The sequence below is a fragment of the Pelobates fuscus genome, chromosome 7, assembly GCF_036172605.1.
Source record: "Pelobates fuscus isolate aPelFus1 chromosome 7, aPelFus1.pri, whole genome shotgun sequence".
Lineage (NCBI taxonomy): Eukaryota > Metazoa > Chordata > Amphibia > Anura > Pelobatidae > Pelobates > Pelobates fuscus.
The window spans coordinates 119,603,190-119,675,278 of NC_086323.1; the positions used below are offsets into that span (position 1 = coordinate 119,603,190).

At 40.1% G+C, this 72,089-nt stretch overlaps 1 protein-coding gene across 1 annotated transcript; it reads left to right on the forward strand.

The window, feature by feature from the left end:
• The first annotated feature begins 3,483 nt into the window (after positions 1-3,483).
• CDC42EP1 (CDC42 effector protein 1) lies at positions 3,484-49,696 on the forward strand. Its single transcript, XM_063426518.1, has 3 exons — positions 3,484-3,609; positions 25,300-26,106; positions 48,886-49,696. The coding sequence occupies exons 2-3, from the start codon at positions 25,701-25,703 to the stop codon at positions 49,419-49,421; spliced, it is 942 nt and encodes a 313-aa protein (XP_063282588.1). The 5' UTR covers positions 3,484-3,609; positions 25,300-25,700; the 3' UTR covers positions 49,422-49,696.
• Positions 49,697-72,089: the final 22,393 nt, after the last annotated feature.

A 72,089-nucleotide genomic window follows, 5' to 3' on the forward strand; every position in this document is an offset into this window, starting at 1 on the left:
GTGTCTTTTAAAGCATTGGCCTAGAGACAGGATAGGCAACCTTTGACACTCAAGATGTAGGGAACTGCATCTCCCCTGATGCTTTGTTAGCAACATGACTGTAAAAGCTTTATGGGAGATGTAGTCCACAAGACCTGGAGTGCTGAAGGCTGCTCATCCCTGTTCTAGAGCTTGACATCCGATAACCCCTATATTAAGCTGGCCCAGCTCATCGTGTGGTAAAAGACATTCTAAACCCTATTCATTTTCAGTCACTCAATGTTCTTAAATCATATACTTAGAACTCCCTATACGTTTTACCCTTTTATAATTTATTCACTTTATTGTTTGTGCTAACCGAGTAGACAGCTTACAGATTTTAAATAGTTGCTTATTTTTATTAAGGATTGAATCAGTTGTTAACTTTTTATAATGGAAAATAAAACAAAGAAGGCTTGCTATTAGCTTTACATTCTAGCGTTTACAAACATAACCAACAATAATGTTAAAGTCAAGAGTCTCTTAAAAATGTTACGTTTAATTAACCAAGTTAAAAGGTGTGAGAAGGCTAAACTTTGTTGCAAATTAAACTTGCTGAATCAATAAAACAAATACATTGAGCTGGTGGCAGTGTCCCTCTAAATGCCATCAGTTTTTATCAATGTCATTATGTTCCTTAAAGGACCACTCTAGTGCCAGGAAAACATACTCGTTTTCCTGGCACTAGAGTGCCCTGAGGGTTCCCCCACCCTCAGGGTCCCCCTCCCGCCCGGCTCTGGAAAGGGGAAAAGGGGTAAAACGTACCTTTTTCCAGCGCTGGGCGGGGAAATCTCCTCCTCCTCTCCGCCTCCTCTCCGCCTCCTCTCCGCCCCGTCGGCTGAATGCGCACGCGCGGCAAGAGCTGCGCACGCATTCAGCCGGTCGCATAGGAAAGCATTTACAATGCTTTCCTATGGCCGCTTGCGTGCTCTCACTGTGATTTTCACAGTGAGAATCACGCAAGCGCCTCTAGCGGCTGTCAATGAGACAGCCACTAGAGGTCTAGGGGGAAGGCTTAACCAATTTATAAACATAGCAGTTTCTCTGAAACTGCTATGCTTATAAAAAAATGGGTTAACCCTAGCTGGACCTAGCACCCAGACCACTTCATTAAGCTGAAGTGGTCTGGGTGCCTAGAGTGGTCCTTTAATTCTGTGCCTTGTTTTGCATACATGTAAAGTATTATACCACTATATTTTTGGGTAAAGCCATATACAGTACCATTTTCCATCGAAACGCCAATGTTTTCTGTGTTAACATTATGTCCTTAAAAGTGGACATAATAAATGTTTACAAAAAATTCCATCTTTCATTTTATTCACCCTATCACTATATGTTCTTAAATGGTTATTAATACCTAAAATACATTTTAGATACCAAAAATGTATCTTGTATAACGTAGTCAAAGTAGAGATTTGTAGTGCAGTTTAAAGTTATAGTACATGCTTTGCTTACCTTGTATTGGTACAAATGTAGCCATTATACTAGAGAGAGCAAATAATTACAGACTGAAGTGAAAAAAAAAAAAAAAAAAATATATATATATATATATATATATATATAAACACAGATAGAAAGCCAAAGTTGTGACAAGAAACAGGTATATTATAGTCAGCCCCCTGTGTGCTGTACAATTTATACTTAAAAAATTACAAGTTCAAGTGGTAAAATACTTTATAAATACATAAACTATGTAGTGTTGAATAACCCAGAGGGACACGCTGGCACTGGCTAAACTTTACTCCTTCTCTTGTGCTTTGCCATCTTCAAGTCAAACTCAGATTAGCCATGCAGAGCAGCTGAAAACGGGAACCGAGAGGCTGGACACCCATGTAAAATGTTCGCTCAGCAATATATCAGAGAATATATCCACTAAAGCTTGTTCACTGACTGCAGCGGCACTTTCACATAGAAACTAGTCTACACTTTTCTGTTCTGTATGGTTTTTTGGCCATTACTGTAGCTTACCTAAATTGCGCAATGAGAATGTTTCCACATCTGTAAACTGAGCACTGACAATGCCATGTATCCACATCTGTAAACTGAGCGATAAGAATGTCATGTTTCCACATCTGTAAACTAAGCACTGAGAATGTCATGTTTCCACATCTGTAAACTAAGCACTGAGAATGTCATGTTTCCACATCTGTAAACTAAGCACTGAGAATGTCATGTTTCCACATCTGTAAACTAAGCCCTGAGAATGCCATGTTTCCACATCTGTAAACTAAGCACTGAGAATGTCATGTTTCCACATCTGTAAACTAAGCACTGAGCATGTCATGTTTCCACATCTGTAAACTAAGCACTGAGAATACCATGTTTCAACACCTGTAAACTAAGCACTGAGAATGTCATGTTTCCACATCTGTAAACTAAGCCCTGCGGATGTCATGATTCCACATCTGTAAACTAAGCACTGAGAATGTCATGTTTCCACATCTGTAAACTAAGCACTGAGAATGTCATGTTTCCACATCTGTAAACTAAGCACTGAGAATGTCATGTTTCCACATCTGTAAACTAAGCCCTGCGAATGTCATGATTCCACATCTGTAAACTAAGCACTGAGAATACCATGTTTCAACATCTGTAAACTAAGCACTGAGAATGTCATGTATCCACATCTGTAAACTAAGCACTGAGAATGGCATGTTTCCACATCTGTAAACTAAGCCCTGCGAATGTCATGATTCCACATCTGTAAACTAAGCACTGAGTATGCCATGTATCCACATCTGTAAACTAAGCACTGAGAATGTCATGTATCCACATCTGTAAACTAAGCACTGAGAATGTCATGATTCCACATCTGTAAACTGAGCACTGAGAATACCATGTTTGCACATCTGTAAACTAAACTCTGAGAATGCCATGTTTCCAAAATGTCTGTATTCTCTATCTATTTTACAGTTTACTCCATGTGATCTTTTTGATATTTTATACTTAAAAGGTACTTTTCTGGTTATTCTAGCTGATTTTCTAATCATGTTTTATATGACTTGACTGGAACTGCATGACAAAAATAAAAAAAAGGTAATTTAACTAAAGTGTGTGTGTGTGTGTGTGTGTGTGTGTGTGTGCGTGTGTATATATATATATATATATATATATATATATATATATATATATATATATATATATATATACAACCTGATGTCCTAATGTTCTATTTTATGTAGAAATCTTTGGAACTAGCATTTCCCTTTTAAAACCCTTTTTTTCTCTACATTCTATTTATTCTTTCTATCATGCAATTGTTTAATTCTACCGCTGTGTTCAACTTATATTAAGCTTTACATTCTCTCACTTTCTTTTCCCTTTTATTGACTTTTAATTTCTCGGTTTCACCATTCCATCTGTTTCACCATACTTTTAAATTCTCACTCCCCCCCTCCCCTTTCACCTCACCCCCTCCCTCTCCTAGCAGTGCCAGCCCTCTTTTTTCTATCCACTTCTCACACACTTCACAGACCCTTATACTTTCAGCTGCTTGTATACGGGACCAAAGAGGATAACTGCTCTGCCTTTGGAAATCTCACCCATTAAATCAAACAAAATAATAGAAGAGAGACAGTTATAGAAGCACAGGTAATTTAAACCAACCCTTCCTTTTCTTTTTACTGCATTAACTATTCCAGCTAATGAAGTCTATGTGATCTGTCAGACGATATATTAGGATGACCTGTATCCAACTTTTTAATAGCTTACAAAACAAATGCATGATGTAGGACATGAGTGATTTTAATGCAGCTCTGTAGCTTACTGTATCTGTGTATCTCCAATTAAAGGTTAAGAGTTATCACTGCTATACAAAATTGACATATGGTATACATTTTTTCCTGTTTGAGTTTCTAAAGTGCTGATTATTGTGATTAATTTAATAGCTATAATATATCCCCATTGTACAGCGCTACAGAATCTGATGGCGCTATGTAAATAATAAAATAATAATAATAAAATAATAATATGACTGTGAAAAAGTTGCTGAATTATTGTCTTGTTTTTGTGATTGTTAAAGTTGATCATTACATACATATTAACAGACTCTTGACAGGACGTTTACAATTTACACCGGCATTATGTGGGCTTTGCTATGATGGGAAGTGTTTTAGAAACTTTAGGAAAGTTTTACTTCCACAGAGAAGTCTTTCCATGTCCGATCAATGTCTATGGAAACAATGTATGACCTTGTGTGACAGTTCTGTAGCCAGCAGGTAGCTATCCACCTGTTGTTAAAATATAACTCGCCGTTCTGCCGCCCCATATCCAGTCAAATGATAACTGGGAATCATGGGAGTTGTTCTTTCCTCTCTGCCATTTCTTTATCTTTACATGAAAGGAATACTCCAAGCACCATAACCACAGCTCACTATATTGACTGTGGTGCCATGTGTGCCTTGGCACTGCCCCCATTCAAAGGTGTCAAACCATTTTACAAACGATTTACTTTTTAGCTGGGGTCTGCCGAGCGCCACTTCTCGCATACTTACCTGGAGTTCACTAGGTGCCGTGCTCTGTCTCAAATTGTGACAACAGAGAGCTGGACGCTTCTAAGCCGGACGCTTCTAGGGCTGCTGAGCTATGCCCTACAGTGCAAGTGTATCGTTAGCTGATCATATTCTTAAACTGTATGACTACTTGCAATACAGGGAGTGCACCAGGGTGATCTGCAGTGGTTATGGTGCTTGGAGTGTTCTTTAAATCATGGTATCTGCATGTTGCAACTAGCCTGGTTTGAGCCTGCCATCACTCTCTTAAAACCAATGCAGCCACCATCCACTCTGCCATGGCTGCCAATGTTTGGCTGTTGTCTCTGTGACATCTGCAGGGAAATTTTTTTTTTCAAAAACTGTTGTAAAAGATAGATCCAGGTAAATTATTTGATCTGGTCATGCCCCTGATGGCTTCTTTAACAAGAGAAATGAGTACAGTAGTTATAGTCATTTACAGTCAGCAACCTTTTGAAGTGTAGATCTCTCATTACCAATTTTCCAAAAATAACAGATTGAAATAATACTTCAACTGAAAATGTGGTGGAGTAAACCACATCAGAAAACAGGAAGGTACCTAAAAGTCCAAAACAGATACATGGGCTGGGGGAGACACATTGTGTAACTTTAGCATGAGTTAGCATGGAATACAAGAAGAATTTCATTTTTTTTTCCAATGATAACAGAAATTCTGAAATAGCTCATGGATATTTACAAGTGGACTCTCCCCCAAAGCCTGTCTTCTCTGCACTACCCTACGTGCCACTATCTGTGTCTGAAGTTTACCCCTACACACCTCTCCATGGAAATTCCTATAACAATTTAGCCAATGATGTACAAACTCTGACAAACTAATTTTCAAAATTTGTCATTTATAATATTAAATACAATATATTATGTTTAGAATGCATTTCACATACCATCCTTGAATTTCTCACAATTTCATATGCTTGGTCACATACATTGTCTTCATATAATTGTCTCTGGACTTTTAAACTTTTTGAATGAATGTTTTTTCTCCAATGTGTACAAGAATTTTGTTTCAACGAGATAATTCCCAACATTCTCAGTGCCTGGAAGGTTTTGGCCTTCAGAATGAGATGCGTTCACTAAATGAACAGTTATCACTAAAATGTAATTTTAAATGGACTCTACAGTGCCAGGAAAACATATCCGTTTTTCTGGTACTGCAGGATTCTGCAGGATCATTCAGTGACTTACCTGAATCAAGCACTGATGTTTCTTGGCGCTGGGTCCACCGGCGGGGGAGACCTAATGCGCATCCGTGGCAATGGCCGCTTGTGCGAAATTAAACATCCCCTTAGGAAAGAATTATTCAATGCTTTCCTGTGGGGATTCCAGCGACGCTGGAGGTCCTCATGCATAGCGTGAATACGTCCAGCGTCGTTTAAAACACTTTTCGTTTTCTAAGAACACGGAAGTCCATCTAGTGGCTGTCTGATAGACAGCCATTAGAGGAGGAATTAACCCTGCAATGTAATTATTGCAGTTTATAAAAACTGCAATAATTACACTTGCAGTGTTAAGGGTGGTGAGAGTTGGCACCCAGACAACTCCAATGGGCAGAAGTGGTCTGGGTGCCTGGAGTGTCCCTTTAAAGGATAAAATATTTTTTGAAAAAAATTTGATTAATTTCCCTTCATCCTCAGTTTATGTTTGGAGTTTTCGAGTTACAGATGTAAGCTTAGTTCTTTGTTATGGATGTCCAAACCCTTTTGCCCGGGATGCTTGCTATTCATTCTAAGTCAACCACCAGTAAAAATGTCAACATGCCTGGATTTATGAGGCATGTGGAAGCATGCGCATAAGTGACTCTCTTGCTAGACTGGGTTTAAACACTGAACCCCTGGCAGCAGCAGAGAGGGCAAGAGATTAGTGCACGAAGATACTTACAAAGTGCATAACATCTTAGTTAGAAAATATGCCCTCCGTAATATTGTACTGTACATTTACTGCCAGGACAAGAAAACTGTTTCTGAGATGATTTGTCCTCTGGCTGTGGAATAAACGTACTCATTTAACTGGCTGGTTTACCTTTATGGGAGTTGTAGTTTTACAGTAGCTGGAATGCTGTTGTCACCCAGAGTTGACCTTGTTTCCCACCCTATTTTCCCAGTGCATGGGAGCACAGTTCTATGTTCTAACCACACTCTTATCAGAACAGGTAAAAATAACTGCTACATTTGTTTTACTGTTTATTATTAATTTAAAATGTGTGTTCCAGCAAGCCGGATTTATTTACTTAAACAAGGCAAAGCGTCCTCTGTAATCAAGGCTTTGTGAATTTTACAAATTGTGCCATACCGTTCCTTCTAAGCAGCCCTCACCAGCCCAAAACAATACCTCCAACCCTCTCTTTTTGGGGTGTAAAACTCAGAATTTGAAGTTCAAATATTCAGTCTGTTCTGTTTATTTTGTCCTATTTGCAAAAGAAAACCTCTACAATTCATCATGTTTACCGTACAAATAACCAGATGAACTGGTTGCAAATTTTCACATGAGAAACAGTAACAGATGGATTGTCTCAGTATCAATTGCACATGAATATGATTCCTCAGCCAGACACTTGGCTAAGCACCATGGGAAATGTAGTTTGCAAATATCTGTGGTTCCACGATAAGTCATCATTACTCTAAAACACCAAATACTGAGAATTGTCACCACTAAACCAACCAATCAGTATGGGAGCAATGCATACAATATTGCTTTGTGATAACCTCAACCTGTTCTATACCTTAAATATTTTAGAACACCTGTATCTTCTTGTAGTTATTCTATAATTATAAAGTGGAGTAACACTTTCCATACGTAGTGCCTCCGGTCCAGGGAAACAATTAAAGTTGGCCCAGCACATACAGGTGGTGTTAAGGCAGAATTTATTGGAAAACCATGCAACATTTTTGCTCCCACAAGAATCTGACAATGTCTCTGGTGGGGTCTGAAACATTGCATGGTTTTCCTATAAAATCTGCTTTAACACCATCTGTATGTGCCTAGTCCAACTTTCTTCATGATTCTTGTAGTTAATCTAACTAGAGGCAGAAGCAGACAAGGTAGTGTGTTCATATTAAAATGAGTTCTATATTGTTATGAGATATATTGCTTTAGTGAGCTAACCAGTACTATGTTGGTCAATTTGGAATCCCCCAGGTGAAATGGGAAAAAAAATACATCTATTTTTTTAAATATTAAACATGCAGACTTGAATAAGCGTGGTGACACAAGCTGGCACAGTTTCCCTTATAAAGCACGCAAAAACAGCTGATGAATAGAAGCCTTTGTTTCTTTTACTTATTTCTGCATCACTCTTTGCCCTTTAAATTGTCAGATTCATTTCTACATTATTCCAGTCCGTCCAGACTTTATATATTCATACTCCCTTGTTATTTTCCTCCACTCCCTGCCCACTTCCTTCCAAACATGATTTATTTCAGCTCTATTGTTTGGCTCTTTGTTTACACATCCTTAGTATAATTGACTCTCCATTTCTAAAGAATTTAAATCCTAAAGTTTCTTTTTTTTTCTATATTCCACTCCTTCCTTTTCACCTTCTCTATCCTGCTCTTTATTTGCCCCATATTTTTATTTGGAAATGAAGGGAGGATTTTCTGAACGGAGCCCAAGATTTAACACAAACTGCTGATTATACCAGATTTAGCTCAGCCTCAAGATCGCAACTGCTATTAAACTTCTAAAGTCAGATGGAAAGCTAAGAAAGGAAGCGGAAAATGTTGGTGTGCGTAGGGCTTGGCACTTGGCTTTTAAACCTAACCATTTCGTGGCAGAAAGCCTGAACGTTCTGAATACAATGTTTGAATTACTTTTAAGATGTAATAGTGAAGGAATCGGGCCTACTGGGGCATGTTGTAAGCTCATTATGAACACGTATAAAATTATTACTGATTTACTAATTTGTTTCTTAAAGGGTGTGACAGACTCAGTTAAGTCAGTTGTACACATAAATTGAAAGCTTGGAATTCAGAAGGCAACCTCTTTTTAAGTATCTATATGGAACAATATTATATTTACGGTGTAACGTTTTATTTGATTTCTTTATTAGAATAGACAGTCAAAACATGAGCATGATATACAGCAGTAACACGGAAAACAAGACACAACCAGCAAAATTAATATAATATGTAGATTTAATGAATCAAAAAAACATGGTGTAGAACATTATTTTAACCATTTCAGTAAAAAGTTGTTTGCAAAAATAGATCCATAGAATCCAAGAATCAAGGTGTTGGCAATTGTAAATATTTGTATTTAAATTCAATATACATACATACCTCATTTACCCCAATGACCAATAATATTCCTTTTGTCATCCAAGTTCCTAAGGATCATAAAAGGACAATGTATAGAACAAAAGTCAATCATTTAGTATATATACCCCCCAAAAAACATACTTTAATATTACTTTGGTGTGGTGATGTAAAATCTAGCTTCTGCTAATGCCCCCTTCCCCCTTTGTGAAATGTTAAGCTGTTATAAAATGTTTTAACTTTAAACCTGAGGTCTCTCCTCACTCACTCTATAACAGTGCTCCTCAATGTTTTCTAACACAATGCACACCAAAGCCCTTCCCAGAATGCCACGGCACATCTCAGGCAATCAATAAAGTGCATACACAGTGTCACTTTGCCCCACAGAATATGCCATCATGAATTTTCCCATTAAAAATATACCAGAGTTTGCCAACATATGCCAAGCCACATGCCCATTAAAAACACCACATTAACTTTGCCCATTCATAAATACCACAGTAAGTTTGTCCATTAATAAAGACCACAGTAAGATTGCCAATTAATAAATGCCATAGTAAGTTTGCCCATTAATAAATACCACAGTATGATTTCCAATTAGCAAATATCACAATCAGTTTGCCCATTAAACATATGCCAAGCCAGGTGCCCATTAATAAATATTACAGTCAGTTTGCCCATTTATAAATATTACAGTCAATGTGCCCCTTAAACAAAAGCCACAACGTGCTAATACAACAAGGGGTTAAGAGGGGTTAATGTGAGTGTGACAGGGTAAAGGGGGTGATAGTATGGGGGGGGGGTGACAGTGTGTGGAAGTTGGCAGTGTATGAGAGGGGGTGACAATGCATGGGGGATATAAGAGTATGGATGTGACAGTGTGTGGAGGGTGACAGTGGGTGAAGACAAGGCAGTAGGTGGGGGAGTGACAGTGTGACTAGGCTCCCCACAATATACCTTTTCATCTGCAGTAATCTATAACCTGATGATAGAGTGGTCTCCCTCCCTAATGGTCCAGCGGCCTAGCTATCCAGTCTGCATCTCTGCCGGGTGCAGAGTTGGAGACCGTGTGGTTGTTGTATCGCCAGTTCCAGCACTGGAACTGTCAGTTTTGCCATGGTAACACACGGCAACAATCTGATTGCCCAGAGCTCGCTGACAACTACATCACAGGCTTGAGCTCTGCATCTGGTGGAGCTGCAGACCGGAGGCTGGACTGGGTTCTCGCTCCCCAGTGCAGATTGAGTGGAAGGGTCCAAACTCAGCAGGCAAACAGGGTAGACCATGTCCTAACCTTAATCGCCTAATTAGAGAGCCACACTTGAGTTAATGTGTACAGAGGTGGACAGAGGTGGCAAAATGGAGTGCCTGAACCTTTTTCTTTTACTTTTTGGATTTACTTATGTATTGGGATTTTGCTGGCCCCGGTTTTTTGGATTTTTGCTCCCAGTTTTTGCTCAATTGGATGAATGCAGTGCCTTTTTATTGTTTATCTAGGATGCTGTGGGCATTAATGGAGATAGAGAACAAACCGATATAAATGAGAATTAAATATTCTATTTCAATTGCTGAAATAAAGATAACATGATTCACTATACTGTATTGTGAATGTTTGAAGAACTTCAAAAGAACTGCAACATTTAGGCCAAAATATCTCTTGTATTTTTTTTTTTCCAGTTGTTGGCCTAAAATTTGCAATTTCCTTCGAATTCTCTACATATTTATAGTTTAGGGGAAAGCCCTGTCAGTAGAACATCTGAGAAATGCTAGATATTCCCTTCTAATTGTGGGCATCAAAGCCTGTCTAACAGGCTTCTACCAGTGCATCCACATCTTGGCTTTATCTCTGCCTCTTGCATGTTTACTGTAAGTGCTTCTGCTACAAGGTTAATGCTATTCTTAGCACTGTGGTGGCACATGATGCCTAGATCAATAAAGGATAGAATAATAAAACAGAATAAATGAGCAGCTGACTAAGGGCTCCATGTTGTTGGAGCAATGTGCGATAAAATAGCTGTTACAATTAATTACCTGCTTTTCTGCTATTTTATTTTCGTTGCAAAGCTAAATTAACTCTTTAAGGGCCAGGGATTATGTAGCCCCAGCATGCCATTCATCGTTAATGGGTTAAAACAAGTAGAAATGGGTTAAAACAAGTAGAAAACCAAATACTTAATCAGCTGTAAAAAAAAAAAGAAGTCACCAATCACGGTGAAAAAAAAACTAACTAAACTCGCCCAATACCAGAATCATCTAATGTAACCTCAACAATTAACTCTATTGCTGGCTCATCTTACAAACATTCTGATTTGTATTTCCAAAGGGAAAGGCCCAATACCCATGCCAAACCCCGAATGTCCGTATTTCCCGAAATTCGTCTGAATTCGCATTCGGACCGAAACGAATTGCACATGTCTACTAGAAATTATACCATCAATTCGATAGTGCAAAACAACTTGCTACAAAAATAAGTCTTCTAGAGGAAAGTCTTTGTCTAAAGTTTATCCAGAATAATGAAACTATAAGATTCTGCTGCTCTTTGTGTCTGTCCTGGCTCACGATAAAGGATCCACCACAAAAAAAAGCATAAAAGCTATACTTTATTACATTTTTTTAAAAGGCAGATATAATGGAGCTGTCAAAAGAAAGTCACAATTAACCGCCCTTATCCATAGCCAATAGGAAAAAACTCATTGTGAACTAGATAGTGCAGTAGTATCTTCTAGACTTGAAGATTAATTTTGTTCTACACTGCAGTTTGTCTGGATTTAGACCAATCAGTTGATCATATAAAATCCTGAACTCCAAGTCGAAATCTAGCCGAATTACAAACCAAAAGAAATACAAAAGGCACACGTATGCTTGTTTTGATACATAATTCAGATTTCCACCAGTGGCACTAAAACCAGAAATTATTGATGGGGAAAAAGGTGACTAATGGTTCAGGGACAGCCTGACTAATGGTTGAGGGACAATGTTAATTGTTTTTCACAGATCAAGTGACCAATAGAGGGGAAAAAAGTAGGAGTAGTAAAATATTTATATATTTTATAAATATTTATATAGTAGTATAAATATTTATACATTATAACAGCCCATGGTTTATCTGATTTGTTTTCCAAATTTTTATTTGTTTGTTAAATTTGGAGAAGTCGAACAGCCATATTGCCAAAGTCGGCCTTCCAGAAAAAGAATATATATATATATATATATATAACCAAGAGGGCTGCACTCACCTAAACACACATACATTATAGGGTGCTGCTGGGGCCAGAATATACAAAATACACAATCCAGCACACTCGCTTATTCACTAAACATTTATTTTAAACAATTTTAAATTGTTTATTTTTTATGAGGATACCCCCTACCACACCTATAATTCGAAGAATTACCTCTGCATTTGATCCATAGCTGTATTGAAGCTCCGGGAAAGTGTGAGTGCACATCTTTTATCTTACCTATCACCACTACAGTTTTAAAATATTACACAATTATTTCTGGTTCTCTCCACATATGCCTTGTCAAGGATTATTGAAGCGCTGCACCTACCCCCCTGTTTTTACTTTTGTATAATATATATATATATATATATATATATATATCCTCTCCAGATAATGTGGCACTGTTTCCAAAGTAATTTTTCAGTAACTATTTCTACCATTTGATTAAGTGAACAAGACCAACTGTCAAACATACAGCAGTCTGCTCCTTGCTGAGTTAGTAGAAAACTGATTTTCCTAACATGTGGCAAATATGCACCATGGGGTAGGCTTATTTTTAGAAGTATATTGTATTTGGCAGGAAGCAATTACTATTTAAAAAAAATGTGTACTTGTTGCTGGTGATGAGTGGTTGAAAAAAAAAAAAAAAAGGTTGAGAAACACTGTATTCCTTATAACATAACTCCTTGCCAAGGTAAGCTCTATTACCAGACTTTCAAGAGTGTGAAAACAATCAACAGTTTCACCCATGACAGCACCTTGGCTAGAAACTGGTGACCTCAACTCTAGCTGCACAGACATCAAAGAGCACAGGATTCAGCCACTGATTTCTGACTCATAAAAAAGAGAGATTTTGTATTGCAGGAACTTTTCCACCCAGTCCTATTCCAGTCCCAGTCCAGAGCCTGCAATAGGTTAACAGGAACACTGTGCCTTAGAAGAATGTTTCCCACAAAAGTAACATGTATTCTCCTGTCCAGAAGATTATGATCTTGTATAGTACATCTGCTGCTGGAATTTTATAGGTTAATTTCAATTATTTTAGCAGCTGCACAGTTAGTATACACTACATAAATTAACTCTATAACCGCTTTTGTCTTTTTTTTGGCATATTCCTTATGGGCTCCAATGATCACAGTCTAGGTCCAGGTAGGAATATCAGAGGAGCTCCCTAATCAGTCCATCGTGATTAAATTCTATCTCTGATACAAAGAGGCCAACATCTACTTGTTGGATAGTTTTTCCCTGGACAGGGAATAATTGACAATGCCGAAATGACACTTCTGCGATGTGAAATACAAATCCATTCAACCTTGGATCGTAATGATGGGTCGAGAGTGTTGGGTTAACCTGGCTCAAGCACTCAACAATCCAGGGTGGCTGTAGAGTTGCAGAAGATACCCTATGCATTCTGAGACCTTGCCATTCGGAATTTTTGCAGCTGTCAGCTCTGATTCACAAGTGAGTGTACCGTAATCTTCAATCCAGCAAATTATATCACATATTAGTGAATTAACCAACTTTGAACAATGTCAGCGTTGTGTACTAAAGTACTGTTGGGAATTCAAAGTGGACTTCAAATTTAAATGGTTACTCCAGCCACCATGACCACTTCAATGATTTGAACTTGTCATGGTGGTACGAGTTGAAACAATGCACTTTTAGAGTTATATTTAATTGCATGCCTGGGGTTAGTTGCATCTCCAGAGGACGTGACTCAGGCAGCACAGAGCACTGTTTCAAGCTGCCTTATGTAAATTCTGTACATATTTTATGTCTGTCGTCAGTGCGCACTGCACACTGGCACAGAGCGCCTCCAAGAGGAAAATTGCTTTCTCCTCCATCCCAGCCTCTGACTGTCACAAAAGGCATTCTTAGGCTGTCATGTAAACACTGCCTTTTCTCTGAAAAGGCAGTGTTTATATTAAAAAGCTTGAAGACACATGTTATAGACGCCAGAACAACTATATTAAACATAAGTTGTTCTGGTGACTATAGTGACTCCTTTAAGGACAATGGTTTACATTTTGGCATGGAAAGTAGTTTTTAGCTACCACTTTGAAACTATCACCTAATGTGCGATTTCAGGAAAATGTATTTTACAGAGCCATATTATAAACTATATTCTACATGTACCTCTACAAATAGATGTGCATAAAAAGGTATCTTTTCCTGCAGGGTGCACTCCATACAGAGAACAGTGTGGCAATCAATGGGATTGCCTTTCCGTGAAAGTAGAGAGACTGACTGCCTTTGAGTAAATAAGCCTGTCATCCAGTGAGTTAGACAGTCTTCTAATTAGTGAGACTGCCACATAACCTCTAAGTCTGCCTGTCGGTTGTTAAGATGACAGGTACAGTTGAGAGTTTGAAGATTTGAAGGAAGGAAAACACATTTAGGCGCAGAGGAATTTCACCGGGAGCAGAAAGTTCAGAGGAAAAGCAATGTAAACTTCCCCCAATTAATGGAGCCTTGGAAGACAAAGATACAAACACAATGGCATGGAAGAGGTGGAGTGGAAAAAGAACAGAAACCAGTCATACCAATAGTTAAAAGGGAAAGAATTCTCATCGATCATCTGTTATTGTGATCATGTTCCATCACTATGATAAATAAGCAGCGATAAGGAGAGTTTATCAGCATTCTTAGTTTGCAGGGGGTAATACACTGACAGCTTTATCAGAATAAATACAATGTTACATTCAGATGGAAATTCTGCAGTAATAAATGTTATATACGGAGAAATATAGAAGGTGAGGATATGCAAGAAGAATTAAGCCACAAATGGGGAAAAAAATAAAAGAAGATTTAAAATAAAAACAAAAAAGATTTGAAAATAGATAACGTGAAATATCAAATTCTGCTCAATGTATTTTTTAAGCTATACCTGTGTTTTTATCACACTGTCATTCTATATTAAATGCTTTGCATAAGTACATACCTTTATTGGACGTTCCACATTTGTAGCCTTACTGCCTTAATTAAATGGGATTTTATCGGTCTTTTTTATCATTTTCTACTCAACATTTTTGAAGGTGCAAAATGTTTTTTATTATGACACAGAAATATATTAAACAAAAAGCAGACCTTTTTTAGTTGCATACAAATTCATACCCATGAGTCAATACTTACTTGAATAATGGATTGCACTTTTTGCAGCTTTAAAATCTCCAATACCTGATGGCTTTGAGAGACCTCAGTATATAAAACAGTCACTCAATTAAGTGTTTTGGTGCTATTGTGCCCCACTATTAACCAGAGGAAGTCACCCTGTTTCTAGGTAAAGTGAGGTAGTGGAGATACATGGCCAGTACACGTCCATCACCCCAAGTCTTGTGGAGGGTAAAATCTTCTTTCTAGCACTCTAGCTGATTTGAGTTATCTGGGAATTTTTTGTTTTTGTTTTTCTAACTGTATGTAGCACTCCATTACTTTATCTATTTGAATCATATGCTGCTCTCTATAAATCAGGGGTGCCCAAAAGGTAGATCCCCAGATGTTATTATTATTATTATTATTATTATTGCCATTTATATAGCGCCAACAGATTCCGTAGCGCTTTACAATATCATGAGAGGGGGATTTAACTATAAATAGGACAATTACAAAGAACTTACGGGAACAGTAGGTTGAAGAGGACCTTGCTCAATCGAGCTTACATTCTATAGGAGGTGGGGTGTAAAACACATTAGGACAGGAATTTGCAGTCAAATAAGGTGGGGTGCCCTTTAGGAGAGAGCAAGAGACAGGTATGTGAGGTAGATGTTACTCTGGGATGCCATACTCTTTCCTAAAGAGATGGGTTTTAAGGCACTTCTTAAAAGATGCAAGACGAGAGTATAATGGCGGTAGGCAGGCTATTCCATAGGAAGGGAGCCGCCCGCGAGAAGTCCTGCAAGCGCGAGTTGGCCGTACAGTTGCAGACAACGGACAGGAGGTGGTCACGGGCAGAGCGGAGAGACCGAGAAGGGACATACCTATGGATCTGTGAGGAGATATAAGAGGGGCTAGAGTTGTTCAGTGCTTTATAGGTGTGAGTTAGTACCTTGAATTGACTCCTATAGCATACAGGAAGCCAATGTAAGGACTGGCAGAGGGGTGAGGTGTGAGAGAAACGACTAGAGAGGAAAATCAGTCTAGCAGCAGTGTTCATTACGGACTGTAGGGGTGCAGTACGGCTTTTGGGAAGACCAATCAGGAGAGGGTTACAATAATCCATGCGGGAAATTACTAGAGCATGGACAAGCTCCTTGGTAGTATCTGGTGCAAGAAAAGGGCGGATGCAGGCTATGTTTTTAAGATGGAATCTACAGGATTTGGCAACTACATGTTGTTGTTGAACTACAACTTCCATGATGCTTTGCATGCCTTTAGAATACTTTAGAATGACAAACCATCATGGGCATGTACCTTTTGGGCACCCCTGCCATAAATTAATCGATACATCTTTTATATACTCTTCCCAGTGGATCCTATTTGTTTAATAACATGGCTCCCCACACACATCCTGTCACTGTGTGGCATCATCTTTTATTTACAAAAAAAAGTGTCTGACGACTGTTTTTGATTAATTGATAACCTAGCAGAAGTAGTGCTGGCCGGGTTTTTCAGAGGTCAAGGTTCTGTGCATTACTAGTATATTTGGAATTTTCTGAGATAAGTCTGTGTTTACTTAAAATGATAAGAGAAGAAGCATAAAATTGGGAATTTCTTTAACAATTCTGAAAAGGTCCTAAACTACGAGTTGTGCACTGGATGTCAGGAGATTAAAATGCAAAATTATTGGCAGTTTAAATTGTTTGTCCTCCACACAAAGTATTAATCCATGCAGAAAACAATCAGTTTTCATTATAAGGCTTACATTTAATGAATGCAAAGTTTTTAAATACCAAAATATTTTCCTGATACACTATACAATACACTATCAGGTAATTATAAGAACAAAGAATAACTCAGATAAAAGCAAACTGGCAAAAACAATAAAAAATAAACAAAAGAAAAAAAAGGAAAAAAAAGAAAATGTTTTTTGAGGCGTGTAAGGGAATTATTCTGCTTCTGCCTTGATTATATCTAGTCCGAGAATTAAAATACACACACACACACACATATATATATTTTTATATATATATATATAAAACTAGTAAGGTGCACTCCTGGATTTGAAAAATTCTTGATTTATTCAAGCAAAGCCAGTGAACCACTCATAGACAGCTATTTTGTTGTTAATGCAACTCATCAGCATGAGGTTGGTTACTGGTTTGCCATGGAGGCTTGCCGTTACTTGAAAAGTACTTACCAACAGAGTTGTGGTAGGGAAAAAAGTGTGGATGAAAACTCCTTCCACCTGAAGTAAGTGGATAGTTAATACATTGCTAAACACAAATACACACACCAGTCAAGCCATAAGACTTGCTTTTCCCACATAAATCTCACTTTAAAAGTTCTTACTACTGCAAGGGACTCTGGGTAGGCGTATGCAAATGAGCTCAACAAAGAACCACATTTTTGCCTCATAATTCCACTTTATACATGGATTCATTGGATTATGTGTCTGCTGTATACAACAGCTTTGAAACACAAATCAGTAAGAGGAACAAAAAACCCAGTGAACATATAAAATGGACAAATATTTAATACAATAAACTATGAATTATGATTCTGTTATAGCCTATGAGATATGGTTGTAGAACAGAAGCAAGAAAATATAAGGCAAATTCTACTACAGTGATGTACCCACATTTTTAACAAGCTTTACATAAGTCCATTTCAATCTGGTAAAAAATAAACTCCCATAATTTTCCATTTGTTCCTACCTCATCCAGTAGTGTTCTGGAGGTTTAATTCAGCAGATGGCAGATTTGGTCAGATCTGGGATCATTACTTGGATAAAACCTGTAACTCATCTCAGAGAGGGTGTATGAACATTATTGCCCCTACTCTACACCCAAATTCCATTAACCCCTTAAGGACACAGCTTCAGAAGCTTGTCTTACGCTTAATGACAAGCAATTTTTGCATTTTCTGGCTGTTTGCGTTCAACTGCAATTTGCATCTCTCTCGTTTATTGCATCGACACATATTATATACTGTTTTCTAGAGGACAGAAAGGGCTTTAATTTGATGTAACATATATATATATATATATATATATATATATATATATATATATATATATAAATGCTTATTTATTATTAAAAAAAATACAGAAAAATGCAAAAAAAATGAAAAATTGTGTGTTTTTTGTACAGTTTTTGCAATAATAATGTGCAGGTTAAAGAAAGTAATTAAAAATAAATTAATTTAGTTGTTCTGATTTACAGAATATATAATGTGTCTGGGATTTTCAGTTTTTTTGGTAGTTACAGGTCACAAAGCACAAGGAGTAAAATAAACTTTTAATATGGAGCGATTTTAGAATTTGGTATGTTTGTCTTGTAAGCCTAATAGCCATAAAATAAAACAAAATTGCCACACAAAAGTATATATTTATATAAAGTAGACATCACAGGCTATTGTCCTAAGGTTGTTTTGACACTTTCTAAGTAGCCATTTCACCGCCAATCTCTGCTAAATATTGGAGTAAAAATTAGTATATTGGGTTTTTGGCACACAAACTTATAACAAAGAACTTCTCATGTGTATTTTGTAAAGTTGTAGTGTCCTATTCCTGTGCAAGGTTTTATTATGTGTTCAGTTACTTCTGCTGAGTACAACGGTACCCCCATTGTATGTCTTTGGCACTATTTCGTGAAGCTACAGTGCCATATAGGAGACCTGCCCTTTTCAGTATTCACAGTAGAATTTTGAGAGACGGATTTAATTAGCCTATGCTTCCATTTGGGGTATTATAACAGTTTGACTGTTCAAAAAAAACCCACAAAGGCCTACCATTTGTAAAAGTAGACACTCCAGGGTATCTCATAAGGTGCATATTGTGCCTTAACATGCCCCCATTTTTATACCATTACATGCCAAAGTATGTGGTAAAAAATAATTTTGTGCATTTTTTACATACGGATTCCATTTTTGCTGGGCACTTTGTATATTTCATATGTGCCACTAAGTTCAAACCCCCCAAATTATGCTTAGCTAAGTCTTCTGAGTAAAAGGACACCCCCATTGTATGTCTATGGCACTATTTCGTGAAGCTACAGGGCCATACAGGAGACCTGTCCTTTTCAGTATTCACAGTAGAATTTTGAGAGACGGATTTAATGACCCTATGCTTCCATTTGGGGTATTATAACAGTTTGACTGTTCAAAAAAAAAACCACAAAGGCCTACCATTTGTAAAAGTAGACACTCCAGGGTATATCATGAGGTGCATATTGTGCCTTAGCATGCCCCCATTTTTTCACCAATATATGCCAAAGTATGTGGTAAAAAATAATTTTGTGCATTTTTTGACATACGGATTGCATTTTTGCTGGGCATTTTGTATATTTCATATGTGCCACTAAGTTCAAAACCCCCAAATTATGGGGGTAAAAAGACATCCCCAATGAATGTTTTTGCACTATTTTGTGAAGCTACAGTGCCATATAGGAGACCAAGCCATATCAGATTTTACAGAACTTTGAATTTTGACGCTGGGCCTATGTGCAATTTCCAAGCATCTTCGCAGGTTTTAAATTCAAACTACCCCACAAAGGCCTACCATTTCTTAAAGTAGACACCCCAGGCTATTTCAAAAGGCATATTTTGAACCTTAGCGTGGGATAATAATAGTTTTTTCTGCCTTTTTGACACACAAAGTGAGTTTGCACAGTATATTTTGCAAACCTTATGTGTACTACCACTGTATAATACTTCATATGTTGCTCAGCTATGTCTGCTGAGTACAAAAATACCCCCGTATGTACCTTTGCCAGGTATATGTGGACATCGGAGGGGCACATTTGGGACACAGCCATTCCATTTTTTTTCAAACTTTAAATTTTTACGCTGTGCCCATGTCCCATTTTAAAGTATTTTACCAGGCTATATAATCCAAATACCCCATAAAGCCATACCATTTCTTAAAGAAGACATCCCAGGGTATTTCAAAAGGCATATTTTGAACATTAGCGTGGGATCATTTTTCCGCTAGCTTGTACCAGGTGTAGTGGTAATGAGCGTTATTAAATGTATTTTTTAACTTTTTAAAACTTTTTTTACTTTTTAAAACTATTTTTTAAACTTTTGTTTTGCTTATTAATTTTTTTAAAGTTTCCTAAACTTTCGTAAAACTTTTTTTTAACAGATTTAACATTTTTCTAAGCTTTTTTTTTACCGTTAACCCCTAACTAGCAGTAAGCAGCACTAACAGTAAATTCCCCATTTCCCCATAACTCCCACCCCAGCTAGCAAAATATATAATTATAAAATATTTAAATGAATTAATTAAATAAATTGAACCCCTGAGGGTTAAAAAAAATAAATAAAATTTAATCCTCAGGGGTTAAAAAAAATTAGATCACAGTATAATACTGCGACCTGTATGGTGATCACTGTAGGCAGTGATCACCTGGCAGGGAAGGGGTTAATTTTTATTTAGACTGGGTAAAAGGGGGTGGTATTTTTTTTTTTACTTAAACGTTACTAAAACAGTTACATTTTTTTTTTGTTTTACCTTTTTAAAGCTTATTTAAAAAAAAATTAACGTTAACCCCTAGTTAGCCTAACACCAAATTCCCCAATTCCCCACTAACTTCCACCCATCTCAGCTAGCTAAATATATAATTTTTAAATATTTAAATGAATTAATACAATAAAATTAACCCCTGAGGGTTAAAAAAAAATAATAATTAACCCTCAGGGGTTAAAAAAAAAATCAGATGACATTAAAATGTATTCCCTGCCAATTGATCACTGTAGTCAGTGATCAATTGGCAGGGAAGGGGTTAATTTTATTAAATCAGGGGAAGGGGGGGGTTGGATTTAACTTTAATTTTTTTTTTCCCACCAGGGGGCAGGATCATTGAAGATCCGGCTCCCTGCACTTCACACAGAACCCGGAAGTGCAGGGAGGCGGAAGGTAAGTACATTGAGCACATGTGCTCGCTCTGACATGCTGTCAGAGCGGGCACATGAGCTGGGGCAGCCCGATCGGGTGCTCCCGGTCTGCCTCTAATACAGAGGCAGACCGGAGCACCGTTAACCCCGCGATCGCCGCGATTGCGGCGATCTGGGGTTAACTTTTGTAAATGACGGAAATTTTCCGTCACCGGTACTTAACTGAAGGACAAGGTTGACGGAAAATTTCCATCACCGGTCGGGAAGGGGTTAATTGTAGTTGTCTTTGCAATATTAAATGTTGACTGTTGTATTATACATAGCTTTTTCAAACCATGAGAGGTTTCAATAGGCCTTGTAGGATATACTCTGGCTCTTGTCTATCCTCATTTAAACATTAACCTTCCTTTGACACTCAGCTTTCCAGTCAGTGGCAAACATAATTCATACTCCAAAAACATGTTGCATTCAGACTGCAATATCCAGACATTCTTAATGCTATTTAACAATAATTGAATGTTGCTTACAAGATTCAGATTGAGCCTGAGTTAAATCCAGATTTAGGTCCACGTCTAGGAGATTATTGACAGTGCAGAAGATAAAACAGACTATGCAATAAAGTAAGCTTAAACATTAGATCTCACTTTACAGGAAGTGTTTAAGAATGCTGTGTAAGTCACATGCAGGTGTGACAAGGGCAGCATAAACAAACTGTTTTAACTCATAAATAGCAGAGAACTGAGGAGTGAGACTGCATTACACTAAAACTTAGCTTCAATAAACTAAAGTTGTTTTGGTGCCTATAGTGTCGCTTTAACTTCAAAAGGGGATAACCTTAGATAAAAAAAATAGCACTAGTATTGTAGATTTGAATGTGGTTCCGCTTTGACAAGCCTTCAGTTATTAATGTAATAAAACCAGCTGAATTAGAGGGGGAAAAATGTTCTTCAGTTACTTGTTGCTGCAACTCCAGTGCCACAGGGGAATTGCATATGTAAAACAAAGTGGACACTTACATGCAACGAAAGGCAACAATGGCAGAAATATAAACCCAAACAAAACAGGTGATGGTGTACACAATGGTTGAAAGTTACCTCCTTGCAATTGCAAGCAAGCAGGCCTTACAGTATGTTATTAATTATATTATATAGCTTGTATAACACACAAATATAAAAACATCATGGTGTAGTGTGTTAACTCATTTAGATAACAACATTGTTGTTTTTTTTTTTAAACTTCACAATTTTTTGAGACTATAAGTTGTCTCTAAACTGTAGCAGGACTTCACCAAACTGTGAAATGCTTCTACTCTGGACGCGTTTCAAGCCTGTCCTGATGCTTTATCAAAGAGCTACTGTAAGTTTTTTCATATTTTTGCATTTCCCCTAGCAGATGCAAGCAGGCCCGGACTGGCCATCGGGCACACCGGGCAAATGCCCGGTGGGCCGCGGTGGCCATGGGCCGAGGCCGGCAGGGGAAGGTCCCAGGATCTCCCCTGCCGGTCTATGCAGGGCCGGCACTATCCGAGCGCCGGCCCCGCTGTTTTCAATGAAGGGCCGGTGAGGAGATCATAGATCTCCCTCACCGGCCCCCTTGGAGACACATGCGGCTGGGGAGGGAGGGAGAGGACCCGGCGGAGCTCTATCTTGCAGCTCCGCCGGGTTCCTCTCGCGAGATCCGGCGCGTTGCCATGGCAACGACCGGATCTCGCGAGAGTGAACTCTAGCCCTCAGGCTAGAGTTCACTCACCACTGGACCACCAGGGATGGTGTCGGAGTGCCGGTCCCCCCCACCCACTCACCAGCATGCCGGTCCCCCCCTCCCAGGCTAAAGGTAAGAAGGGAGGGGGGGACATAATGCCTACTCTTTTATTTTATTTTACCCCCCCAACACTCAATCCCTTCTAACATTCACACACAGCACACACATCACTATCACACACAGCACTCTCACTCCATCACACACAGCACTCTCACTCCATCACACACAGCACTCTCACTCCATCACACACAGCACTCTCACTCCCATCACACACAGCACTCTCACTCCATCACACACAGCACTCTCACTCCCATCACACACAGCACTCTCACTCCCATCACACACAGCACTCTCACTCCCATCACACACAGCACTCTCACTCCCATCACACACAGCACTCTCACTCCCATCACACACAGCACTCTCACTCCCATCACACACAGCACTCTCACTCCCATCACACACAGCACTCTCACTCCCATCACACACAGCACTCTCACACCCATCACTCTCATCACACACAGCAGTCTCACACCCATCACAGCACTTTCACACACAGCACTCTCACTCCCATCACACACAGCACTCTCACACCCATCACACACAGCACTCTCACACCCATCACACACAGCACTCTCACACTCGGCACTCTCACACACATCACATTTAGGACTCACACACACATCACACTCAGCACTATCACAAAACACATCATACACAGCACTATCACACACATCACACTCAGCACTCACGCACATCGTCCACAGCACTATCACACTCGGCACTCTCACACACAGCACTCTCACACACATCACATTTAGGACTCACACACACATCACACTCGGCACTATCACAAAACACATACACAGCACTCTCACACACATCACACACAGCACTCTCACACACATCACACACAGCACTCTCACACCCATCACACACAGCACTCTCACACACATCATCCACAGCACTATCACACTCGGCACTCTCACACACATCACATTTAGGACTCACACACATCACACTCAGCACTATCACAAAACACATCATACACAGCACTCTCACACACATCATACACAGCACCCTCATACACAGCACCCTCACACACATCACACACAGCATCCATCATACACACATACTGCACCCCTCACATACACACCGAACCTCCCCAACACACTGCACCACACACATACACAATACTTTCAAATATATATATATATATATATATATATATATATATATATATATATATATATATACGCGCACACACACTACATTCCTGACATACACACTCTGGATACCCTATACACACACTAGATTCCTTGTAAGCAAACACATACTACACCCCTAAACACACACTCAATACAAACACTACATCACATATACACACACACACACACTATAGCCTGTATGCACACACTTGCTACATCCCCTATACACACACATTCTTTACAGACCCTAGCCACATATGCATTACATTACACCACAAACACAACACGACTAAAACCGACCTTATTACACAATACCACACCACAATCAGCTCACTCTATACACACACACACACACAATCCCACAAGCAGGCTCCAAACACAGCACGATACTCTTTCCTGGCATTTTTGTCTCCTGGTATCCATTTATAGAGACACCAGAGACAAGTTGCAAGGAAACACAGTGCAAGCATGTTATTAAATTTGCTTGCACTGTGCAGAACAAATACAGGGCTTTTTTCTCATGCTAGAGCTCTTTAGCAGAGCTCTGCGCATGGTCTGCCCTGGCCTGCACTTTGAGAAGGGGGCGTGTTTGTCGTTAGTGACGACAAAACACACCCTCTCTGCACCGCCCCTTCTTAGTGGGCCGCTGTGATAAAAAAATGCCCGGGCCGAATTTTTATCCCAGTCCGGCCCTGGATGCAAGTAGTTAATTTTTTGTATTATTGTATTGTTGCCATTGTTGCATTTTTCAAACCTTAGACTCTCCAGAAAGAGAAAAAGAGAAAATGCGTTTTAAGATTTTGAAATGCCTGTCACTGATGAGGTCTGCACATATTTTTATGGCATGTTGTTAACCATTTTTTCTGTAATGAAGAATGCACTTTCTCTGATCTACCTTTTAGATTTTTCTGAGATCCTTGTGAGTGCAGACTGCTTGGCTGTTTTTTCGCGATTTCTCTAGTTATTATTGTCCTTCATACCTCTGTATCTCCGTACACTTGATTATGGCAAGGACTCAGAATATGGGACTCTTATGGCAAAGATCTCTATTGCATTGCTTCTTCTTTGGCATATGATGGTATAAAAGTGAGATTCTTCCCATCAAATTCAGTCAATAACACAGCAGGGTCAAGGGATGGGGCAAGAAAAAGAGATGGAAACATAGATTTATATTAATTAACAGTTTTAGGGGTTTCCTGAGTATGTAAACTGTGGTGAGAAAGACTAGTGTAAATAATGTTATGTCAAGATCTACAAAATTTAAACATTATGTGTTACTTAGTTTCTAACCATGAATATTTTGTGCTATTTACAGGTTTACGTTGGAGAAAAATCAGTTGCTGGACAACAAGAGGTACACAAAAAGAAAAAAACTTAACGACAATTAAAGGACTTTCTGGAATATCAGTTGCCTGGATGTTTATTTCAATGCCACATGATCTTTTGTGAAGAATAGATCACAGAACATTGGATTTCAATAAGTACCTAATCTATAGAAGTCACATATAGATTACTGATGTCATTAAATGTGTACCAGACAGACAACAATAAAGAAGCTTTATGTTATGGTTGATTGTTGCAAATTCACAGTATAACAGACACTGTTACCAAACAAAATTGACTGGATCCTATAAAACAATATTATATCCGCACAACTCAATGCCTTGTGCTGTTTTACCATTGCTGTAGTGACACTCTTCACAAACTAGACTCAAAATGAATTTTGGGAGCTTACCAGTTATAAAAAGTCTGGTTGCTCGCTCAAAGCGAGAACGTCGTTTGGAACTGACCACAGATATGATAAGTCCTCCTCTAGGAGACTTTCGCCACACTGTGCATGTTGGTAGAAAAGGAGAAGTCTTTGGAGATGCATCCTTTCTGAGCAAATTCCAAGAGAAGCATAGTCACAATCGATGGAGCCACTTTACCAGAAATTTGCGCCAAACTAGGTGGGTGTCATCAGGACAATCCAATACTGGATCTCCCATATGTCCACCACCTCCTATTTCCCCAATCATTAAGAATGCTGTGTCTCTGCCACTGCTCACTAACCATGACTGGGATGAAGATAAGGATGAAGACACAGAGGAAGATTGGAAGAGTGTAACACAAAGTCCGTCTGGTAAGTTAAAACTACTTACAGAGCAGAGATAAGAAAGACAGTTATGTCAATGTGTTTGAAGATATTGGTGGTGGCCTAAAAAACTAGGTTAAGCAGGTCAGATTAGATTGGATCGATTCAATCCGATTAGAGCAGTGTGATTGGATTGGATTGGATAGATTAGCTTGGATAGAATAGACAGATTAGATAATGTTGATTAGATAGGGAGACAGACAGTGAATTAAAAGTTTGAAAGAGGCATATAGATTCCCATAAGAAGGTAGAGATAAGGGAGGTGAAGTATTTTTGTTTGGTAAGAAAGTGCACAGCTGTAGGAATGCAACAAAGTTTAGTGCAAGAAGTTAGCCATAGTACAAGACTTCCTACATAAAATGACAAATAGTACACGACTTCCTCCAGGAAACTACAGATAGATGGATCTGACAAATAGAACGTTTTTCTCTATCTAACTTTAGCTCAAACAAGATGGTACTTTGTGTTAATATCTTTGATCTTATCCAGAGTTCCTTGAGAACTTTAGCCATACTTTGGTGACATGCATTCCAATTCCAATTATTTTTATATACTGCCAACATATTCTATAGCGCTGTACAATAAGCTAAACAAGACAAACAACTAATCCTAACAGACAACTAGGATTAGTTGTTTGTCTTGTTTAGCCTATTGTACAGCACTATTGAACATGTTGGCAGTGTATAAATAATTGTAATTGGAATACATTTGACATACAGCAACAGTAAGCAAACAGGGGCCTGCCCAAAGGATCTTACTATCTAAAAGGATGTGAGACAAATACACAGAGGAAATACTTGAAAATAGAAAAGCGGTGTTGGGGAGGAGCAAGCTTATCAGGCATGAGGAGTTAAGGGACATATTGATAGGCTTATCTAAAGCAGTGTTTTTCTGAGAATTTATTGAAGGACTTTAGAGGTTGAAGAGTTGAACATGGTGTGTGAGGGCATTCTAGAAAGGGTCAGCTCTGGAGATGTCCTGCATGCATGAGCTAGGGGCATGGATATGAGAATGGGTAACAGTTCATCAGTGGAGCGAAGAGTGTTGCCGGCGTGAAGGGTAATCGAACAACTACATGAGACCCACGAAGGTGGTCATAGATGGGAATTTGGAGGCCTCCGAGCTAGTTGGCAGTGTTAAAGTCTCCAAAGATTCTGGAGGGAATGACAGAGAACAGGAAGTGAACCATCTTGAGAAGTGTCCTAAGAAAGAGCAGAGTATTCTGGATGACAGTAGAAAACTGCAATGTAACACTGGTCCAAGACATTGTATTGCCCCACTATGTTGCCTTGCCCCTTAGCCCTGTTAAATACAATTCATATCCAATATCCATGTGCTTCCAAAGCGCATGTCCCTTTAATCATGACCCTCCCTAGCACATCTCATCTGAGCCACATCACTTCCATATACATCTCCAATTAACCATGTTTCTCCCTTGTACACCTTTCCATCAGCCATATTCTTTACTTGTACATCTTTCCTCTACCATATCCTTCCGTTGTACATCTTCCTTCCACCATATTCTTCTCTTGTACATTGCCTCTCAGCCACATTCTTCCCTAACATGTCTTCTTTCAATCAATTAATTTTCACTGCACATCTTCTCCTAGACACGTCCCACCCTTGTGCATGTCAAAAGCCATCCTAGTTCATATCTCCACCTATACCCTGGTACATTTGATTACAGTCTCATCGCCCTCTCAATATAAAACCTTCACTAAAACAACCTAAACTATCCCAGGCCAAAGCCAAAATTGTATCTGCCTACATCTGTCTCTCACTCCTGTAACATCTGTAGTATACCTCCCAACATCTCAAATGAACAAAGAGGGTCAATTTTAGATGACTTTCTAATAACAATCTATGCAACTAAAATGTGATTTAGAACGAGTTCAATGTATCTTATTTACACAGACTGGCTTCTGAACACATTTATTGTAGTTCAGATACATTACTGTGAGTATTATTGCTGTGGAGCTCTGTTATAATACACTCAGACACACCAAATACTGTATATGGAACTCTTTAGAATAGTCTATGGCTTCCCTGCATGGGTAACTGTTATTTCACAAATCTATCACTCGCTCTCTCATGGAGGGCTACACCCCACTCTAACCTTCCATTTCTGCTTCTGTCACACCCTGTCACTTGGTTACTATCCCCAACATAACCCTTCTTTTTGTATTTTAAACTTCACCACCTCAAGTTTGTAAGTTCTTTCTAGCAATATTCTGACCAACCTTTTGTTCCTTTAACAACTTGTAATTCTCTCATGTATTGTTAAATAATTCCCTTTGTAGTATTTTAAAGTTCTGTGGAATAAGTTGGTGCTATAAAAATGTCAATAATAATAATAATTAGGATGGAAATAGGGGTTTCAGCCCCAAATAGGGACATTCCATCCTAAATATGGATACTTGGGAAGTACGTCTGTAGTAGTAGAAAGACAGACAGTACAGAAATGTGAACATCTGTGCATATTTATTGTTATAACAGAATAACAGATGTATGAATGTAAAAGAGAAGAAGTTAGATGCTATTTAAAGGGACACTGTATTCATCAGAACTACTGCAGCTTAATTTAGTTGTTCTGTTGTCTATAGCCTATCCTTGCAGGTTTTTCAATGTAAATGACGTCTTTTTAGAGAAAAGGCAGTGTTTACATTGGTCCTTAATGACTCACTCAGACGGCCACAAGAGGTACTTTCTATCTCAGTGTTGCACAGTGTGTAGCATTGGCATTCAGCGTCTCCACGCTCTGTATGGAGGCACTGAAAGTGCCCCAAAGATGCATTGATTCAGTCCATCTCTATGAGGAGATGCTGATTGGCACAGCATGGCATTTTGCCACACATGCACAAGTAGCCTCGCATTGGATTGATTATCTCAAACAAGGAGGCGGGGCAGGCCGCGGTGTGAGAAAAAAGCTGTAAAAATCACATTTTCATTACTCTGACAAGTGGGCCTGGGACCTAAATAGCCACATCAACACTATAGTGTCAGGAATATATATTTGTATCCCTAGCACTATAGTTACATAGTTACATAGCTGCAAAGAGACTTGTGTCTATCAAGTTAAGCCTTCCTCACATGTGTTTTTTGCTGTTGATTCAAAAGAAGGCAAAAAAAAAAAAAACTATTTGAAGCACTATACAAACTATAAAAAAATTCATTCTTGACCCTAGAATGGCAGTCAGATTAATCCTTGGATCAAGAAGCTATTACCCTACATTGAAAAATTATATCCTTGAATATTCTGGTGTTGCAAGTATGCATTTAGTTGCTTTTTGAACATCTGTACAGACCCTGATAAAACCACTTCTTCAGGCAGAGAATTCCAAATCCTTACAGTACAGTAAAAAAATATTTTCTTTGTCTTAGACAAAATCTTCTTTCTTCCAGTCTAAATGCATGACCTTGTGTCCTATGTAAAGTCTGGTTTGCGAATAGATTTCCACACAATGGTTTGTATCGGCCCCTGATATATTTGTATAATATTATCATATCCCTTCTGAGGTGACGTTTTTCTAAACTAAAGAGGTTTAAATTTGTTAAACTTTCTTCATAGCTGAAATGTTCCATTCCTTTTATTAATTTTGTAACCCGCCTCTGCACTTCTTCTAGTGCCATAATATCCTTCTTTAGTACAGGTGTCCAAAATTGCACAGCATATTCAAGATGTGGTTTTTACCAGGGATTTATAAAAATGCTAAATTATATTCTCATCCCGAGAATGAATGCCCTTTTTCAATGCATGACATTACCTTACTGGCCTTAGCCACTGCTAATTGTCATTGCACATTGTTGCATAGTTTGTTGTCTTTAACAATTCCTAAGTCCTTTTTGTGTGTTGTTCTCCCTAATTCGCATCCATTAAGGGTATAAGTTGCTTGTGCATTCTTTACGCCGAAGTGCGTAACTTTTTTTCAACATTAAATTGAATCTGCCATTTGATTGCCCAGTCACCCAGATCTAAATCCCTCTGCAGCAAATTAATATCTTGCTCACATTGCACTACTTTACAGAGTTTTGTGTCATCTGGAAAAACTGAAACATGACTTTCAATGCTTTTTACAAGATCATTTATAAACATGTTAAATAGAAGAGGTCCCAGAACAGAACCCTGAGGGACACCACTTGCCACTTCTGTCCAGCTTGAAAAATTGCCATTAATGACAACTCTTTGTACTCTATTGTTAAGCCAATGTTCTACCCAAGAACAAGAATTTTCATCTTGACCGATTTCTTTGAGTTTGAAAACAAATCTATTGTGTGCAACTGTATCAAATGCCTTGGCAAAATCCAAATAGATCACATCCACTGCAACACACTGATCTATACTTCTAATTACTTCTACGTAGTATGCAGTCAAGTTAGTTTGACATGACCTGTGCTTCATAAAACCATGCTGATTTTTGCTGATAACCAAGTTCTTCTGATGGAATTCTTAAATATCCCTTAATAACCATTCAAATACTTTTCCAGCCACAGAAATTAAAGGACCACTCTAGGCACCCAGACCACTTCAGCTTAATGAAGTGGTCTGGGTGCCAGGTCCAGCTAGGGCTAACCCATTTTTTCATAAACATAGCAGTTTCAGAGAAACTGCTATGTTTGTGAATGGGTTAAGTCTTCCCCTATTTCCTCTAGTGGCTGTCTCATTGACAGCCGCTAGAGGCGCTTGCGTGATTCTCACTGTGAAAATCACAGTGAGAGCACGCAAGCGTCCATAGGAAAGCATTATGAATGCTTTCCTATGTGACCGGCTGAATGCGCGCTCAGCTCTTGCCGCGCGTGCGCATTCAGCCGACGGGGAGGAGAAGAGGAGGATCAGAGGAGGAGAGCTCTCCGCCCACCGCTGGAAAAAGGTAAGTTTTAAACACTTTCCCCTTTCCCAAGCCGGGCGGGAGGGGGACCCTGAGGGTGGGGGCACCCTCAGGGCACTCTAGTGCCAGGAAAACGAGTATGTTTTCCTGGCACTAGAGTGGTCCTTTAAGCTCACAGGTCTTTAATTTCCAGGCTAGGATTTTAAACCCTTTTTGATTATAGAAACCACATCTGTCTTCCTCCAATCCTTCCTGAAAGAAAATAATCTTGAAAGATTAAAAATAGAGGTTCACTTATTTCTACACTTAGTTCCTTAAGTACTCGTGGATAAATACAGTCAGGTCCTGGAGCTTAGTTTATATTAACTTTATTTAGTTGCTACAGCACCTTGTCTTGAGTTAGCCAATTACAATTTTTCTGCAGGTTTTTGGCAGCTATCATTTGCACATCTATTGCCATATAGTGTTTCTTTAACTATTTGGACAAATGTAATAAATGGGTTAGCTGGGCTTTTTGGTGTGAGTGGTGATGAATGGGAATTAAGAACCTGAAGTAAACCTACATCACATTCTTTTTTTGCAAAGTATGATTTCTATTGAGATTTTCAAAACAATAAGAAAGTACAGACAGGTCAATCAACGCATCTCCTGTACAGCTATTGAAGTAAAATGTTCACTACCCGGAATAGAGACCACCTCACAGTTTGGGTTTAGGCATCACAAATAGAGGCAAATAACATTTCAACAGAAATGAATAACAATAAATAAAAGCATTGTCACACCAATGTGAGGCATAGTGCTCTGCATAAATCGAATATGACTGTGCAATGTACATTTTTTTTGTTATTATTATGAAACCTGCTTATAACATACCATCCATTATAGGCAGCAGATTATTGCATCCTAGTGTAAAATTTATTATAATTTTGAGTACCTGCTATCAGTCAGACACCAGTTATCCCACCTGTGAAGAAAATAGCATGCCATTTGGGACTTTCTATGTTTTATTGGTTCGGTAGCTGTAATTACCTTACACCAACCCCCCCCCCCCCCCCAACTTATCTTCAAAGGAAAGCATCAATTAAGCACTCTCCCTGTGTGGCTGCCATTCGTATAGCCGAACGCCACGTGCATGAGAAAACGGTGGCCATCTTGTTTGCACGAAAGGAGTCAGCGGGACTTGGTCGTCGAGTGTCTGGAACTAAAATCGGACACTAGACTTCCCGAACACAAGTCCAGCCATACGAACCCCTGCTTCCTTTTCCCAAACAGCTAGGGGAGCGCTGTTCGGTAATTTGGTTCCCACAAACAAGGGGAACAATCCATACTATGAGTCAGGGGGATCCGTTCATGTATTATTTCATTTTTGTGACTTTTCAAAATAGACCGACCTCCCAGCCTAATCTCATGGAACTGTTTCTGGGCAGGAGCCTCGTGTGTGGTCGGTACAAATGGGACTTCCATAAAATTCGAAAACCCCTGAACTGATCTTGGTGATTTTTTGGATATGTTGGTCACCCAGATCAGGGCTATCAGGGGATATGACATTTATGGGGATGTTATGTGTTTTTGTGTACTTTCTAAGTTTTAGGGAAAATGTGTTTTTACTGCCTGGAGATAATTGAGTTATTAATCTAGCTGACTCAATTATCTCACAGGCAGAGAGGAGGGAATTATCTGTTTGTATTGGGAGTGTCACACGTTGTCACTGTAATATTATTGGCTGTAACCTTTGTGTCCCTGTCCCCCACAAGGTCCATGTGGGTGTGCACCTTGCATGGAGACTTGCATAAAAGCCAGTGTGGCACCATTAAAATTCATTCCTGTTGTACCCTTCATGACGTCTAGGCTCATGTTTGGGTAACTGTCTACTTGCTGGGGAGAAACTACTTGGATGCTGTATTCGTCTGGAACTATTCAAATCTACACCCGAACTGCAGCTATAATCACTAAGGCTTAGCAGTTCTGGAGGCATAGGCGACCAGGGTATCTACTATACCAGCGTTCGTAACACCACCTTATTACCGAATTAAGTAGGATCAGGGGGGCCCAAAAGATATATATCAGTGAGCCTTCCACTTGGTAACATATCCAACAAATGGGTAAAACAGTGGTATACATTTTTGAGAGTCTTAGGGGAACTAGGTATCATTTCATCAGGATTTTGCTAAAAGCTTCACAATGCGATAAGCTACTGATGCATTTTTGGTTGTTTGTATTGAGCTTAAACCGGATGAAAGAGAAATCTTTGCTAAAATCTCTTTCCCCTCGGGTCATGTATGGAAGTTTTACCTGGGTTTCAGCCATAATAAACCAGTTATAACACAAAGAGCAAGTCTTAGAGGATGTACATTTAACCATACAGCTCTGATCTAAGGGGGTTACCATGTTGGCAGTTGGGGCCTAAATGTGTTTAGACATAATAAGGTTTTTGAGTCGTAGATAAGTAAACAATTCTCTCTGAGGGAGAGAATATTCCCATTGAAGGTTAGGAAATGCTTTAATCCCTGTGTTGTGACATAGAAACATAGAATGTGACGGCAGATAAGAACCATTCGGCCCATCTAGTCTGCCCAGTATTCTAAATACTTTCATTAGTCCCTGGCCTTATCTTATAGTTAGGATAGCCTTATGCCTATCCCACGCATGCTTAAACTCCTTTACTGTGTTAACCTCTACCACTTCAGCTGGAAGGCTATTCCACGCATCCACTACCCTCTCAGTAAAGTAATACTTCCTGATATTATTTTTAAACCTTTGTCCTTCTAATTTTAGACTATGTCCTCTGGTTGTGGTAGTTTTTCTTCTTTTAAATATAGTCTCCTCCTTTACTGTGTTGATTCCCTTTATGTATTTAAATGCTTTTATCATATTTCCCCTGTCTCGTCTTTCCACCAAGCTATACATGTTAAGTTCCTTTAACCTTTCCTGGTAAGTTTTATCCTGCAATCCATGAACCAGTTTAGTAGCCCTTCTTTGAACTCTTTCTAAGGTATCAATATCCTTCTGAAGATAGGGTCTCCAGTACTGTGGACAGTACTCCAAGTGAGGTCTCACCAGTGTTCTGTACAATGGCATGAGCAGTTCCCTCTTTCTACTGCTAATACCTCTCCCTATACAACCAAGCATTCTGCTAGCATTTCCTGCTGCTCTATTACATTGTCTGCCTACCTTTAAGTCATCAGAAATAATCACCCCTAAATCCCTTTCCTCAGATGTTGAGGTTAGGACTCTATCAAATATTCTGTACTCTGCCCTTGGGTTTTTACGTCCAAGATGCATTATCTTGCACTTATCCACATTAAATGTCAGTTGCCACAACTCTGACCATTTTTCTAGTTTACCTAAATCATTTTCCATTTGGCTTATCCCTCCTGGAACATCAACCCTGTTACATATCTTAGTATCATCCGCAAAAAGACACACCTTACCATCAAGACCTTCTGCAATATCACTAATAAAAATATTAAAGAGAATGGGTCCAAGTACAGATCCCTGAGGTACCCCACTGGTGACAAGCCCAAGCTTCGAATATACTCCATTGACTACAACCCTCTGCTGCCTGTCACTCAGCCACTGCCTTACCCATTCAACAATATTGGAATCCAAACTCAAAGATTGCAGTTTATTGATAAGCCTTCTATGTGCAACAGTGTCAAAAGCCTTACTGAAATCTAGGTAAGCAATGTCTACTGCACCACCCTGATCTAAAGTTTTAGTTACCCAATCAAAAAAATCAATAAGATTAGTTTGGCATGATCTCCCTGAAGTAAACCCATGTTGTCTATGATCTTGAAATCCATGTGTTTTTAGATGTTCAACAATCCTATCCTTTAACATGGTTTCCATCACTTTCCCCACTACTGAAGTAAGGCTTACTGGCCTATAGTTGCCCGACTCCTCCCTATTACCTTTCTTGTGAATGGGCACAACATTCGCTAACTTCCAATCTTCTGGGACTACTCCTGTTATCAATGATTGGTTAAATATGACATAAATCATATACTTTAAGAATTCCATTCTCGGTCCACTTAGTAAGAAAGAGGTCAGGTATTAAGCTTGTAAGCATATGTAATGGGGCTAGTGTCAGGATATAAGAGGTACCTATTAAAGCAGGGGCCCACTGTTTCCAGATCCTAAGGAGAAGTCTTGTGGTAGAAAGCTTGTGTAAATTATGTACAGTTGGCACTGGGGCAATCCATAACAATTGGGCTAATGTGTTTGGTTTTATACAAGCATTTTTTAAGTGTGTCCATATGGGTAGAGTAGATCTGGTAAGCGACATCAGTTCCTGCATTATTAAAGAAACTCTATAGTATCTAATTATGTCAGGAATACCAAGGCTGCCTTTATTAAATGTAAGACATGCAATTTGATATGCATGGAGGTTTTGTCTTCCAAATATATGCGATGAGGAGAATATGGATTTTTTTTCTAGCAATTGGGATAGTACGAAACAGGTACAGTATATGAGATAATATCATTTTAATTGTGTTCTGTTGCTAAGGAGTGCTACGCAACTCAACCACAACATTTCCATATCCTCCCATTTCCTAAACTAACCAACTGTTTTATGTAAGAGAGCTATATGATTCTCTTGTATCAGTCAGAATTTTCTATCAGCTTGATACCCAGGTATGTATTATGGTCTTCATGACAGTCCAACTGGTGATTTTTTTTTTTAGCTATTGTACTATATAATTGGGAATGCTGATTGGTAGGGCCTGTTTGTGTGTGTGTGTGTGTGTGTGTGTGTTATTCCTATAGTACAAAACCTTTCCATAAGTTTCAAGGAGTTCCACCAGACAGGGTAGAGATTTGTCAGGATTGGTTAGAAATAGCAGCACATCATCTGCGAAGAGTGCTATTTTTTGCTCCCCACGTGGGGTTAACAACCCACTGATAGTTGGATTTTGTTTTATTTGTCAAATAACGTGTTCTAGGCTAAGATGAATATAATCGGCAAAAGAGGGATCGCTTGTAGCGCTACATCACATTCCTGTCAGGATCGGGACAGGGATCCAACACGCAGAGTACAAACAGTAGCCAGATACGTATACCGGACCTTAGAATGGCCGGACTAACGTAAGTAGTACAGTATAGAATGGTCAAAGACAAGCGGAGGTCGAGGGTAACAGAAGACAGGTAAGCGAGAGACAAGCCGAATAAAGGGTAACAGAGATAAGCAGAGTAAGGTAAACAAGCCGGGTAAAAACCAAAAGGGATAATAGAATACACAAGCACTGAGTGACTAGAACAAGCTAGAACCACGACAGGGCAATGAGCTAATGAAAGAAGCTCTGTTAAATACCCTGTTCAGAGCAGTAACCACGCCTCCGAGGCGTCTTGATTGGTCCTGCAGCAATTGACTGACAGGTCGTTCCGGGGGAGTGTCCTGATGACTACTTCCTGCCTAGATGCTGTAAAAGGCAGTCACTCCCTCGCGGCCGGCCTAGCATGACCGGATAGACCGCGGGGAAGGGAGCCATCAGACCGTCTGGATGGAGGAACAGCTAAGTCTCTACCTCTTTCGGAGGTAGAGACCACAGGTACCCTGACAGTACCCCCCCCTCTCAGATACGCCCACCGGGCGGAATGAACCGGGACGAGATGGGAAGCGAGAGTGATACGCCCTGCGGAGACGGGGAGCATGAACATCCTCCTGAGGTACCCAACTCCTCTCCTCAGGACCATATCCCTTCCAATCAACCAGATATTGTACTCTCCCCCGGGAGATTCGAGAATCAATAATAGAGTTAACCTCATACTCCTCCTGACCCTCCACCTGAACGGAGCGAGGAGGGGCTATTGTGGAGGAAAATCTGTTACATATGAGTGGTTTCAGCAATGAAACGTGAAACGAGTTCGGGATACGTAAGGTATTAGGAAGAGCTAAACGATACGCAACTGGATTGATACGGGTCAGCACCCTGTAGGGTCCAATATAACGAGGAGCGAACTTCATGGATGGCACTTTTAAACGGATGTTCCTCGTGCTCAGCCATACCCTATCACCTGGAACAAAGACCGGAGCCGCCCTTCTACGTTTATCAGCGTGTTTCTTAACCAACATAGAGTTGTGCACAAGGATTTGTCGAGTTTGATCCCACAACTTCCTCAAATTGGCAACATGAACATCAACCGACGGCACCCCCTGGGAAGGAGAATCCGAAGGAAGAATAGACGGATGAAAACCATAATTCATGAAGAAGGGGCTTGAATGAGTAGAATCGCAAACGAGATTGTTGTGTGCAAACTCCGCCCAAGGAATCAAACCGACCCAATCATCCTGGTGTTCAGAAACAAAGCATCGTAAATATTGTTCAATTTTCTGGTTGGTACGTTCAGCAGCTCCGTTAGACTGAGGATGATAGGCAGAAGAAAAGTTTAATTTAATACCAAGTTGAGAGCAGAAGGACCTCCAAAAGCGGGAAACAAATTGGGAGCCTCTGTCCGATACAATTTGAGAGGGTATCCCATGTAGGCGAAAAATATCCTTAGCGAATATCTCTGCCAATTCGGGAGAAGACGGGAGTTTAGGCAGGGGAATAAAGTGTGCCATGTTAGTAAACCTGTCAACCACGGTGAGGATAACAGTCTGTCTTTTAGAGATAGGTAGATCGACAATAAAGTCCATAGCCAAACAGGACCATGGTTTTTCTGGAACCTCCAAGGGGTGCAGGAATCCACATGGAAGCGTATGGGGTTGTTTGGTTTTAGTACAAACTTCACATGCAGCGATGAACTCCTCAATATCCCTCCGTAAAGCAGGCCACCAGAAGTCCTTAGAGATCAACGCGTAAGTTTTGCGAATACCAGGATGTCCCGCCATCTTGCTATTATGTAAACACTGTAAAAGTTCCAGTTGAAGAGCAGGAGGAACGAAATGACGACCCGCAGGAGTCTGTTTAGGTGCTAGATGTTGCAACTTAATGATCTCGGCCAGTAATGGAGAATGAATCCTGAGATTCATATTAGCAATGATATTGCATTTCGGAACTATAGAAGAAAGAACTGGTTCAGGTACAGTAGAAGGTTCATATTGGCGAGATAATGCATCGGCTTTAGAGTTTTTAGAACCAGGTCTGTAAGTCAGTACATAATTGAAGTGAGTCAGGAATAAGGACCAACGAGCTTGTCTAGAGGATAAGCGCTTAGCCTCCCCAATATAGGACAAGTTTTTGTGGTCCGTCAAAATCGTAATAGGGTGTAGGGTCCCCTCCAACAAATGTCTCCACTCCTTTAAGGCTTTAATGACTGCTAACAGTTCCCTTTCCCCGATGTCATATCTGCTCTCAGGCCCAGAAAATTTCTTAGAGAAGAAACCACAAGGGTGTAACGGTTTATCCACCCCTAACCTTTGAGACAGAACAGCCCCAACTGCTGTCTCAGAGGCATCGACCTCAAGCAAGAAAGGCAGAGTCGTATCAGGATGGACTAGAATGGGAGCCGAGGCAAAAAGTTCCTTGAGAGTCTTGAAAGCACCAAGAGCTTCCTTAGACCAGAACTTAGTATCAGCCCCTTGTTTGGTCATATTGGTAATAGGCGCAATGATAGAGGAGTATCCTTTAATGAAGCGCCTATAGTAGTTGGAAAAACCAATAAACCTTTGGATAGCTTTGAGTCCTTTGGGCAAGGGCCAGTCTAAAATAGATTGGAGTTTTACAGGATCCATTTTAAAACCTTCCCCAGAAATCACGTATCCAAGAAAGTCTACCTGAGACTGATCAAAACTGCACTTCTCCAATTTGCAATATAGACCATGTTGCAGCAGCTTGTGTAATACCTTTCTGACCTGTCTATGGTGAGTCTCAATCTCCTTAGAGTGTATTAGTATGTCGTCCAGGTAAACAATAACACAATCATACTGAAACTCCCTAAGTACCTCATTAATCAAATCTTGAAATACTGCAGGCGCATTGCATAGTCCAAATGGCATAACAGTGTATTCGTAATGGCCATACCGGGTATTGAATGCCGTCATCCACTCGTGACCTTGCTGGATTCTCACCAAATTGTAAGCCCCTCTGAGATCTAACTTGGTGAAGATTTTGGAGCCCTTAAGACGATCAAATAACTCGGTAATCAGTGGGATAGGATAGGCATTTCTGACAGTTATTTTATTCAAGCCTCGGTAATCGATACATGGTCTCAGCGTGCCATCCTTCTTCTTAATGAAAAAGAACCCAGCCCCGGCCGGAGAAGAAGACCTCCTGATGAATCCCTTTTCTAAATTCTCCCAAATATACTCCTCTAGAACCGAGTTTTCCTGAACAGACAAAGGATATACATGGCCCCTCGGAGGCATAGTGCCGGGTAGAAGCTTAATCTTACAGTCAAATGACCTGTGTGGAGGCAAAGAATCGGCATTCTTCTTGTCAAACACTGCCCTTAAGTCTAGGTAAAGGTCTGGTATTTGTCTTTCTGTGGACTGAGTAGGATTCTCCGGTATGTTAATATTAGCTAATGGAGAAACCTTGCACAAACACCGATCCTGGCAGCCCTGGCCCCACGAGAGTATCTCTCCTAACTCCCAATCGATAATAGGGTTATGTTTTTTCAACCATGGGTACCCCAGAACTATGGGAACGGAAGGAGACGAAATGAGCATAAGAGATACATTCTCCACGTGTAGGATACCAACATTTAAATCAATGGGTATGGTCTCACGAAAGATAACAGGGTCTAGTAGTGGTCTACCATCTATGGCCTCAACGGCCAAAGGTGTCTCCGTTAGCTGGGATGGGAAATTGTTCTTACTAGCAAAGGCTTGGTCGATAAAATTCTCAGCAGCACCGGAATCTATCAATGCCATAGCCCTTACTACTTCCTTCCCCCAAGTTAAGGAAACTGGTAGCAGAAGCCTGTGATCTTTATAATTAGGAGTAGAGGACAAAATAGAAACACCCAAGGCCTGTCCTCTAGAGAGACTTAGGTGCGAGCGTTTCCCGGGCGGTTAGAACAATTCGAGAGTAAATGACCCTTGGCCCCACAGTACATACACAAACCCTCTCTTCTCCTGTGCTGTCTTTCCTCCTCAGAGAGGCGGGTATACCCTATCTGCATAGGTTCAGTAAGCAAAGATATCGTGGAGTCAGGACTTGGAAAAGCGGGAGCTAACCTAAAAGAAGGTCTCTGGTTCCTCTCTCGAGTGTTCTGTCTCTCTCTTAGACGTTCATCTATACGAGAGATGAACGAAATTAAATCCTCTAAATTCTCAGGGAGTTCTCTGGTAGCAACCTCATCAAGGATTACATCAGATAGGCCCTTCAAAAATACATCCATATACGCCTGCTCATTCCACTTGACTTCTGCCGCCAGAGACCTGAACTCTAGTGCATAATCCACCAGTGTTCGGTTCTCCTGTCTCAGGCGCAACAGTAATCTGGCTGCATTAACCTTTCTACCTGGAGGGTCAAATGTTCTTCTAAAAGCAGCTACAAATGCGTTATAGTTATAAACTAATGGGTTATCGTTCTCCCATAGTGGGTTGGCCCATCTCAGAGCTTTCTCAATGAGTAGGGTGATAATAAATCCTACTTTTGCCCTATCTGTAGGATAAGAGCGAGGTTGCAATTCAAAGTGGATACTAATTTGGTTTAAAAAACCACGACACTTCTCAGGAGCCCCACCATAGCGTACTGGGGGGGTAATGTGAGAAGAAGCACCCACTGTGGCTACCTCTAGACCTGAACCGACAGGAGAAACAGGGGTATTACGTATCTCCTCTGGTGGGTTATTGGCACAAGCTAATAGAGTATATCGACGGAAGGTTAAATGGCGCACAAGGAGGAAAATATATGTATAGCGAGCATACACAATATAAATCGAAACAAATAGCTGCAACTCACTGGGAGTCCTGGTGAGATCTCCTAAGTGCTAAATAGGTAATAAGGAATAGTGAGTGCGCTTACAATAAATAAAATACAGTGTTAATCACACCTAAAAAATCTGAAGGGCATATAACACATTTGATTACAATGCAATAATACCAAAGTGCTATAGTGCTTTAAGAAATTTACACAATATGTGGAGTGCCAAAGTGCATATATGTGCAGACAAGGGATATCCAATATAAATAAAAAAAGGACTGATATACTTGCAGAGCTTCTGGAACAAATAATACACGGCTCTGTAATACAAATAATACAACACCTAGTGCAATATGTTTGTACAGTGCAAAATTAACAATAAATAAATAGGTATCTCACTCACAATGGTGGAGTGGTTGAAGTACCACCCCAAACTATCAGGCTCAAGGGAGGATCAGCCCCCAGTGATCGTGGGATCCACTCAGTATAGAAAGAACGTGGGCCAATCCGGATATGTGTAAACCAAGAATTTCTTTATTACCAAAGCATAAAAAGATATAAAACACCAGTCTCCTGCAACCTGCTACCGATAGTCCGAGAAAGAGAGAGAAGGTCTATAATCAGAGTGTCCTCCTCGCAGCTCAATCCTCATGGATACACGGATACACGGTGTAGGTGCAAAAACTTCCGGATTGTTCAGATGCAATGCATTTCTCCCCTCCCACGGGGCTTTTTCAAGCATAATCCACGTTCCTTGGGTCTTTCTTTATATAGGCTAACTAATTAGTTAATTTGGAGCAGTCCATTTCAATTAAGTCCAGGAGTATTCACATAAACTCCAAACATTATAATAAAAGGAAGGAGTGAAAGAAATAAAGGAGAAATTAAAAAACCTCAAATGCAAATATTCAATAAATATATACATATAATTCCAGCACAAATACATGGTTAACTAGATGCATCGTATAGTTATATTCACCTCATCTGTTTAACACCCAATTGTGTAACAAAAGTGCAATGTGCAGTGTACATAGAATATACCTTCTTAAAATCCATTATATATCTATCAGAAGATCTAAAAAATTATTATATAACTACATATTTAAAGCTAAAAACTACATATAGAAAATGTATAGAGAAAAATTTATAGAGAAAAATTTGTATAGAGAAAAATATTGTTGGTTAAAGTGCAAGGCTTATTATTCCCAATTGCAAGACACAAAATGAGAAAACAATTATTTATTGTATAATCACTTATGATGGAGATATGTATCCACAGCTTCCATCTAGATACTCAGTAGTAATTTAAGTGAATTCTCTTTTAACAAAATCAGAAACTAATTATACAATTTAGGGAAAAAGCTTTCCAAGTGGTATATCCGCTAAACAACGGATTTCTCTTTCCCCTTTTTTTCCTTAAAAGTTCAAAGACTATAGAGTGATATTGTGAGGATACATAGAATTCAGTATCTTATAAGATAATTAGAAAGAGATGACAATACAATAACTTAAAATTACTAAAAAACATCCTAAAAAATTACTTTTATAAAAATGTCTATAAATGTCTAAAAATGTCTATAGAAAGCTACTATAAAAAATTAAAAAGATCGAAATCAATATTTAGGCCAGTAGGGGACATAGTATCGAGGTAATAGACCCATTTCATTTCCTCTTGGCCAATTTTTCTAATAAAGTCACCTCCCCTCCAATTAGCAGTAACCTTCTTTATGGCCATGAAGGAGAGAGCCCTAGGGTCTCCGTTATGTACTTTATTAAAATGATCGGAGACGCTATGGCTTGTTACTCTTTTACGTATATTATATACATGCTCTCTAATCCTTTTGAACAGTGGTCTTGTAGTTCTACCAATATATTGCAAATGACATGTACACTGTAAGAGATATATTACATTACTACTGTGGCATGTCATATGTTCCCTGATCTTATAGGAAGTTTTCGTGCTCTCTGATTGGAACTCAAAGAACCTACCATTCCCTACTTGTTGTGTGCTTTTGCAGCCTAAACATATCTTGCATTTATAAAAACCAGAGATTTCCCCAAATGCATTAATACTTTTTTGTTTTGGTTTGTCTTTAATGTAACTATTAACCAGAGTACTCTTGAAATTGGGAGCCCCTCTGAACGTTAAGAACGGTTTTTCAGGCAACAAGGGTCCCAAATCTTTATCTGTCTTGAGTATATTCCAATATTTATTGATAATACGTCTAACGTCTCTATGACGTGAATTATAATCAAAGACTAGTGCGTCTTGGGCTGAAATAGGTGCTTTTCCCTTATCTTTGTTAAGTAGTGTATACTGGGTCATTTCTTTAACTTCTTCCCAAGCTTTTTCTAAAATATCCTCTGGGTAGTTCTTTTCTCTGAATCTATCCAAGAGTTCTTGGGACTGTATATGAGGGGCTCCCAATTTCAAGAGTACTCTGGTTAATAGTTACATTAAAGACAAACCAAAACAAAAAAGTATTAATGCATTTGGGGAAATCTCTGGTTTTTATAAATGCAAGATATGTTTAGGCTGCAAAAGCACACAACAAGTAGGGAATGGTAGGTTCTTTGAGTTCCAATCAGAGAGCACGAAAACTTCCTATAAGATCAGGGAACATATGACATGCCACAGTAGTAATGTAATATATCTCTTACAGTGTACATGTCATTTGCAATATATTGGTAGAACTACAAGACCACTGTTCAAAAGGATTAGAGAGCATGTATATAATATACGTAAAAGAGTAACAAGCCATAGCGTCTCCGATCATTTTAATAAAGTACATAACGGAGACCCTAGGGCTCTCTCCTTCATGGCCATAAAGAAGGTTACTGCTAATTGGAGGGGAGGTGACTTTATTAGAAAAATTGGCCAAGAGGAAATGAAATGGGTCTATTACCTCGATACTATGTCCCCTACTGGCCTAAATATTGATTTCGATCTTTTTAATTTTTTATAGTAGCTTTCTATAGACATTTTTAGACATTTATAGACATTTTTATAAAAGTAATTTTTTAGGATGTTTTTTTAGTAATTTTAAGTTATTGTATTGTCATCTCTTTCTAATTATCTTATAAGATACTGAATTCTATGTATCCTCACAATATCCCTCTATAGTCTTTGAACTTTTAAGAAAAAAAGGGGAAAGAGAAATCCGTTGTTTAGCGGATATACCACTTGGAAAGCTTTTTCCCTAAATTGTATAATTAGTTTCTGATTTTGTTAAAAGAGAATTCACTTAAATTACTACTGAGTATCTAGATGGAAGCTGTGGATACATATCTCCATCATAAGTGATTATACAATAAATAATTGTTTTCTCATTTTGTGTCTTGCAATTGGGAATAATAAGCCTTGCACTTTAACCAACAATATTTTTCTCTATACAAATTTTTCTCTATAAATTTTTCTCTATACATTTTCTATATGTAGTTTTTAGCTTTAAATATGTAGTTATATAATAATTTTTTAGATCTTCTGATAGATATATAATGGATTTTAAGAAGGTATATTCTATGTACACCGCACATTGCACTTTTGTTACACAATTGGGTGTTAAACAGATGAGGTGAATATAACTATACAATGCATCTAGTTAACCATGTATTTGTGCTGGAATTATATGTATATATTTATTGAATATTTGCATTTGAGGTTTTTTAATTTCTCCTTTATTTCTTTCACTCCTTCCTTTTATTATAATGTTTGGAGTTTATGTGTATACTCCTGGACTTAATTGAAATGGACTGCTCCAAATTAACTAATTAGTTAGCCTATATAAAGAAAGACCCAAGGAACCTGGATTATGCTTGAAAAAGCCCCGTGGGAGGGGAGAAATGCATTGCATCTGAACAATCCGGAAGTTTTTGCACCTACACCGTGTATCCGTGTATCCATGAGGATTGAGCTGCGAGGAGGACACTCTGATTATAGACCTTCTCTCTCTTTCTCGGACTATCGGTAGCAGGTTGCAGGAGACTGGTGTTTTATATCTTTTTATGCATTGGTAATAAAGAAATTCTTGGTTTACACATATCCGGATTGGCCCACGTTCTTTCTACACTGAGTGGATCCCACGATCACTGGGGGCTGATCCTCCCTGGAGCCTGATAGTTTGGGGTGGTACTTCAACCACTCCACCATTGTGAGTGAGATACCTATTTATTTATTGTTAATTTTGCACTGTACAAACATATTGCACTAGGTGTTGTATTATTTGTATTACAGAGCCGTGTATTATTTGTTCCAGAAGCTCTGCAAGTATATCAGTCCTTTTTTTATTTATATTGGATATCCCTTGTCTGCACATATATGCACTTTGGCACTCCACATATTGTGTAAATTTCTTAAAGCACTATAGCACTTTGGTATTATTGCATTGTAATCAAATGTGTTATATGCCCTTCAGATTTTTTAGGTGTGATTAACACTGTATTTTATTTATTGTAAGCGCACTCACTATTCCTTATTACCTACAAGCTAATAGAGCCTGTAGCGCAAGCGCCATCTGATCCATTCTGTGATCCATGGCTTCAAACCTAGGATCAGGAGCAGCCAGCTTACTGTTTGTACTTGCAGGATCCATTGGCCCTGTCGTAATGTCAGGATCGGGACAGGGATCCAACACTCAGAGTACAAACAGTAGCCAGATACGTATACCGGACCTTAGAATGGCCGGACTAACGTAAGTAGTACAGTATAGAATGGTCAAAGACAAGCGGAGGTCGAGGGTAACAGAAGACAGGTAAGCGAGAGACAAGCCGAATAAAGGGTAACAGAGATAAGCAGAGTAAGGTAAACAAGCCGGGTCAAAACCAAAAGGGATAATAGAATACACAAGCACTGAGTGACTAGAACAAGCTAGAACCACGACAGGGCAATGAGCTAATGAAAGAAGCTCTGTTAAATACCCTGTTCAGAGCAGTAACCACGCCTCCGAGGCGTCTTGATTGGTCCTGCAGCAATTGACTGACAGGTCGTTCCGGGGGAGTGTCCTGATGACTACTTCCTGCCTAGATTCTGTAAAAGGCAGTCACTCCCTCGCGGCCGGCCTAGCATGACCGGATAGACCGCGGGGAAGGGAGCCATCAGACCGTCTGGATGGAGGAACAGCTAAGTCTCTACCTCTTTCGGAGGTAGAGACCACAGGTACCCTGACAATTCCTAAACTATTATGGACCAAGAGTCCAAATGCTCATCGATAGTATCACGGAACCTGAGAGTTTAGACTTCAGGGTTGTACACTCATACTGCCAAACCCCTAGGCAGAGTCAACTAAATGGCAGATAAGACAGAAGCAGAACTAAGCATACAAGCTAGTAATTAAATACATGGAAATCAGGTCAAGCTGTAGGATCTGTAGGTTAATGATGAGGATCTTGCTGTAAATTTAAAACACGGTTCAAATGCTTAGATTGAAATTGTCTGCATTAAGGCACTCCCAGGCACAATGTTTATTTACTAGTATAAAAATGTAGACAGTTCTTAAAAAATATCCAAGTTTATATATGTTTTTATACTTCACATTAACTTGCATGGAAGAAGCACTGCAAATTTTCCAGAACAATGTTCAACATGCTTTTACGGTGCTTTCCGTACTGAGCATGAAAAAGGCGTCACTTTTGAAGTAATAACTTATGCTCTTTGTATGGTAGAGAAAACAAGTGTGTGTGTGCTATGTCCCTGCACACAGTTGATGATAACAAGCTGTCAGCTCACACCTCACTCGCATTGGCACCACAGCTTTTATAAGTGTACGTAGCAGGTTGTGCTGAGCTAAGCAGGGTTTTAAGATATATATTATATCCACTAATTGAAAATAATTGGAAAGCTAAGATTGCCTGACAGATGTTACTTATTGCTATTTTGAGCACAACTGACAACAGGAAAGAAGCAAAACCTGGGATCTGCAACAAACAAAATAAATTTCAAGTGCAAGGACATTTTTATTTTTCCTTTTTCTTAATTTTTTACATTTGTTTATTTTAATGCATTCTCTATATATTATAGTAATAAATAGGGGTAGACTCTAAGAGTGAGACATGCTTAGGTAAATATCTGGTTTGCGTTTTGTTTTATTTATTTATTTATTTTTATCCCATTTTCTTGTGCTTTTCTTGTTTTCTTTCATTTTTAATGCATTATACCTGTATGACATATAAATTAATGGTAAAATGTATACTGTAGTGCAACCTTTCTCAAACAAAGCATGTATTTATACATGTGCTATAGATTATTATTCTTTTTTTTTTTTTAAATTGCTGTAATACTTACGTTGTTTTCCTTTTTCATGACAGTCTCCTTGCACCAACAGCTCCACCTTCTGTGGTCATCAATCCTGATGACCTTTGTCCAAGTCAATGCATCTTATTGAGAAGCATTGGGGATCCATGGCACTTGCAATGCCCTGTCAATCTGATACTTCTTATAGAAAAGCATTGACTCTTGAGAGCATCAATATTATAGTCCTCTTAAAGAGAAGCATTGCATGTCTTCTGTGTAATACTGTTGTATGTAATGACACCAAACATGAAGATCTTTGAAGGAAAGGTCTTTAATAACGGATTGCGTGATAGAGGCATGTTTTTTGACAAATGTAAATATTGCCTTTTCTCAAAAATCAATAGGGTTTATGCACCAAACCATTAAATTGAGATATTATGAATTTGGATATTACAGTGTCCCAATATCATGCAAAAAAAAGCCAAAAAGTATTTGCACTAAGCTTTCAATGGTACATTGTTACCCCTGTATCCCTGTAGAAATGCATCTTATGGGCTTCCCCTTCATGGATGTGTGTTGGTGCTCTTGTGGACTTACTACCACATGTGGTTTTCATATCCCAAGGTAATCCCCTTCGATGTGAGTGTGTGCCCCACTTACAAGACATCTTTCACAGACTTTTTGACCTTAACCCTTGGGCATTTTTATTGTCACACACTATAGAGGGTTTAACTATACAACAACAGATGCTATTCAGATTGCACTAGCTCCTCAAAGGGCCCTCACTGATTATTAGCTTAGGGACATTATTCCCCAGATGGAGATTAGAATATCTAAAATTAAAGATAATATGCAAATGGATGAAATCATGGCTCTGGTGTGCCACACCACGCCTTCATTCCGTGAAGAGTTGAGTCCTAGTGTAGAAATGATAGGTTACTGTTGTGTCCCAAAGTCCTACTGACTTTTACATTTGTGTGTTGCACAAATAAACATTTTTTTAAATGACCCAAAATTATCTATTTCCTCCCATTATAGCAGTACTTGTGAAGCTTACAGACCTTACAATTATTAAAAAAAAAAAAAAATCATTACCAGTTTGGTTAATTAGAAGGACATTTTAATATAGAATCTTTAAATATCAGATTGCAAAAATGATATGGATTGTATTAGATCTTTGAAATGTTAAATTAGTAAATAGCAGCATTCAAAAACAAGTGGATTCAATGATAAGAAGAGTAAGCAATACCTCCTATATTATGCAGTAATTCCAAAACCACGCCACCAGAGGTTACCACCAGTCAACTCCAAAGCAAGACACAGAGACAGGGGAGAACAATGAAATCCTGTTAAACCCTAACTAGTGAGAATGCTTAGAATGGAAAATGCATTCAAATCTCAGTTCAGTTGAGAAGCAAGACCTATAGGAGATTGCATTCAGTTATTACCGAATTAAGTAGGACATGCATAAGTACCTTGTCCCAAGGAGATGCAGTGAATTTCCCTTTTGATAAATCACTGTGGGCAGTGGTCCTGGGATATCTTTCTTAGTGCTTACTGGCCTTCACTGCATAAGTACCTTGTCCCAAGGAGATGCAGTGAATTTCCCTTTTGATAAATCACTGTGGGCAGTGGTCCTGGGATATCTTTCTTAGTGCTTACTGGCCTTCACTGCATAAGTACCTTGTCCCAAGGAGATGCAGTGAAGTACATCTCTTATTTTATCCAGCACTTTTTTATATATATATATATATATATATATATATATATATATATATATATATATATATATATATATGGATAGACAAAAAGACAGATGATAGATAGACAGACTCACAAATAGATTTTATGTTCAGAATTTAATTATATTTTTTTTTTTTGTGTTCCCTCTATGTTTTAGGATTACATGCTGGTTTTTGCACACTACCCCGCCACCCTTGCTCAAAGGAGAAGTCTGGGGATACTAGTTATAAAGTGGAAAGAGAGGAATGGGCCAAAGAAGACTTTATGGATGCCAAAGAACATAGCATTTCTACTGAACCACAGGAGTGTTCTAGCCACCTCTGGCAAGCTGATTCAATGGAATCCTTGGTTATGGACTTTGGTCCATCCCTTATGAGCGAGATCATGAACAAAATTAGTTTTTCTGATAGTCCTACAGGAATTCTAAATGAATCTGGGCCAATTGAACAAGAAATATTGCCAACAAATCTCTACTCATCCATTTTGAGCAACACAATGAACAATAGCAAATGGGATCCGGACCAGTCACAGACAGCTGTCAAAGAACCAAAAGGGCTTGCAAGTTGGGAGCACGTCAATACAAATCTGGAAATGGAAGTGGAGGACTATCATATAATTAAATCAGAACAGGGCTACACTGGAGTCACTGAGGATTTATGGGACATGGATGATGGATCTGAGGTAGAGATGTAATTAATCAAGGAAATCAAAAAATTATAAAAGGTTGTTTTTTTTCCTCACTTTGTATAGGAGAGAAAACTGAAGAAATTGGGTATTTTCTATATGTGGACTATATTTTTACATAAACATTAAATTTACTTTATATAAAATTGTACTGCGTGAAAAAATGACAAAATATAAATGTATAAATGCTTTAGTATTACTCTGACAGATTGCACCATAATATACTACACTGCTGGTTATCTTAAAGGAAAACTGTCACTTCTGCAGAAGGTAGATCCCCAAATGTTTTAGAACTACAACGTCTTTGATGGTCTGCATGCCCTCAGAATGACAAAGCATCATGGAAGCTGTAGTTTTAAAGCATTTGGGAATCTACCTTTTGGCCACCGCTGGTCTATGCTAATTGCCAGGTGCATAAGACAGAGTTTATAACACTGATTGACAGAGAGCTATATATAAGATAAAGAGGTGCAGATTAATGCATTTTATTTTTCAGATCTTCCAAATACATTTTTGTTACATATAGGGAGATACGTGAACATCCTGCGGCCTGACAACTACTCTTTAATATTGCAAGATTAAACTAATATTCATTGTGTATCAAGACAGTGAGCTACTGTTTATCTGAACAAAGTTAGGATCACACTGTAATCTTTTAGTTTAAACTGTAAGATCACAGGGGTCCAGTGGTTCTTTTGGTGCAAGGCAATGTTCTAGTATCTAGTTCATGCTGTAAAAGGATTTGAAGTGGCTAGATCCCATTAAGTATGCTACTAAGTTATTTGTTCTACTTTAACAGAGCACTAAATATTAGCTTTACCCCATACCAGCTGTCATCAGAAGCTATCACTAAATGTCATATGCAAAAATGGGAAGTCCTTCCTATATACCAGTAGCAGCTGTATACAGACCCGCTACCTTTAAATGACTGGGATATTCCATTTTCATGTAAGATTTTTAAAGGATAGTTTCTCATGAAATAATTATTCTATCACTGATCATTATGGGAATTCAAATCCCCCAATAGTCAATTTATATTACTAAAGACTATTTAATGTATATCAAAAATATCAAACTCTATGAGTTATATCTATGCATATCTTAACCTTTTAATAATATTTTTTGCACACATCCACCAAACAATCTCCATTTGCCAAATAAATCTCCTGTTTTTGCTTTTTAATCTAATTTGTTTGGGGTGTATAGTATTTTATGTTTAAAGACCACACATTTCAAAGGATGGTTTGTTTTCTAGAATCTATCATCGTCAACATTCCATTTCACCTCCAAGCCAAACAAGCCCTTAATTCGTCTATGACTGAATCTCTTGCAAAAGAGCTGGAACTAAGCTATTTCATTCCCAAAGAATAACCAAGCACTAGCAGCCCAGATAGACATCTAGTATCTTATTAATATCATACTGTAAACATAGACAAGAAAAAAAGTACTTTCCTCATACATTGCTAACAATCAAGGCACAATGACAAATGTGAAACACAGCATTTAAAAAAAAAAAAGTCAATTATGCATAAGATCACATTTCTTGAACTTTGCACATTGCTACCACAGACTGTTATTAGGAGTTTTTGCAAGCAAAAAATAAACACTATTATTTAAAGGCATTTTTTCATCTGGTGGTTGAATTGTTTTCTCTATATCTTTCTATCCGTTAAAAAAAAGTAGACAATATATTTCCAACCAACCAAATGCAATGACATGCAGAACACCCTAAAAAATATGCAAAAAGACTGATTGGAGAACTATGTTTCAGCCGATGACGATGAACTAACTTGTGCATGCAGAATGGTGTGATGTAGAAAGGTAATCTGATTTGTTTAGGTAGGTAGGTAGAGAGATATAAATCTGGTAAGCAAAGCAAAGCACAGAAACAGGATAGCAAAGTCCTCTAGCTGTGCCTCCTCCTTCTCACTAATTTAAGTGATGCCTTCATGGAAGCAATGGTACGTTTCTCAAGATAACAGTGAAAGGTAAAGTAAGTTGAAAGAATACAAAACACATTTCGCAGTGTGAAAGAGTAGAACCCCTCAGATATATGGACTCATTTTCAGGGTCTAGGATGAATGTGTATATATCAAGTGTAATTTTTTCTCCATACAGAGGTGACTGAGCGTTACAGAACAATCATGACAAAGTGAAACATTCGTAGGGGTATTAAGCTGTATGAACAAGGGTTCCAAGCTGAAAGATGGTTGTTTCTAAATCCCAGAATGCAGAACCTTTGGAAAGATGTATAAGACCTTGAGGTGGATGTCCAAATTATCCGGGTTAATTAGAAGTTTCCCACGCAGGTACATTGCTATGGTCGGGCTGGGAAGGGCTATATCCCCAATTCTAGCTCTCGTGAGCCACATTTGCAATTCCTTGTATTCAGACCATTGACAAATTCTCACATATTACTGAAATAAATACTATATACTGAATTTATGTGATACTTCATCTGAAAACATTTAAACCAATAAATAATTAACATAAGATGAAATTGGTTTGGTTTGATGTTGAAAAGTATTTTAAATGAGCTAAAGAGGTCATTGGCTGAGACTGAAGTAAATATGTACCAGTCAATAATTTCAGTTTCAAAAATTTCAACATGAAACTGGCCTGTATATGTCAACAAACAAGCTATTACTTAAAGCCAGCCACATCTGGAATTTGCTAAAAAAAAAAAAAAAAAAAGGGTCCTCCTTTCGTTCCTGTAAGTTTTCTTGTAATTGTCCTATTTATAGCTAAATCCCCCCGCTCATAATATTGTAAAGTGCTACAGATTCTGTTGGCACTATATAAATGGCAATACTACTACTAATAATAATAATAATGAGACTAACTCTAATATGGGAAAAGGGTTAATGCTCAGATGAGACCAAAAAATCAGATGGAGCAAAACACAGGGCAACATTAATGGAGAAATGTTTTCAGTCTGCGACAAAGCAGGAGCTAGGGTAAAGGATAACTTTTCAGCAGGGCAGTGATCTCAAGGTCAAAACATCTCTGAAACAACAAAACAAAGCATGAATATCCTTCATGGGCTCAGTCAAAGTCACAGTTTCACCCCTATTGGGAATCCATGGTAGTTAGCAGCACCCAACCAACTGAAACTACCTGGAGCAAGTCTGCCAAGAGGCATTAGCAAACGTGACTCCCGGACAATGTGAAAAGCTGGTGGATACTTAAAATACTTAGAGCTTTTTTTAGAGCAAGAGGTGGCTAGACTGAATATTAATATGGGGGCTACACATATGTTTGCAAGCAGCATATTTCAGTTTTTATTTTTCAAAATTTACTCAGAAATTCCTAATTTTATCTTGAAAATTTACCCTTTAAATATTGTTTGGGCGTTTGTGAGTATGTAGCAATCGTATTCCAGAAAACAATTATCATTGTCAAGGGATCTGAATATGTTGGGTTGCTGTTTCTGAGCTCCCTGCCCAGTATCGTAATTTAGTGTCAATGAGAGGGCAGAAGCACACTGAGCGCTTCTTCATTTAGATTTAACTAATGTATAATTCCTATGGGCGAAGTCCTAATTTAAGGGTGGTCATCGCTGAGCATACACATTAGGTCTCCCCCGCCAACTTATGTCGGGGGGGAGGAGCAGAGGCGGAGCCTGAACCAGTGCTGAAAAACATTGGCACTGGAATCAGGTAAGTGATAGAAGGGGTTTTTAACCCCTTATGCCCCAAGGGAGGGCATTGCATTAGAGGGGGGGCACTATAGGGAGCTATAGTGCCTGGAAAACAACTTTTCTGTTTTTCTGGCACTATAGTTTCTTTAAATAATTAATTTAACAGAAAATCGATTTCCTTTCAAACTTTATAAAAGGATCATTATATTAAAAAAATTGTTTTGAGGTGACAGTTGTCCTTTAAGGGGCCAGGCATGGAGCAGAGCTCAGCAGCAGCAACCTCATATTCACCATCCAATGGCCATGCATCTATTCCAGCTTATCAGGCTTTCACCGATCTGCAAGCTACATGGTCAAAGACATTCTATAGAACCCCACACAAGCAGACTGAGTGAAGAAAAGACTCAAGTGGAATGATAATTGGAGCAGAGGTGCAAAAGGAAGAGGAAATGGGAACAGCGATGGGTTGGACAGCGTAAGCGGAGACAGAGATACAAAGAATGTGAGAAATAGGGACAGAGACCATGGGGCAGACGAAGTAGACCTCAGAGACACAAGTGGAGTATAGATTACATCAGGGGTATGAGAAGTGGGTAGTGATGTCGCGAACATGAAATGTTCTGTTCGCGAACGGCAAACGCGAACTTCCGCAAATGTTCGCGAACGGGCGAACCCGGCGAACCGCCATAGACTTCAATAGGCAGGCGAATTTTAAAACCCACAGGGACTCTTTCTGGCCACAATAGTGATGGAAAAGTTGTTTCAAGGGGACTAACACCTGGACTGTGGCATGCCGGAGGGGGATCCATGGCAAAATTCCCATGGAAAATGACATAGTTCATGCAGAGTCTGGTTTTAATCCATAAAGGGCATAAATCACCTAACATTCCTAAATTGTTTGGAATAACGTGCTTTAAAACATCAGGTATGATGTTGTATCGATCAGGTAGTGTAAGGGTTACGCCTCCTTCACAGTGACAGACCAAACTTTTTTTTTTTAAATGTACACTACTGTTACACCAGATATGAATTTCACTGGTGTGACACTGTGCCCTGGCAGGCCCTGAAACGCACACGTGTGAAGGAAACTGACTGCTATTATTTCACAGTCAAAAAAGTTTTGGTTTTTTTTAAATGCAAGCTATTGTGACACCAGATATGAGTGGTGGCACTGGGACCACCTTAAAAATATTGGATATCGCTAAAAATCATGATCACTATATACTTTCTCTACAAACCTCTAAAACGAACTAAACTACTCATCCATCCGCTATACCACTTTATCCTACCTAGAACTAGTGCCCAGTTAAAATGCTTGACTCTTACTTACCCACACTCAGTCATGCCACACACATTTCACCACTACTCTCACTGAATCCCTCTGACTACGGCTAAATTCATCTTCTACATCAGAACACTACTCCTAAGATTGGATTGTATCCATGTCTCGGGTCTTTCATTTAGAATAGGGGCAGCTTCGGTCTCCTTCAACACTGACACTCTAGTGCATATTATTAAAAGATTGGGCAGATGGAAATCCTCAGTCTACAACAGATATATTCCTTATCCCGAGAAAGAAATTAGGAAAGCTTTTAAAAGTTTGGCTTTGTAAATTTGATGCAATAAGTGTGTTTTTCTTTAATACCTTTTCACCCTCTTTGCATGAACCCGATTTACATATATTACTAATATGTTTCTGAACATATATATTATATTATTCACTCACTCACTCACTCTCTGGGCTGGCCTAAGACATCATGCTGCCTAGGTCCAACGATAAATGACTATGGGGGATAATGTATAATAAACACAGGTTACTGGCTATGGGGGGATAATGTATAATAAACACAGGTTACTGGCTATGGAGGTATAATGTATAATAAACACAGGTTACTGGCTATGGGGGGATAATGTATAATAGGCAGGCTAGTGCGCCGGCAGGACAGCGTAGGGGAGTCTGTTGGCTCTTTAATGAGAGCCACTGTAAGTGGTACAGTTCATGCAGGTTCCGGCACACAGACAGGAGGACGCCGGTGAGCGTCGAAAAGATGCGCCCGTGGCTAGACCGGTATCCTAAACGGCAGGACGCGAGTATTTTAATGGACGGGTTTTTATTTGGGTTTTGGATTCCGTTTGTTTTTTCTGAGGTGCCGTCGTTTGCGGGCAATTTACGTTCGGTTTTGGGAAAAGAGGATATTCTGGGACAGAAGTTGGACAAAGAGGGACCATTTTCTGAGACCCCGTTTTCTAACCGGCGAGTGTCGCCCCTGGGCTTGGTCCCTAAAAAGGAGCCTGGGGTCTTCCGTCTCATTCACCACCTGTCCTACCCAGCCGGTGGGTCGGTGAATGACGATATTGATAAAGAGGTGTCGACAGGGCCCTGGAGTTAGTGAGAGACACAGGGTCAGGGGCATTGCTCGCAAAATCGGACATTGAGTCGGCTTTTCGTTTGCTTCCGGTTCACCCAGACTGTTTCCACCTCCTGGGTTGTCAATTTAATGGTTTGTTCTTTTATGACATGTGTTTGCCCATGGGGTGTGCTATCTCCTGCTCCTATTTCGAGATATTTGCGACATTCTTGGAATGGGTGGTGTCACAGGTGTCGGGTTTGTCCATGTTGACCCACTACCTGGATGATTTTTTGTTTGTCGGGTCGGGAGCTTTCAACGACTGTGCGGTGTTGTTGAGGGCGTTTCGACAGATCACGTCAGAGTTTGGAGTACCGGTGGCGGTAAGTAAGACGTTTGGGCCGGTGGGTAAGTTGGCTTATTTGGGGATCGAGATTGACTCTGGTGAGATGGTCTTTCGATTACCAGATGAGAAGCTGGGGCAGTTACTCTGCCTTATTGACCGAGTTAAGGGCTCAAAAAAAGTACAGTTGCAGCTTATGCAATCGCTTTTGGGCCAACCGGAACTTTGCTTGTCGTGTTCTGTCCATGGGCCGTGCATTCTGTCAACGTTTGTCCTTGGCTACGGTGGGGGTTAAACAGCCATTTAATTTTATTCGGATTACTAGTAGGCTGCGGTCGGACTTACAGGTGTGGAGCGCCTTCTTGGGTACGTATAATGGTCATTCTTGTTGGTTGCATTCGGAGGTGTCTAACGGTGAGCTGGACCTGTTTACTGACGCATCGGGGTCCATAGGTTTTGGGGCCTATTTTCAGGGGCAGTGGTGCGCGGCGGAGTGGGCGGCCAACTGGCGGGGTTCGGAGCTGATGGGTAATCTGGCGTTTCTAGAATTGTTCCCCATCGTGGTTGCGGTCGAATTGTGGGGTGCGGGCTTGGCGCACAGGAAGGTAATTGTTCACACAGACAACATGAGTGTGGTCCAGGTGATCAATCGTTCCACGTCTGGGTCCCCTCCGGTTTTGGCATTGCTCAGGCGTCTAGTGCTACTCTGTCTTCAATGTAATTTGTGGTTGGTAGCCAGGCATGTGCCGGGGGTAGACAATGTCATTGCTAACTCTCTTTCTCGGTTTCAGTGAGACTGTTTTCGGGAGGCGGCTCCGATGGCGGCGCTGCCGGAACCCGGTGTCCGCCTTACTTGTGGGACCTGGTTTCGGACATTTGAGACGATTGATTCGGGGGTCCTTATCGGAGTCATCTTGGAGGGCTTACTCCGCTGTCTGGGATCGCTCGTGGGCCATGGGGAGGCACAGGGAGGTGGCGTCTGACTCCGGAAGATTGGCCATTACGCTGTCGTTCTTGGAGTCGTTGTGTGCCGCAGGTAGGTCGGCTGCTCTCTCCTTTTTATTTTGTTTTTTAGGTTGGTCGGATGTCACCAAGGCTTTCTGCGTGTCCCGCATTCTAAAAGGGTGGAAAAAGCGTTGCGTCCCCGACAAAAGGGGGCCGATATCGGGGGCCATGCTGCTTAAGCTGTTGTAAGTTCTCCCGGAAGTGTGTAGCTCTACATACGAGGTACTGTTATTTAGGGTGGCATTCTCATTGTACTTCTTTGGGGGCGCTGCGGATCGGTGAGCTAGTGGCCTCCAGCGCCAGCGGTGAGGCTTTCCGACGTCTCAGTGACGCCGGAATGCGTGACTCTGGTGATTCGGCGGTCTAAGACGGACCAGGCAGGTATGGGAGCGAGGGTACATATTGGGCTTACTGGGGGTGTATTTTGTCCGGGGTACTTGTTGCGGGCATACCTAGGCGCCAGGGGTGGCTCGGATGGCTCGCTGCTGGTCCATCTTAATGGGTCCTCACTGAGCCATTTCCAATTTGCGAGCCTCTTGCGGAGTTGCATTGTCAGGATAGGTGGGGACCCCAGGTGGTATTCTTCACATTCCTTTAGAATTGGAGCGGCGACTCAGGCGAGCGAACTGGTTTTCCCGAAGGAGGCACTTATGCGCCTTGGGCGCTGGGAGTCAGGGCGGTTCCAGCTTTACGTGCGCCCTCATTTGCTGTGATGATATGCCTCTGTAGACATGTAAGTTTAACCGTTATTTTTTGTTTTGTAGGCCAAGTTCCTCGTTATGTGTGGATCCTGGGGCATTCATATATTTACTGGGCGGCTAGGAGGGCGGAGGAAACATCGCATGGCCGTAATTTGGGGTTCCCGTTTCAGGAAGTTAGGGTACGTTAGCGGGGATTGAGGGGGTTACGTTGGGATCAATTGTACGGGGAGTGCGAGCAGCTGAGTCGCTGCGTCGCTGGCCCAGTGACGCTGATATTGCATGCGGGCGGGAATGATGTTGGCCGACGGAGGTCGGTGGATCTCATTCACGACATGGGTCATGATCTAGCGCGCTGTTTTGCGCTTTTTCGTGACTTAACGTTGATCTGGTCAGAGATAGTTCCCCGTCCAGTGTGGAAGATGGGAGGTTATGGAAAGGCGTTTGAACGCTGTAGACGTAAGATAATGTGGCCATTTCGCGCTTTGTACGTAGTTTGGGCGAAATAGTGGTTAGACACTTTGAATTGGAAGGGAATAATTTGGATGTGATGCGTCAGGATGGGGTTCATTTGACCCCATTGGGCTGGACATATTTAATGTGGGGCTGTCGGGCATTGAATTGGCGCTGTCTGCGGGGGGGGCGCGAAGCCGGCGCAGGTCAGGCTGCGGCAGGTCGGCTTCACGGTGACGGATTTCCCCGGACAGCGGAAGCGGAAAGGAAAGGAGTATGAAGCAAGGTCACCTTGGGGAGACGACAGTCGGCGCAAGGCTGATGGCTAGCGACAGCTGTGTTGGGCTCTTGGCAAACAAAGAAGGAGAACTGCCTGTTGGGTCCTCACCCAACAGCTGACAGGAATTAAGAATTAAGTTTATATTGTTTAATAAAGCTGTGGCCGTTGCCCTTATCCACTTAAAAGGTGTCCAGTGTTTTATTTGGGGGCAACGGTGGGATGTTAATGGGTCAGCAGTCAAGTGTCCCCCTGGACAAATAGGGAAGGGGGAGCATGACTGCTGCCCAGGATAGTGGGATGGTACAATGGGAGCAACAATGTTGCAAAGATGGAAGGATTCATAAGGGGGGAGCAGGGGAGGAGACTTACCAGTCAGAAGGAGATTGTCAGTCACCCTGGTTTAATTTCCCACCCTCCCTCCCTGTTTTGTGTTGTGGTTTGTTGTGGTTTCTTGTGTTTTCTCATTGTCACAGCTGGCGGTTTTCCCTGGACAGCGGAAGCGGAAAGGAAAGGAGTATGACGCAAGGCTGATGGCTAGCGACGGCTGTGTTGGGCTCTTGGCAAACAAAGAAGGAGAACTGCCTGTTGGGTCCTCACCCAACAGCTGGCAGGAATTAAGAATTACGTTTATATTGTTTAATAAAGCTGTGGCCGTTGCCCTTATCCACTTAAAAGGTGTCCAGTGTTTTATTTGGGGGCAACGGTGGGATGGTAATGGGTCAGCAGTCATGTATAATAAACACAGGTTACTGGCTATGGGGAGGATAATGTATAATAAACACAGGTTACTGGTTGTGGGGGGATAATGTTTAATAAACACAGGTTACTGGCTATGGGGGAGATAATGTATAATAAACACAGGCTACTGGCTATGGGAGGATAATGTATAATAAACACAGGTTACTGGCTATGGGAGGATAATGTATAATAAACACAAGTTACTGGCTATGGGGGAGATAATGTATAATAAGCACAGGTTACTGGATATGTGGGGGATAATGTATAATAAACACAGGTTATTGACTATGGGAGGTTAATGTATAATATACACAGGTTACTGGCTATGGGGGGATAATGTATAATAAACACAGGTTACTGGCTACAGGGGATAATGTATAATAAACACAGGTTACTGGCTATGGAGGATAATGTATAATAAACACAAACCCCCCAAAAAAATAATAATAAAAAAAAATGAATGCAGCTTCAGAATTAATCTAGATTGTATGCTGTCTAGGAGGTGGGAGGGTCTGTGAGGGAGGGTCTGCTGCTGATTTGCTGGAATGTGTCTGCTGACTGTGAGGTACAGGGTCAAAGTTTATTCAATGATGACGAATAGGGGGCGGACCGAACATCGCATATGTTCACCGTCCGTGACGAACGCGAACACGCTATGTTCGCCAGGAACTATTTGCCAGCGAACCGTTCGGGACATCAAGAAGTGGAGCTTAGTGACATAAAGGGTAAGGCAAGTGGGGCCATAGACAAAGAGGTGCAAACCAGTCATCACATTTTGTTTTGCATATTTTTAGACTCTAGTAATGCTAGCTGCCCACGAAGAACTAGGTATTTTTTTTTATTTTGATGGAAAAAAATCTATTCCCTGAAACTGGTTGACAAGCAGATAATTAAGCATCACGCTCCATAACCACTGCTGATGTTTTGCTGGTCTTATCTCAGAAGAGATAATGGAAGTTCCTCCTCAGTATGTGTGTATTGCTACAGGAACTTCTGGTTCTCCAGAGTTAGTATGTCTGTACAGCTATAAAATGGTTAATTGTTGTGCCTTTTGGGCATTCGGTAATATCTTATTGCATGTAATTCATGTAAAAATGTTCCAGGAAAAAATATGCTGAACATACCATTGTGTAGTTTATTGTCTGAAGCAAACGGTTTCACTTAACTATTAAAATATTTTACTATCTGAATGATAAGGAAAAAGTAATTCTCCAAAGTCCATTCGTGCTATGAAAGATGACCCTTTTTCATAATTTAATCCCTGAACATTTTTCTCAAAAGGCCATTATTTACTTGTAATCCTAAAATAATTTCCAAGTCTCCCACGAGGCTGCTGCCATCTGTAAAACGCCATCTGACTTCATCCATAGACATAGCCATTACATCTGGATTTGAGAATGGCAGGCTGCCAGGACTTAATACACTGTTAATGCACCCAGCATATCATTTTCTGTTCATTGCTCTTCCTATCCTTACAAGTACTTCTTTAGGCTAGAGTTTGCAAAACTCAGCCGATATTTTAAAATTCTGCTTCTGGGTGCATGCAGGAATTAGCAGGAGTCGACAGCGCAGCCGGGCCCCCTGGAGTGACTGTTGCGACTCCTGCGACCATGGTTGTTCTGCCACTGCCCACAACCACATTTACTACATCTGTACTTCTGCAACCGAATCCAGATTGCGCTATGTAGCAATGCAGGGCCATGCTAAAAGCATCTGGTTAGAGCTCACAGCCAATGAAAGCAGTCCTGCACTGGCCATGCATTATTGAGAAATCTGGCCTCTCCTGCAGACTGGGTGTAGTATGAGTGCCCAAGGAACCTGGTAAGTTGTTAAACCATACTAAAACAGTCTGACTTCCTACTTACAGTAGGCACTCCTGGTACCATAACTACTATAGCAGGCTATAGAATTCTGCTTAGAATATTTCTTTCATGTGCCATGTATATAAAAGTAAAATAGATCATATTACAGGAAATTAATGAAGTGTTTATTGCAGCGACCACATTATATGCAAGCAATTAGATTGCAAAATTGTCTAAAATTACAAAATATAAAACATCTTTATTCATAGGACAATAATAAAACAGAATATTTAGAATACTATGTTACAACATTTTTTATAATACAGTCTTACAATATGTTAATTATATCAAGAGAGTAAAGGAACATGAAGCAATTTGGATAAACAAGTTTGACGTATTACACTCTACAGGTACATGCTTGGAAGTAGCATAAAATCTGTCTTAATGTTATAACGCTCTAGATGCTTAGAAGTAGAATAAGAATTTTAATGTTGTATTTTTTTTTTCATTTCCTCTTTTGTTTATTTTTTTTTTCAGATCATTATTTAAAAAAAAAAAAATATTTCCAGATGAATGAATTCACTCAATCACTTAAAGGGACCAAAATTACTACAGCTAAATATAGTGGTTCTGAGATATATAACCTGCCTCTGCAGATTCAGCAGTGTAGATGTCACTAAGGCAGCCAGTAGAGGGATTTCCTGGGTTTGGATCTGCAAAGATTGCAGGACCAACTTTTAGTGCTGAACACATACCAAAGAGATGCATTGAATCAATGCATCTCTCTGAGGAGATACGGTTTGGTGCAGCACGTCATTGTGATGTGCATGCACACTAGCCTCCCAATACTTCCTTATGCAGAATCATTGGATTGACTGAGAATCAGGCATGCACAACCTGCAGACCCCCCATATGTTTTGAACTACATGCCCATGATTCTTTGAATGAAACAGATAGCCAGTGAATCATGGCTGATAGCCAGGTAATCATGGGAGTTGTAGTCCAAAACATCTGGGGGGATGCAGGCTTTGTAGGCTTGCCTGAGGTTATCAAGATTTAATTATCTCAGCCAGGAAGCTTGTGTGATCACACAGAGATTGGAGGCTGAAAGGTAAACAAATCAGTTTTTTTTTCCCACTGTGACACAAGGGAGTGAGGGGGCAGTCATTGAAATAGTTAGTAGAACAGTATAGTTTGCATTGCAAATGATGGAGGCACCCAGACCACTTCATCTCATTGAAGTGGTCTTGGTGCAGTGCCCCATCCCCTTTAAGGAACACTATGGTCACCAGACGAAATACAGCTTAATGTTTTTGCTCTGGTATCTACAGTGGGTCCCTGCAGGCTTTTTAATGTAAACACTGCCTTTTAACCCCTTAACGCCATTTGGTGGCATAGAACGCCCCAGTGGCCGCTGCTTACTCACCTCTGCCGCAATCCGCTTCTGGGGGTCTGCCTGAAAGCCCAGGCAGTCCCCCCTATGAAAGAGCAATCACATTGAAGGCATAGCTGCCTAAACTGACAGGCAGTCCCTACAGAAAAGATTTTTAAAAAGGTAACAAAACAATCAGGGTAAAAAAAAAAAAAAATACATATATATATATATATATATATATATATAAATTATTTGAAATCCCCAGCACTCACGTGTACCATAAGCCAATGCCGGGCGCCAGACCAAAGCTCCAAAATGATAAATGATCCAAATGAAATAGGCTGCTCTCCGGACTTAAAACTTCCAATTTTTATTAAAGTTGATTAAAAATTACGACCAACCTTCTTCAGGGTCAAAATTCAGCAGGACAATACAACACATTACAAATACTACCAATATATATCATTAATAATTAAGTAAATTACTCACCAAAAGTGTTTGCCGCCTAATCCGCCATCACCCAGTGTACTTCCGGGTATGCGCGCGCATCTCTGAACGTGCTCCGCCTCCCGTTACGTGATCGTGCGTGTATTACTACCCCGATCACCATGGGCTGCGGTTTCCATGGTGATGATACACAATGTGCAATATACATGAATCGGATGTGCCCCCAATTACAAATGCTATAAGGGGAACATAGTTTAAAGTGCAAAAAAGTGCGTGATATGTACGAAAATAACCCTTACATTCCTATGGTTATTAAATATAAAGTGTATGGTCATATCTAATCTAAAGTGCTTAAATTGAGCATCTAGCAGCCAATATTAATATATAAAGTGCCCAGTGCAAAAAATTAACTGCAAAATCAGTGCTTAAAGTGAACCACACTAAACTTAGTGCTACCAAATGCCATATATTTCTCATGGTACATAAATCTATAATTATTTAAATACTATACATACATATAAATTAAAAGCATTAAGTTAAAAACTTTCTTTAAACTAGCTGGTTATCCTACAGAAAAGAGTGATAAGAGATATTCTCATTTAGTCCCAGAGGTGACACAGTATTCAATTGGTTAATCCAAAACGCCTCTCGTTGAAGCAACAATTTGCCCCTATTGCCCCCTCTCCGAGGGGGAGGGATGTGGTCTATCCCTATGAACTTTAGGGATGCCAAAGGATGCTTTTTATCCAAAAAGTGCTGTGCGACGGGTTTATCTGTTTGTCCATCCCTATACGCCAACCTTATGCTTGACCGGTGGCCCCTAATCCTCTCGCATAGGGGTGTTTCAGTCTTGCCCACGTAATGTAGACCACACGGGCACACCAATTTGTAGATTACATAGGGAGTTTTGCAGGTAATGGTGTGTCTTATCTCATAGACCTTATTGGTGTGTGGATGGTTGAACTTTTTTGCTGTAATCATGTGCCCACAGGTCACACATCCTAAACATCGGATGCACCCCCTTATGTTGTGTTTGTCCACTTTGGAGTAACTTTCAACTGGATAAGTATGCACCAACATGTCCTTGAGGCTTTTACCCCTCCTATAGCATATCAGTGGTTTCTCCTTAAAAATCCTCGGCAAGCTTTCATCCAAGGCGACCATCCTCCAATTATCTTTGACAATCGCTGTAAATTCACTTGAGGTATTATGAAATGTCATCGGGAATACCAACCCCCGACGGTCATAGCCTCTATCCAGGAATTTTTCAGTCATAGCCTGCAATTGTAACTCAGCTTTACTTGTATCTGAATTGTTGCGAATAACTCTTTGGAATTGCGCCTTAGGAATGGATTTTTTCAACGGGACTGGGTGTGCACTGTCTGCATGCAGCAGAGTGTTACGATCTGTCGGTTTTGAGAATAATGTATGTTGTATTGCCCCAGATGCAAATGTGAGTTCCAAATCCAAGTACTGTACACTAACCTCACTAACATTTGCCGTGAATTTAATAGGTGTTTGCGATGAGTTGAGCTGCTCTATCATAGAATGTGCCTCACTGTAAGTACCTCTCCAGATTATCAGCAGGTCATCTATGAAGCGGTAGTAGCCAATAATCTTATCCTTGTACGGAGTCAGGATATGTGTTTGCTCGTATACGTACATGAACGCGTTGGCGTACATAGGGGCCATGGCTGACCCCATCGATGTACCCGCTATCTGCAAATACCACCGATCCTCAAATCTGAAAAGTTGTTATACAGTACCAGAGATAAAAGTTCCAATGTAAATTCGATCATAGGACCTTGATAAACCGTCGAGCCACATAGCACTTGTCGCATTGCTTCAATTCCATCTGTGTGAGGGATAACCGTGTACAGGCTGTTGACGTCCATGGTAATGAATATAGGAGGTTGGTCCCCAAATTCCAATGTCCGGATTCTACATAAAAGGGTCTGTGTGTCCTTGATGCAGGTGTCTAACTCTTCCACAGGTCCTTTAAACATATAGTCCACTTGTCGCTCCTTTTTACTGATGTTGTATCTCTTTTTGTACCGTTTAGATATTACTTCTTGTGTCATCTTGGAAGTAGTTGCCAAAAATGTCCTAATAGATGGTTTATTGGATTGTGGGTCAAACGTGGACTTGGATTTAAATTTCTCCAAGCCCCCTGACTTCGGCATTGGCTTATCTTTGTTGATGTTATGGAAAAACTCCTTAAGTCTCATATTCCTACCGAATTGGAATAATTCAGTGTTCCACTTAAATTTTTGCCAACTACTTCCAAGATGACACAAGAAGTAATATCTAAACGGTACAAAAAGAGATACAACATCAGTAAAAAGGAGCGACAAGTCCTTGACAGTTTATCAAAAGACCGCACTATAGTTATCCGCTCAGCGGACAAAGGCGGTGGCGTAGTCCTTATGAATTACACAGATTACGCGGAGGATTTGTTTCATCAACTCCACGACCTGAAAACTTATCGTCCCTTGCCAGGTGATCCTACTGTAGAAATACAAAGGAAGATCAGTGACGTTACAGATATGGGCCTCAGAGCTGGATATATCAGTCTAGATCTACATAAGTTCTTGAATAAGCAACACCCCCGGACTCCCATCATATACAGTATACCGAAAATCCATAAGAGTATGCAGAAGCCTCCTGGACGTCCCATTGTGTCCGCCATAGGGGGCATCCTAGAGCCCATAGCACAGTGGTTGGACTATATGTTTAAAGGACCTGTGGAAGAGTTAGACACCTGCATCAAGGACACACAGACCCTTTTATGTAGAATCCGGACATTGGAATTTGGGGACCAACCTCCTATATTCATTACCATGGACGTCAACAGCCTGTACACGGTTATCCCTCACACAGATGGAATTGAAGCAATGCGACAAGTGCTATGTGGCTCGACGGTTTATCAAGGTCCTATGATCGAATTTACATTGGAACTTTTATCTCTGGTACTGTATAACAACTACTTCAGGTTTGAGGATCGGTGGTATTTGCAGATAGCGGGTACATCGATGGGGTCAGCCATGGCCCCTATGTACGCCAACGCGTACATGTACGTATACGAGCAAACACATATCCTGACTCCGTACAAGGATAAGATTATTGGCTACTACCGCTTCATAGATGACCTGCTGATAATCTGGAGAGGTACTTACAGTGAGGCACATTCTATGATAGAGCAGCTCAACTCATCGCAAACACCTATTAAATTCACGGCAAATGTTAGTGAGGTTAGTGTACAGTACTTGGATTTGGAACTCACATTTGCATCTGGGGCAATACAACATACATTATTCTCAAAACCGACAGATCGTAACACTCTGCTGCATGCAGACAGTGCACACCCAGTCCCGTTGAAAAAATCCATTCCAAAGGCGCAATTCCAAAGAGTTATTCGCAACAATTCAGATGCAAGTAAAGCTGAGTTACAATTGCAGGCTATGACTGAAAAATTCCTGGATAGAGGCTATGACCGTCGGGGGTTGGAACAGGCACTGTTGAAAGCTAAAATGGCTCCGGTACCTACCATTAAGGATCCCGTACAGAGGATGGTATTCCCGATGACATTTCATAATACCTCAAGTGAATTTACAGCGATTGTCAAAGATAATTGGAGGATGGTCGCCTTGGATGAAAGCTTGCCGAGGATTTTTAAGGAGAAACCACTGATATGCTATAGGAGGGGTAAAAGCCTCAAGGACATGTTGGTGCATACTGATCCAGTTGAAAGTTACTCCAAAGTGGACAAACACAACATAAGGGGGTGCATCCGATGTTTAGGATGTGTGACCTGTGGGCACATGATTACAGCAACACACCAATAAGGTCTATGAGATAAGACACACCATTACCTGCAAAACTCCCTATGTAATCTACAAATTGGTGTGCCCGTGTGGTCTACATTACGTGGGCAAGACTGAAACACCCCTATGCGAGAGGATTAGGGGCCACCGGTCAAGCATAAGGTTGGCGTATAGGGATGGACAAACAGATAAACCCGTCGCACAGCACTTTTTGGATAAAAAGCATCCTTTGGCATCCCTAAAGTTCATAGGGATAGACCACATCCCTCCCCCTCGGAGAGGGGGCAATAGGGGCAAATTGTTGCTTCAACGAGAGGCGTTTTGGATTAACCAATTGAATACTGTGTCACCTCTGGGACTAAATGAGAATATCTCTTATCACTCTTTTCTGTAGGATAACCAGCTAGTTTAAAGAAAGTTTTTAACTTAATGCTTTTAATTTATATGTATGTATAGTATTTAAATAATTATAGATTTATGTACCATGAGAAATATATGGCATTTGGTAGCACTAAGTTTAGTGTGGTTCACTTTAAGCACTGATTTTGCAGTTAATTTTTTGCACTGGGCACTTTATATATTAATATTGGCTGCTAGATGCTCAATTTAAGCACTTTAGATTAGATATGACCATACACTTTATATTTAATAACCATAGGAATGTAAGGGTTATTTTCGTACATATCACGCACTTTTTTGCACTTTAAACTATGTTCCCCTTATAGCATTTGTAATTGGGGGCACATCCGATTCATGTATATTGCACATTGTGTATTATCACCATGGAAACCGCAGCCCCTGGTGATCGGGGTAGTAATACACGCACGATCACGTAACGGGAGGCGGAGCACGTTCAGAGATGCGCGCGCATACCCGGAAGTACACTGGGTGATGGCGGATTAGGCGGCAAACACTTTTGGTGAGTAATTTACTTAATTATTAATGGTATATATTGGTAGTATTTGTAATGTGTTGTATTGTCCTGCTGAATTTTGACCCTGAAGAAGGTCCCGAACGGGGACCGAAACGTTGGTCGTAATTTTTAATCAACTTTAATAAAAATTGGAAGTTTTAAGTCCGGAGAGCAGCCTATTTCATTTGGATCATTTATATATATATATATATATATATATATATATATATATATATATATATATACATATATATATATATATATATCATACACTCATGTGCATACAAATGTCCTTTTCTCTCAAATATTGTTCACAAATCTGTCTAAATCTGTGTTAGTGAGCACTTCTCCTTCGCTGAGATAATCCATCCACCTCACAGGTGTGGCATATCAAGATGCTGATTAAACAGCATGATTATCGCACAAGTGTGCCTTAGGCTGGCCACAATAAAAGGCCACTCTAAAATGCTCAGTTTTACTGTATTTCTATGGGCCCAGGGGGGTCTGAAAACCAGTGATTATCTGGTGTGACCACCATTTGCCTCAATCAGTGCAACACATCTCATTTGCATAGAATTGATCAGGTTGTTGATTGCGGACAGTGGAATGTTGGTCCACTCTTCTTCAATGGCTGTGTGAAGTTGCTGGATATTGGCAGGACCTGGAACACGCTGTTGTATACACCGATCCAGAGCATCCCAAACATGCTCAATGGGTGACATGTCCAGTGAGTATGCTGGCCATACAAGAACTGGGATGTTTTCAGCTTCCTTGCAACATGGGGCTGTGCATTATCATGCTGCAACATGAGGTGATGGTCGTGGATGAATGGCACAACAATGGGCCTCATGATCTCGTCACGGTATCTCTGTGAATTCAAAATGCGATCAATAAAAGGCACCTGTGTTTGTTGTCCATAACATACGCCTGCCCATACCATAACCCCACCGCCACCAAGGGCCACTCGATCCACAACGTTGACATCAGCAAACAGCTCACCCACACGACTCTATACACGCTGTCTGCCATCTGCCCTGTACAGTGAAAACCGGGATTCATCCATGAAAAGAACACTTCTCCAAAGTGCCAGACGCCATCGAATGTAAGCATTTGCCCACTCAAGTCGGTTACGATAACGAACTGCAGTCAGGTTGAGACCCCAAAGAGGATGATGAGCATGCAGATGAGCTTCCATGAGACAGTTTCTGACAGTTTGTGCAGAAATTATTTGGTTATGCAAACCGATTGTTGCAGCAGCTGTCCGGATGGCTGGTCTCAGACAATATTGGAGTTGAAGATGCTGGAAGTGGAGGTCCTGGGCTGGTGTGGTTACACGTGGTCTGTGATTGTGAGGCTGGTTGGATGTACTGACAAATTCTCTGAAATGATTTTGGAGACGGCTTACGGTAGAGAAATTAATATTCAATTCAGGGGCAACAGCTCTGGTGGACATTCCTGCAGTCAGCATGCCAATTGCACGCTCCATCAAAACTTGCGACATCTTTGGCATTTTTCTGTGTGATAAAAATGCACATTTTAGAGTGGCCTTTTATTGTGGCCAAAAAAAAAAATATATATATATATATATATACATAGAAATTGATATAATTACATAAATAATTACATAAATATACACGTAGGATTTAAATACAGATATATGTATATATATATATATTTAAATTCTACGTGTATATTTATGTAATCCTTTAACATAATTAAGTCATTTTATTAATTATAATTTGAGTGACCAGTCTGACAACCCAGGCAGCAAGTCCGGAGAATTTAATTCCTATGTTTATCCCTGCAACTTTCCAAAACACCATCAAATCTGGACATGGGGGTACTATTGTACTTCCGAGACTTCGCTGAACACAAAAATGTGTGTTATAAAACAGTAAAACTTATCACAACGATGATATAACCAGGGGCGGACTGACCACTTGGGCAGATCGTCATGGAACAAGGGCCCCAGGCATTCACGGGCCCTGAAAGCTGCACAAACATGCTCTGGCTGGGGAGATCAGAGATCTCAGAGATCTCCCCAGCCAGAATAAGCCATTATTCTACATATTCCAGCGATAGGTTGCCGTTGCAACCTATCACACCCTCTGCCTTCGCTCCACCCCAACCTTCTGAGTGAGACCTGCCAGTGATCCTGCAGCATGTTATGGCTGTGCAGAGATCCGTGTAAGGGGAAGAGGCAGGGCCAGGAGAGGTGACGTTATTTCACTTCCTGCCCTGTCCTCTCCTGCAGAATCTGCTGAAGCCTGGCAGATAGCAGGTATGTCAATATTTTCTTAACCCTGTGCCCCCCATCACCCATACTAGCACCTAGGCCCCTTAAACCACCTCAGACCCTATGCCCCCTTCACCTATACCAGCTCCTATACCCCCTTTCACCTATACCAGCCCCTATGCCCCCTTTAATCCAACCCAGGTCCTATGCCTCTTCACCCATCCAAGACCCTAACCCTCTTTACCTGGACCAGCCTATATGCCCCACTTCACCCATGCCCGCCCTACGCACACACTAACGTCCTTATGGCCCCCTACACCTACTACAGTACCTATGCTCTCCTGAGCCTACTACAGCCCATATCTCCCACACACACTGCAGCCACTATGCACCTATTACCGTCCCTATGCTGCCCTGCTCCTACTACAGTCCCTATGCCCCTCTGCACCAACTACAGCCCATATCCCCCTTCATTCACTGCAACCACTATCCACACACATACTGCAGCCTCTGTATCCCCCCCACACAGTAGAGCCTCTAGTATCCATTCAAACACACACTACAACCCCAGTATCCCACAGACACCTACAACAGCCACTATCCACACACACTCTACAACACAACCTCCCCTCTCTTCACACATGCACACCCACAAGGAACCTCACTGTATGCACAGAATCACACAAGCAGCATCCCCACACATGCAATACTACTTGCAGCCTCTCTACACACACATCACAAGCAGCATTTCCACCATAGCAATAGTGCAGACAGCCTACTTACACATCACAAGTAGCATCCCCACCATTGCAATACATCATACAGCCTCCTCACACTCACATCACAAGCAGCATTCCCACCATTGCAGTACTGTATACAGCCTACTTACACACACAATTGCAAATTATTACAATTACTTATATAGCATCAACATATTCTGCAGTGTAGTACAATAGTTAAAACAAGGCTTAAGATTAATTCTATTTCAACACGTTGACATACAGGAACACAACATCACAAGCAGCATCCCACACAATGAACCCTAAAAGTACAGGTGTTTGGAGGCTACTTATATGGACTTGTATGTTTGCACATGTGGGGGATGCTGCTTGTGATGTTACCAACAAACACAAAATGTATTTTGTTTTATTTCTTTATTTTAATTTCTTTATTTCTTTATTTTATTATAATACCATGTTTGGTTGGGTTAATCCCTTAAAAGTATATCTGGCCCTGTTCGGGGTGGGAGGCTGCAGGTGTGGGAGTCATGACAGTGTGGTCCTCACACAGCCATTCTGGGTACTGGGCAGCGTGCACATAATACAAGAAATACACAATAGAAGGGAAAAGGGCGCTATACACAAAATATTACAACTGGTGCAGCTTAAAAACACCTCGGTGTACAGTCACTTATTACACCAAATGAGAGATATAGTGAACAGAAAAAAAGGTGAAAGCGCACAAACAGTGGAATATTTTACTTTTAAAATCTTGTATAGGTCCTATTTCCAGCAACACAGAGTAACTGTGGACCCTATATATAATATATACAAGAAAAAAACATAGTGTATACTGTTGAAACCTATTTACAATATGTGGAAATAAAAAAGGTTCACTCACACTTTCCAGAGCAACATAAGTTAGGCTCTGGACTGTAAAGGTATTTCATCCACCAAGGGATACACTGGATCTGATCCTCCTCTTAGATGTTTGCAATAAGTTTTTCTTAGCAGGAACTCAGGAACCAGGTAAGGTGAAGTGTTAAAAGAATCATTTATTTGGTATAAAATAATAAAAGCAGAAATCGCTGACACAGCAGCTAGCACAACGCGTTTCGACCCTCCAGGGTCTTTTTCAAGTGCAGTATATCCTCCCATATGCTGACCCACCTATATATGCCTCCATTTTACCATATTGGAGACAGGTGTAGCAGCAGGAAATGGTAATTGAATGTCCATATTTGGTCATTGCATGAAGCATCTCGCCACCACTAAGATTGAACTCTGTATGTTTCCAAAAACGCATAAAACCTGTTCATGCGGGTTACTGTGGTACTCGTGAAACATTGCTAAATACAAATATGTGTATTTTATTTCAGTAAAATCTAACAGTATTATGACATTCACAGTTAAAATGTTATGCAGAACTTGAAAAATAACACATTTTCCTAATTTCTCATACTTTAGATTTTATTAACATTCAGTTATGTTTCACATATAAATATGTGATATAAAATGAAAGCCCTGTTTCGCCTGAACAAAATTATATATAATAAGTGTGGGTGAACTTAATAGGAAGGTGAATTATGGTTGAACAACATATAGCGCAAATTCCAGGTTTTGTTTAAGTTTTGTTTTGATAGCAACTTGTACAATTGGCTCTGTCCTTAAGTGGTTAAGAGAAAAGACAGTGTTTACATTGCTGCCTAGGAACACCTCTAGTGTCAGTCACTTGGATGGCCACTAGAGCCACTGAGGGCCACTTAGTCCCATAAAGATTTATTGGTTAAATGCATCTCTATGAGGAGATGCTGATTGGCACAGTGCGGTGTTTTACCGCACACGCACAATAGCCT

Bases quoted from the DNA above. Each gene is read 5' to 3' on its own strand.
- CDC42EP1 (XM_063426518.1), top strand. From the start codon at position 25,701: ATGAATTTTGGGAGCTTACCAGTTATAAAAAGTCTGGTTGCTCGCTCA. The intron at 26,107-48,885 runs GTAAGTTAAAAC...TCTATGTTTTAG, and splicing joins TGTAACACAAAGTCCGTCTG to GATTACATGCTGGTTTTTGC.